This window comes from Arachis stenosperma, chromosome 4 (genome assembly GCF_014773155.1).
Source record: "Arachis stenosperma cultivar V10309 chromosome 4, arast.V10309.gnm1.PFL2, whole genome shotgun sequence".
Lineage (NCBI taxonomy): Eukaryota > Viridiplantae > Streptophyta > Magnoliopsida > Fabales > Fabaceae > Arachis > Arachis stenosperma.
The window spans coordinates 14,107,732-14,170,731 of NC_080380.1; the positions used below are offsets into that span (position 1 = coordinate 14,107,732).

Consider the following 63,000-nt stretch of genomic DNA (forward strand, 5'->3'; position numbering starts at 1 on the left):
ACTGACAACACAAACTAATGGACCTTAGTGAAAATCTGAGAGTAAAAATGACTTATTGGCTTAGACATGGTTTATGATTGAATGCGATAATCGTCTAATAATCGAATCCGTATAACAAATATCCCACATAGTGGGATAAGACTTTGTTGTTGTTGTATAACAGACCTCACCTAGTACATAACAAGATTGTTCTTGTTATTAGAAATGAATTTCTACTTCAACAAGAAGTGATAAATAAATAAGAACCTTATCTACAGGGAGTGTCTTCTCATCATCATCCATTTCATCAAGATTGTTTGCCAACAGTAAAGTCATGCAGTTCCTCTCAAGATGGAGCTTGTCAATGAGACTAGCAACAGGGTTTCCAGCTTTCTTTTCATCTTTCACCATACGTGAAAGGTCATCCCAGTTCATACCCTTTGCAAGAGCTACACGAACAGCTAATATAGCAGCATCCACATCTTCTAAGTTGTATTCTATCAATTCTGCCATTTTAACACAGTGATCAGCTTCTTTCCTCAATGTGTGCACTCGATTTTCCTACACAGAGAAATGATAGATATAATTGTTTTACATGTTAGCACCATCAATGAAATCAATAATACTTGAACAGCAAGTTTTTTCACTTTTTTCTCAATTTCACATGAAAACTATGTCTGTTTATTAGATCTGAAAGAGACTTCAAATATTAGGACATAAACGTGTATTTAGTCTTATAAGAGGTTCTTCTTTTGGGTTAGAATCCAGTAACATGAGTGTGAGTCTGACATGGGTACCAACCTGATCCTGGCGTATTTTATTCAGCTTCTGAGCAGCTGAGTTTTCTTTGGCTTTCTGCTGTTGTTCAGACCTTTGGCTCTCAATTTTGCTGTAGAACTCATCCAAGGAAGCATCAAATGTCTCAAATTTTGTGTAATCCCTTGACTTAAACTGGTTGAGTAAGATTGGGCAGAACTCGTCATAAATCTGCATCAACATATACAGAATACCACAAAATCATTTGAGTATGCATTTTTGTCCCTAATTCTCTCCCATACTCACTATGCCCCTATAATTATAGAGAAACAGAATAAAACCTGGCTAACACTTCCTGTTTGAGAGGAAGAATCCTTCCCCAAATTTTGTTTCTGCATCAAAATGTATCCTTCAGGAACTATTTCACCAGAAATAACATCCAGCATCCAATCTTCAAACTTTGCAACAGCTTGGACCAAAGCCTGAACGGTAGCATCATCCCATGTTTTATCTTTGGGAGCTTTTGTATTGGGGATTAGCCCAGCATCTAATATTATATGCTCAGAAAGGGCAGGTCCATAACCAAGTGCCTCCCCAAGGACACTTTTCAATGTGGCAGATGACTTCCCGCCTTTACGGAATCCATGCTTTTCTTTTCCTGTATTAGCAATATCAGCTTCATTTCCATTTGCCTTAACAGCCTCATCATTGTCATCTTCCTTAGAGGTCATTAGCGCTGTCTGCAACTTTTGGGCAGTAGTTCGCTCAAATACTCGACAGCTTTCTATGGGATAACGATGACGTGACATGATTGCAAGCCCCTTATCGTCATCCCTGTTATTGATGAATTGCCATCATTCCAAATACTAGACATTTAAGAATTCCAATAGAAATTCTAAACAAGCACTAATAGTATAACTTAGTCAAAGCAATTGCATTATGATACCCAAGTAAAGTTATGTAATTAGTCCCATTTTCAAAGGACTACGATAAGTCCATAACATTCAGAATAAGGCACAAGAAAATTGACAATCCTACATATGTGCTATGTAAGAAATCAACATCTTATCACAGTATCCTTATCCTCCACAGCTATTCTAATTTGCTCTCTCAAGTCTTGACATATTCTTCTTTTATCACAAACTCCTACCACTGTTAAGCTAGTAAAAAGAATATAAAGTACAAGCATTCGGATTTTCATCTGTTTTGTCTATTAATAATTAATGTCTCACAGTTCTTACTATACATATCAACGATTTGATATTAAGACAAGCACAAGAATTAACCTATGAGATCGCAGGAGAGTCAGGACAGTAAAGTTAGCATCTGTAAGGAGGATGTTCCCCTGGGCATAGAGTTCCAATATAACATAGTTTGCATTCTCCCCCAATCCAAATTGAAAGAGAATAATCTGACACAGTTTAAAGAAAACAAAAATCAAAACATAAAATAAATTTCTACAAATTAATAGGAGAACAAAAAAGGTAGGGGTAATACCCTATCATAGCCAAGCTGCCTAACATCTTCAAGCCTCCTAGTCCGAATATGCTTCCTCAATTTGAGAGTAAAACCAGAAGGAGTATTGCTCTTGTCACTATAATAATCATGATCAAACAACCAATTAAATTAAGATTACTGATGCTCTATTATTAAAATTGAAACTATAATAAACAAATTATATGTAATGATGTGAAGATTGAAGGATTACCGCATGTACACAGTGGTGTGCAATCTGACGCCACTTTCCATGAGAAGGAGGACCTTTTCGCTTTCGCCGGATTCCGAAACTCCGCTACTGTTCATCAGCTTGAAGACATACGTCTGCATAATAAGATTGAGATCAAAATCAAAATTAAAATAATTAGTACGGATTTAATTTTGATTGAAGATTAAAAAAAAAAGAATATGAGAATAGAGAAGTGTTTTCCTACCTTGGGAGTGAGGTCGTAGACATTGGAGCAACGCATTCCGATCAAGCGACGAAGGCACTTAACCTCCGCCGCCACGTCAGCAGTGTTCATCCGCACCTTCACCATGTTTGTGTTGTGTGGGTTTAGGGTTCGGTGGATGAGAGAAAGAGGTTAGTGTGTTGAAGTTGAAGAAATGATCGGAATGCAGTGCTGTCTATAGAGTTGAGGAAGAAGAACGAAGAAGGAAGTAAATACGTCGTCGTTGTTTTGTAACAGAGTAACCAATCAAAATGGTACCAAAAAACCATCCCAAAACATGATAACAACAAATAAGTTTTAATAAATTAGATATAAAAATATATTCTAAAATATATTTTAGAGATAAAATTTTAATGTAAATTTTTGTTATTATTATTAGAAAAATAAAAAAAATTATTTTTAAAATTTAATAAATGTCAAGGGATTTTTTTAAAAAAATTAGTGTGAATAACTATATATTTTTGAAAAATAAAAAATTAAAGATAGAATTTTGTTTCGAATTTTTTTATGTATTTTTTAAATATTTATTCAAATGTTGTCATAAAAATTCGGATAGAATGGATAAGTCATTTACTAAATTCAAAAGTCTTTTAAATAATTGAGAGACTGTTTTTATCGATCGAATTCTACTAGAGAGCCAATGGAGTATTTGTATTATGAGTATAATGGATTATTTATTTAGCCCAATATGAGTTAAAAAATGAACATCCAGGATAAAATATTACTAATTTCTCAAACACAATACACTTATACTATCCAGAATAACCATCTGTGTACCAAAAATAATAAATATCTGATATTCTACTGAATCGAACATCCCTAAATCCCCCATTGTACACATTGTACAGATACTCCATTGACTTCTTATACTTCCTCTTATCGATAACATATTTCAAAAACTTTTCTGTTAATATTTCAAGTTCTGAATTGATAATAGTTAACCCTTTTTAATATGAAAAAATATAAAGAACCAACAATTAATAGTGAATTGATAATAGTTAACCCTTTTTAATATGAAAAAATATAAAGAACCAATAATTAATAGTACAGCCAACTGCATCTAACTAAAAAATGTCCAAACAAAAAAAATAACACCCAAACAATAACCTAATTTCACTCACATCCCAATCCAGGTAAAAAACCCACACAAATCCTTGTCCCTCTCTTCCTCCCATTGTCGTAACCGACAGCTGCACACCGCCCCTCTCTCCTATTCTCTACCGTATCCCTCTGCGAAAGCCGCACATCGTGTCCCTTTGTTCATCAGCCGCACGTCGTGTGTAACATCCTAAATCCTAATTAGCCTAAACTTTATCTCGCATCGTAAAGTAAAAGTTAGTCAAAGGTTACAACAGTTCTAAACTCATACGTATAATATATGGAAAGAATTAGTATAATTTAGAAGCCAGATGAAGGATATAATTCAAAAATAGGATTTAAAAAGCGCAAACGTACTAACGATGCTTCTAACTTAAAACACAAGATACATATAATATATATCAAAATATAATAGTATAATATTATAAGAATCTAGCCACGGCTCGCGGAGTTTAAGCCGACTAGCCATATACAGACCATACATGAAACCAGAGAGTAAAAACAACTTATACAAGTTTTGTTCTCTCAATACAAGCCTCTAGGCAAAAGCATAATACAAAAGTGAGAGATATCTACAAAATAAATCAAAAGAACTCTAAAAAGTAATAGGATCCTCCGCTTCTGTCACCATCCAAACAACTCACCGAGGTGGGTTGCGACATGCATCTGAAAAACACAACAGAAATATGGTATGAGAACTGAAGGTTCTCAGTATGATAACAGTGCCCAGTGATGTATGATATAAGACCCTGGGACGCCAAAGGCAATCCTAGACTTCATATCCATCACAAGATTTAACTTAAGGCATAACTAAAACAATTCGTATTTATTCCCTTTCTTCTATTAATTGAAGAAATAATTTGAAAATAAAACAGCAAGTACAAATATATATATATATATATAATATATATATATATATATATAATATATATTTGTATATATATATAGTTCTTAACAGAGATAAACAGGGTGCTCTATTTTAAGGGATTTCTATTCTAACCAAACACCGTTGTCCCACAGCCTTCACCAACCTATCCTCCATACGATCGCATCGCCACCACCTTCCGAACCTCCTCAATCCCAGTAGAAATCACAGTTATATATACAATGCAAGTAAGTCACAAGTAGAAGCATATAAGGCAAGTAACTCAAGTAGCAATTAGACATGTTATACAAATAGGCATACAATTACAAGTCGGCAAAGCAAACAAATAGATAGAAAATGCACATGATAAATACATGTCCTATTGGCCGTGATATCACATTGTCGGCTCAACTGCCAACTCGACACATCTCCATGGAGATGTCGCCCTTCGGAATCATCATGGGAACCCCCAAGATATAGTGCTCGGATCACTATCCAGGGTTTTGCTCTTGCACGCTCTATTGATCCGAAGGGATGCAAGCAGGATATTCTTGCCACGGACCTCACATCTCAACGCAAGCGGGACGAACCACTGCCCTTACGCTGCCGCCGCTACCTCAACAGGCAGGATCTAACCGCCGTCCCTGCCGGGCGCATAGTGTCTCATAATCTCAATATAAAACAGTAGTTTAGTGGTTTTTCAGAAAAACATTTTCAACACATCAATGAATCATCATTGCACATTCGAGTCCTCGACTCATCGCAACTAATATCCAATCAACATTTCCATTTCGAGTCCTCAACTCAGCTCAACTACTATCAATTCACATTTCAATTCTGAACTCAATAGTTAATCAGTTCTCATCTCATATACCAATCCTTCTTTACATGCCATCAAACCCATCTTCAGCACTCCATAAACCTAAGCCTCCGTTTTCTAATTTTTCAGAATAATATCAACTAAAACCCTTAGGTTATTTCCTATATCCTCATACTCAAAATTAAGCCCAAAAGTCTTAAAATGATGTTACAGAAGCTTACATTCTTGTTGGGAGGGTGAAATAGTTGAAAATAAAGTTAAATTTAAGAAACAGAACGTGTGCGTACGCACAGGGGTGTGCGCGCGCACGCCCTGGAGAAGTTTTAAAACGTGTGCGTACACATAGAGGTGTGCGTATGCACAGGTACCAAAGTTTACAATGTCTGTTTGCTCGCACAACTTGTGCCAGCGCCCTCAACAAACTGACCTTCCCAACGTGTGCGTGCGCACAAGGATGTGCGTATGCCACTGGTTGCAATTCCTCATTGGGTATGTGCGCGCACAAGCTGTGCTAGCATTGTGAACAGATTGCCTGCCTCTGTGTTTGTGTACGCACAGGTCTGTGCGTGCGCACAGGTTAAAATTTTTTCAGAAATCATAAAATTCTGCAACTTTGTCGAATTTCAGATTTTTACACCAATCTTTGAATGATCATAACTTCCTCTACAAAAATCCAAATCTTACAAACTTTATATCGATTTGAAGAGTTTTTAATAAGCTTTAATTTCATATAATTTTCAACCAATTTTAAAAATCGAGGCATAAATTATGATCAGACAAAGTTCACCAAAATTTCCTTTTTACCAAATTTTTACATGTACTCAAATTTACCAGATTCTCAAGCTACATCCAACTGGATCAATACCAAACTTCCATTTACAGCACAATTTATCCTCTTGGGTCACAATTCACTATTCTCAACCATCAAACATCAAATATATGACTCTAAAATCAATCCTCCACCAACACCTTCACCAATCATCACTTTATCTCTATCAATTCTCATTATCAATGCTTTATATCAATATCCAACAATATACAATCATTCAACATCATCAAGCATCATGTCTCAACATTATTATTTCTCAACATAACAATGTCAATTCAACATACAACATCAACCAACCATCATCAACAACTACATAAATCCAAACCTATCCTATGGGTCACTAGTCTAAGTGTCCATGAATATTATATACTACATAGAGAAAACCGAAACCATACCTTGGCCGATTCTCTATATGAACCAAAACTCCAAATTTAGCACAATCAAGCTCTCAACCACACTCCAAGCTTTCAATTCCACTTCAACAAGCACCAACAAGTTTCAATAGCCCCCAAACTCACAATAATCAAGCTATATATGCAAAAATCATCACAAGTCAACTTAGGACTCAATTTAATCATAATCTCACAAGGGTTCAAAGCCTCTTACCTTGTCCAACAGTTTTGGTAGCCAAAATCCAATGCTAAGCAAGGATTAGAGTGAACCTAAACATCCAAAATCACAAAAACTCACTTAATCAAAAGCCCTAAAACTCGAAATTTTGAAAAGAAAAACTGAGAAGATTTCGTGGTAAACTCTCCAATTTCTTGTATGGGTCTTGTAGACCTCTTCACAAGAAACACGTAGCCGCAAACGGTGCAGCGATCAGAGCTCTATAGTTCAAGATATGAGCTTGAGAAGATGGAGGTGAATAGTGTTCATGGGGTTCTCTTCTCCTTCTCTTCTCAGCTGGTGGTGTTATGTTTTGAGAGTGTTACGGCTGATTGGGTTCATTAATGGACCCTTTTATATGTTGGGTTTGGGCCTAATTTGGGCCCGGTCTAATCCGGTAGTATTTTTAGCCCGTTTGCCCCAACTTTGGGCCAAACCTTTAAAATTAACGTCTGATTTTCTATTTCTAATATTTTTTTAAGGTTTTTTACTGTTTTCACTTTTTCTCGCACAACACCGGACAAACTTGAATCGATTGAACCAGTTCAACTGTCGATTTGCGGTTTTTCTCGATTTTTCGCAGAAAATACATTTTCTGACTCAGAAAAACCTACTGAGTCCAAAAATCATATTTAATTCCTCAAATTCTCACTCTAATTATTCGGAACCTACTTTGGGGCAATTAATTACTTAATTAAACGATTAATTAAGCTTGGTTCTTACATCGTGCCCCTCTCTTCCACCGCCGCACGTCGCGCCCTACTATTCGTCAACCACACCCTTCTCTCCCGAAGACAACTGCCACGCGTCCAACCGCCAAGGGTTGCCGCACGACGTTGTTGTTGTTGCGCGCCTCCGCGACTCGCGCCAAAACCGCCAGAGAGAAATAAGGACACCGTGTCCTACCACATCCAAACGCGGTGCTCTGGTCACGTCGCTTTTTATATTTTTTATATTTTGGATGTTTCTTTTTTCGGATTTTGGATGATTTTTTAATAGTTTTAAATTTTTCTTACTGTGTTTTTAGATGTTATTTTTCTAATATTTTTTGGATATTTTGTTTTGTTAGATTTTAAAAATTTTTAAACGATTTTGAATATTTCTATTTTCTTATCTTTTTATGTTTTTTTGTTACGTTTCAAATGTTTTTTTTTATTAAAATTTTTTATAATGATTTTTAAAATTTAAAATAAACTTTAAAATTTTTAAAATAATTTTTTATATTTTTTAAAATTTTTGATATTTTCTATTTTTTTATGTTTCTCATAATAGATCGATTTTTATTGGATTCTTAAATTCAAAACTAAACTAAAAATCCAAATATTCCCAAAGAATTTTAGATGGATATTTTAATTCATTAGTTGTGGGACTAATTTATTTTATAATAACCGTTTCTAAGATATAATTATTTTATAATAAAATTTATTAAAAATTTATTTGTCTAATATGTACATTAAAAATTTTATAATTATATTGTGTATATATAAAAATCTGTCACAAATATAAAATATATAAGTAAAAAATATATATTAAAATAAATTAAATAATTATATATTTATATACAGATATATAATACCTGCTTTTTTGTATACATAATAATTTTAAAAATTTTATTTGAGAACAATAAAGTGAACATTTTATCAAAACATTAATTTTTAAAAATTTTCAAAATATTAAAAGTTCGTTGGAACCAAAATTTTCAATCTAAAATTTGTTATAAGATCAATATAAACATGATTTGTACATGCCATAATAATATTATTTGATTTATATAAAATATCTTAGTTATTGAGATAAAATTTTGTAGTTATTGTTGACTTCTTATATATATTTAGATTGAATACTATCTTTTTTTTTTTATCATTCTTCAATTCAACAAGTCAATGACTAATTCGGAATATACAAATTTAAACTTCATTTAAGGATTTATAGTTAACTATTGGATTGTTACATCAATAATGCTCTGCATCTAAGTGATTTCCCTAACCAAGTCTATCCAAGTAATTTACTCTCACGCGCCTCGCCACTTATTTATAACAGAGTTTCAACGTAAACCTTCCATTCTTCAACGTAAAGCTTCCATTCTTCGTTCCTCTTCAACGTAAAGCTTCTATTTTCCGTTTTCTTCTTCATATTTTTTATTTCATTCCTCTGATTTTCGATCTGCATTTATGTTCTTCTAAATTGAACAGTGTATTATTCTTCTAAATCGAATGTATTATTCTTATCAAAACAATGAATGAATTAAGTTCAAATCAGAGCAAGAGTGATTTGGATTATTCTTCTGAATAGAATCAAGTGGTTGAGGTTTGATGATCACATTTTTTCGGTTCATTTGTTATTACACAATGGTCTTGTTATGATAATATTTTTGGTTTATTGTTCAACAATTTTGATTTAACACAGGAGTTTCTGAATTTGAATAATGCACATTTCTCAGTTCATTTGTTATTACACAATGATCTTGTTATTATAATATTTTGGTTCACTCTTCAACAAATTTGAATTAAATGGAATGGAATGCAGTTGAATAAAGTGATAATGAATAATTTCATCCTTCTTTGCAAAAAACAGTGTTGTTTATGTATTTGAATTTGGATAGAATGCAGGAGTTTTTAAATTTATATAATGCACAATTTTTGGTTCATTTGTTATTACACAATGGTCTTGTATATGATAGTATTTCGGTTCATTTTACAGTCTAGGTGTGTTATCGATGAATAATTTGTTCCAAAGGTTAGGATGACTTTCAAGACACTTGAAGAAACTGGAAAGTTCAACAAAGATTATTCCGAACTTGTTGGTTTTTTCTACGAGAATAAGGAGCACCACTCAGAAGGGAGATGAAATTAAGAATAAACTAATTACATGTAGTAGAGAAGAGAAATGGAAATCTAAAATATCTCCAACTCTAACGACAACCCCCTCAACTGGAATAAACTGTCCAACCAGGATTTATGTACATATATTGAAGGACGTTGGTCTTTGGATCATTTCTAAAGTTGTTCTGAATCATTCACATCTTTGTTGTCCAGATCGAGTAGAGATGCTTAAACATCACATGGAGCTAAACATGTTTGTAAGTCGTACCATTAAAAATAACGAGGAAGCTGGAATCAGACCGAGTAAAACATATAGTCAGTAGTAGCAGCAGTGTGTGGTCATCGTGAACTAAGCTTTCTTGAAAAAGATGTGAGAAATTACATTACAAAGGAAGTACAGAATATTTTCGAATAAGATGATGCCAAAAAATTTGAGAAGTACTTATTAAGAATGAAAGAGAAGAATCAAAATTTCTTTTTTGAGCTTAACCTTGAAGTTGATCACTCTATCAAAAATGCATTTTGGACTTATGCAAGAAGCAGGATTGCGTACGAGTATTTTGAAGATGTTGTTTCATTTCATACGACTTACAACAAAAATAGGTATTCGGTTCATTGTGATATACTATCCGGTTCATACACATAACTAGTTTCAGTTCATAATGGATTTTCTTTCTGGTGTCCACTGCAGGTACAATTTGGTTTTTGGTTCTTTTGTCGGTGTAAATCACCACGGTCAGTCGACACTTCTCAGATGTGCTTTGATGAAAAATGAGAAAATTCAGTCATTTAAATGGTTATTTGAATGTTGGCTTTGTTGCATGGGAGGAAAGGCGCCAAAAGGGATTCTTACCGATCAATGCGCATCAATGCAAAGGGCTATTGAGACTTGTATGCCAACAACAATTCACCGGTGGTGTATTTGGCATATCATGAAGAAGATCTCGAGTAAATTAAATGGCTACAAGCGAGACGAAGAAATCGAACAAGAGATGAGTCATGTTGTTTCTCATTTATAAAAGAAACATTTGACAGAAATTTGAATGATTTTCTCATGAAGTATGGTATTGGAGGCAATAAGTGGCTTTTAGGTAACGTGGTTTCATTCGAATTAATTGATGTTATTTTTTCGGTTCAGACGGGGATAACTTTCGGTTCATTTTCTTGTCTGATTTTTGCATTGTGCCTCATTTTGCAGAGCTTTTTGAATATCATCATTTATGAATTTCAATTTATCTCGATCACCACTTTTGGGCTGGGATGAGAAGCACACAAAGGAGCAAGAGCATGCATGCTTTTTTTAACAAGTTTATCACACGCAATAGCTCCTTGATTCAATTTTGTGAAGCAATATGATAATTGCCTAGAAAGCAAAGAGCAAAGAGAGAAAATTTGATGATGCAAATTTTCATACTATAATACTGTGTGCAACAAAATTACTAATAGAGGCTCAATTTCAGCACGTGTATCCTCACGAGAAGTTCAGCAAAGTTCAAGCACAATTTAGAGGAAAGGTGAATTGCATCACAAGATCAACGTAGTCCGCTCTAGGTTTTACGTCATATGAAGTTGTAGAGCAGGTTTCTAACTTAACATTCAACAAGTTTGTTGTTACATACAATTCGATATCACACGAAATAAAGTGTCAGTGCTTATTATTTGAGTCAAAGGGTATATTGTGTTGTCATTCTCTGAGTGCCTTAAGCTTTGAGTGAGTAGATAAAATGACACCAAAATATATATTGGAATGCTGGAGTAAGAATGTAAAGAGGAGGCATACATGTATCAAGAGCAGCCAAGACGAGCCTCTATTGGAGCCAACAAGCAAGAGGTTTGAGGATTTAGTGTTTCGATTGCACAATATTTGTGAATTTGCGTTAGAATCTAAAGAGTTGACTGAAATTTTGCATCGGACTTTTGATAATTTTATGGCTGAGATGCAAGAATATCAAAAGAAAAGTAAAGATAAATGTCCGTTATCTCACGAAGATGCTATATTGAATGATGTTAATGACCTTCAAAGTCCCCCATGTGTTAGAACAAGAGGATGTCCCAAAAATAAACTGGGATCGAATTTGGAAAAAAGGATCACAAATGCATCAAAAAAAGAAAAAGAAAAATCCAACTCTAAGTGAGGTAATATTAATTTTCTTTTGATTAGGGAAAAATGTGTTTAGGCATGTTAGTAAGTTTGCTAATATATGATTTATTTCTTTTGTAGTTGAACATTTTAGATGGTAGATCAATGATTCAGTCTAGCTCTAGCCTTTATCAGGCACAGGATATAAATTATCTTGGAGAGGATGATAGAAGTTTTGGTGTTTATTAAAATAAATTTCGGTTCATTTGTGTTTTAGTCATATAATGTTTTTCTGTTTGATGAAAATGAAGGTTAATTTCTGACTTGTGTTATGTTTTATTGAACAGTCACATTTTGGTTTTTCAAATTAGCTTCTGTAATTTTGTTGTGTCAAACAGTTTAGGTGTTTCTTAGAATACATTTTAGTTCATTTTATGTCTAAATTTCGATGCATTTGTGTCTTTGCTGCTCTTTAGGTTTGATAAATACATTCAATCTATTCAGTGCAGTATGAACCTAGATTCATTCAAATTAATGTGATCTTAGTATAGCCTAGACATTTCCAACAAATAAATCAAAAGGAATTTAAGAAAAGATTTTCAAATATATACATTAATATTTACAACGAGTTAAAGAAGTGTTTGCCTTTTTACAATTCCTTACAAAATAGTGTTCATTACAATTTTGTATATTTGAACCTATTTACTTTCTATATCCTCAGATGAGAATTTACAAAAAGAACTTGAGAGGGCAGCGGATGGCTTTGGAATTCTTATGCGTTCAGATGCTTCAATGACTTTGTCTAAATTCATTTACCTTGTCCAAGAGAATGGTTGGACCATATTCCCGCCTGAAAGCATCTACTTCTTCCTATAATTCAATTGAAAGAAATTACTTAATATGAACCCATATGAACTAAGAAATGAACTAAAATTTATTAATTTAGAAGTAGAGGATCAACTATGTTTAATGATATTTACCTGTTTTTAGTTTTTACATTTGTATTTCCTATTTTTGATATTTTCAGGATCAATTGTTTCTAGCCATTTTATGACAAATATTCTACAATCATAACTAAGAAAGAAATAAGAAAATAAAATATAATTAATAAGAGAGACACAAAAAAGTACAGTAAAACATATTAATAACAGTACTATGGCAAAGAAAGAATAATAAGAAGATTGATACGATGTTCGTTGACTGTTGATCATAATATATGGTGCTTCAATGTCCTCTTCGTTGTCCACCAAAGATGTTGCCCCAGCATAGACCCTTATTTGGGATACTATTAAGCCCTGAAAAAGTGCAATTCAATTTAGTAATAATTGAATGAAACGAAGCCCCCAAACAATGCTCAATCAGGCACAAAGAGTGATTGATATGATTTAATTAGAGCAGAATGGCTAGCAATAAGAGATAACTTACAACAAATTTATTCAAAGCTTTTCTTTCCTCAGGTATATCTTTTTTCTTGATGGAATTAAGCATATGAAAGACCTTTTTCTAAACATCACTAATCTACAACCACCAATGGCCTCCATGAAAAACTGGTGCAAACAGCTGAAGTTTGAAAAAATGATAAAATATTTCAGTCAAAATGATAGCAAACGACAGAGTTATTAAAGAATTTTTAGAAATCACAACTTACAAATGGATACGATGCTAGGTTTTTTTTGTCAAGAAAAGACAAGTAGTCCTTAAATTCATTGATCTGGTAGGCCTTCTTAGTGTTTGGATCAATGTATTCATGGTTGTGCTTCCCCAACATGAAATTCCACAAAATGAACCAAAATAAATTAATAAATAAACCAAATTACTTAAGGAATAATAAATTTGGTCAATACTTATCAACAGCATCAAATGAACCTCAATTAACACACAAATAAACTGAAATTTGCTCAGATATAACAAGTAGTGAAAAAGATTCAATCATCAACAAAAACACATCAAATCTTTCTGGATTCAAATGAATCTCAATTAAACTAATTAATGAACCGAAATTACTTAAGGAATAAAAAATTTGGCTTACCACAATATCTATCGGCACGCAATATATTTCTTCATCAAATCATCAAATCTGCGACATTTTCTGTTGTTGAGAACCATACACAGTGCGGAGACCCCTATAGAACCAAAATTTATTAGATATATGGGAACATAATTTTTAGAAAAATCATTAATGTTAATATAATAGCTGAAGAATTTATCGTATTTTCTACGTCTTGTTTGGGTGTTAGAGACAAAAAGTGACATCTACCCCCTCTAAATGAGCTTTGTGGTCCAACATGAAGATGGTTTCAAACTTATTGTTTTCCCTTCTTTGTTAATCTTTATTTGCGTCATCCACTGATAACATTTTTTTCTCAATTCCTCTGTTATTTTTCTTTCACCGGAGTCTTGTACATTTCAGGGGTGCTCAAACTCGACTCCCCACTTGTTTTCTCTACATATTACAATACTGCTGTCACCCTGGCATCCATCACCGCTCTACTAACTTTTCAAGTTGTGTTACTGTTGGTTGAGAGGTCGGTGAACTTATGCCAAGGCTGAACGAAGGTACGTCATCTTTCCAATGCCGAGGACGGGGAGAACTGCAAGATGACAGAGAAAAGTTTTCAAAATAATAAAAAAGCATTATGATATAACGTCAAAACTAATAAAAAGAATTTTAAGTAAAACTTACACATTAAGAGGAGTTTCTTTCTTTGATTACCTTGCCGAAGTTTCTTCATGGGCTTGCTGGTTCTGGATGATAGTTGGATTACACAAAAAAGTGTTTAATAATGAACCGAAATTATTATTATATAGCATCAAAACTAATAAATTGAATTTTAAATAAAACTTACTCATTTACAGGAGCTTCTTGCTCTAATTTCCTTACCGAAGTTTCTTCGAGGGCTTGCGGTTGAGGTTTCGGAGGACAGCTGGATTACACAGGAATGTGTTTAATAATGAATCGAAATTATTATTATATAGCATCAAAACTAATAAATTGGATTTTAAGTAAAACTTACTCATTTACAAGAGCTTCTGGCTCTGATTCCCTTTCCAAAGTTTCTACAGGGGCTTGCTATTGAGTTTGGGACTGGTAGCTGAATTACATAGTAATGTGTTTTAAAATGAACCGAAATTATTATTATATAGCATGAAAACTAATAAAAAGTATTTTAAGTAGAACTTACTCATTAACGAAAACTTCTTCTGTTTGAGTTTCCGAAGAGACATAGATAAAGGATTTTTGTTGTTTTAGCTATTCCACAAGAGAACTTGGAAGAGCAATTGCAATAAGGACTCTAATAAAGGTAAACAAGAAAGGAGTTAATATTGAATGATTAGAATAAGGAAAGTAAATTAGGAATCTGCACTAAGTGAATCTGCACATTGATTAGAATAGGAAAGTAAATTGGAAAACTCACATATCTAGAGGTTGAGACTGACTTTCTTCTCGAACTACAAGGATTTATTCTCGACGAGCCGCTGTTGGGATACTTATAGTAAATAAAATTCCGTGTCAATAATTAAAAAAAATTATTACCTAAATTTAAAAGACCAACGTAAATATTTCAACTTGCATAGTTGGAGGTTGTAAATTCAATTTTTTTCTTTTTTTTTTCATGCTATTTTTTTGTAAAAAATGTAATTGAGGATTCAGGGGTATTTTTTCTAATAAAAAAGATACGAAATTAAAATCATTAACTAAGATATTCTAATTAAAAGCAGAAGAAATAAATAGATGTTAAGAGGAATTATTTGGTATTGCTCGGTGTATTTACAGACCTTCCCAAGCTCGTCTATGTTTGAAACACAAGTTTACTTTCGCTACCCAAATTTACAGTTGGTAGTCTAAGCAAAAAAATAAATATTATTCAGTAAAACCAAAGAAATTATATCAGGGTTTAGGAAAACTTAGCAGAGAAAGAAAAGAATTTTATATAAGAAACTTAATCTTACGTCTGTGATAAATCATATCTCGTGTCCGTCGAGTCACAGTCATTTCTCTGTGTTTCATCCAGAGCAACATTTGTTTTTGCAGCACCATTATTTTTTCTCTTCATTTTTTTTTCTTTTTTAGTTTTCTTTTTTACTCATCTCCTCTAGTTCTTCGCTTCTCACAATTTATACAAAAAATTTTGATTTAAAATCAGGATGAATCATAATTCAAAAAGAAATGAACTGAAATTTTTAAATGAACAAGTTAACAAGTTCAGCAAATTTAAGTGAAACTAAACCAAATGAACATCGATTAAACAAAGAAATAAACCGAAATTATAAATATTTATCAGCATCATCAAGTGAACCTCAATTAATTCACAAATAAACCAAAATTATTTCAGATTTAAACATGCAGTCAAAAAAATTAAATTAATAAAAATGGAATATATATTTATAACATAAATAATCCTGTCTAAATCTTACTCATGTTTGGATTCAGTTTCGTTTTCCAAATCCGTCTGAATACTCTTCCTTTTTTTTCTTTGTTTCTTCACCACTCTTCGTGGTTGTTTTCTTTTCTTTGGTGGTGTTTTTTCCATTTCTTCTTTTTCTCTGCAATACATACAAAAAATTTTATTAAAATAACAATATAAAACTTTAAATAAATAGATAGTCTCTGATAAGTGATGATGAGAAGTATACTCATATACAGAAACAGTTTTTTTTTCCAAAGACGAGTGCATGATGACAAGTTTCTTTTCTTCTTTCTTCTTTTTTTCCTTTGTTTTCCCCTTCTTTTCTTCTTTCTCTCCTTCCCTCAATTCTTCTCTTTTCATAATTTCCTAAAACAGAAGCTTATTTAGTTAGCACAATAAATTAGAAGTACTTAAACCAAAATTTCAAGGAAAATGATTTTTTATTTACCATTTTATTATTTGTCTCAAAGGCAATTCAGTCGACCAGTCTCCTCCGTGTCTAGTGCGCCACCTATAGTGGCCCGGGAGCATCATCTGCTTTTGCATTAGGGAATTTCGTTTCATAGAAATATATTATCATTAATACAAAGACGCAGCCATCAACTGAAAGTTTGTTTCTTGCTTCTAGGCTTTGATCCCCTTGATCAGGAAGCTCAGCAAATGAGACGCCCAATTCCATTGTTGGACTTTCTCCACATGAAGGACTGGTGGCTTATGGGCCGGGGAGACTATGCTTATTGTTGTCGGCAACAGAAAACATTTTTGGATGAAGACAATGAACATCCTTGACGAACTGATTTCTATCGGTAAAGAAATTCATAAGAATATAATTACGTTGTAAGTATAGTTTCTAAACCAACAGAGAATCCTTTCGTACAAAAGTTTTGTTTGTCACTTAAGCAAACCCAATAAAAATAAATAACGGAAGTATTCAAACCTCGGGTCGTCTTCTCAAGGAATTGTAGGGAGGTGTTCTTATTATTGGTTATGAAAAAAGTATCTTTTTGGGGTTTTTAAATAGGTTAAACAAGAAAAGTAAATTTCAAGAAATTAAATTAATAACTAATAAAGCTCTTGGCAAGATATGAGAATTAGAAGTCCTATCCTAGTTATCCTTATCAATTGTGATGAGAATTGGTTTTTGCTCCCACTTGGTCAACCTCTAACTATGAAGGTATGTTAAGTGGATAAATCAATTTGATCCCTCAAGTCCTAGTCAATTCCTAAGAAAAGACTAGAGTTAGGGGAATTCAAATCAATCAGCAAAGAATTCCAATTTTCAATCATCAGCTGAGTTTGATAACTCAACAGTCTCTAATTACTCAACCAAAGCTAAGAGTGTAAAAAGCTAAATTAAAATCATATATCTGAAATACCTCGAATTGAATTAATAAAGATATCAAATGTAACATGGAAAAGTTCATAAGCCAATTTGGCAACATAAGTCATTAATAAATAATAGCATCATAATATCTAAAAGTAGAAGAGAAGTCAAAATAAAGGAGTATTAAACTTGCTATGAAGAAACAATCCTAATAACTAAAAGAAATCCTAAATCCTAAAATCTAAGAGAGAAGAGAGAGCCTCTCTCTCTAAAAACTACATCTAATCTTAAAATTGTGAATTATCAGCTTATGCTCTGTATTCATTGAGTCTCTGCATGTTCCCTGGCTTTATTATGTGTTTTTGGACCAAAAACTGGGTCAAAACGCCGCCCGAAATCGCTCCCAGCGTGTTCTGTTAATTCTGCAGATCGCGCATGTCACGCGTGCGCGCCATCCACGCGTGCGCGTCATTCAGCGTTTTTTTCTTGCCACGCGTACGCGTCGTCCACGCGTTCACGTCATTCGTGCAGACTCCAATCTACGCATTCGCGTCAGGCACACGAACGCGTCACTGCGATTTTCTCCATTTTGCACGGTCGCGTGAGCCATGCGTCCGCGTCGGTGTTCATTGGTCATCTACTTAGTTTCTTGTGTTCGTTCCATTTTTGCAAGCTTCCTTTCCATTCTCTAAGCCATTCCTGCCCTATGAAGCCTGAAACACTTAACACACGGATCACGGCATCGAATGGTATAAAGGAGAATTAAAATACGTAATTAAAAGATCTCTAGGAAGCAAATTTTCAACCATATAACTAAACTAGGAAGGAATTGTAAAATCATGCAAATCATATGAATAAGTGGGCAAGAATTTGATAAAAACCACTTAATTAAACACAATATAAATAATAAAATAGTGGTTTATCAACCTCCCCACACTTAAATATTAGCATGTCCTCATGCTTAGCTTAAGGAGATAAAATAAATGAGTAGGGAAAAAGCAAGACTCATGCAATGCAACCTATGAATGTGAATGCAACTACATGCTAAGACGTCTCTATCTACTTGGTTAAAAGCAAACAAGTTCTCCAAGACAAATACAAACCAAATTCCACTAATTCAAATTATACGGTGAAAACAAGTAAACTTGTAAGAAGATAGCTCATGAAAGCAGGGAACATAGAATCAAGCACTGAACCCTTACTGGTAGTGTATATCACTCTAACTCTCAAGTGTCTAGGGTCAATCACTCTACTCTTCCCTAGTCATGCTTTCTCAACCTTGTTCTTCATCTAACCAATCAACAAATATTTAGCATACCAATGCAAACATCATGAGGTCTTTTCAGGTTTGTAATGGAGCTGAGGTGAAGGTAAGGATATATGTATGGCCAAGTGAGCTATAATATGAATTTTTGACTAACCTAAGCTCTTACCTAACACACACACATACTTTATGTAATTCTAAAAATCACACCTAGCTACCCATAATTCCCACTTTTGTATCACATACTCGTGTACCAAATTTTTTATATTTCTTTATCACATGTGCATTGATCTTTCTATTAAAGCTTAACATCGGAGTATTTTTGTCCCCTTATTTATTTACTTATTTATTGAATATTTTTGGATTTTTTTTCTTTTTTTCTTTTTTTTTGAAATATAACTTATCAATGCACATGAATTTTTTATTATTTAATTATTTTGGTTTTTCATGAGTAGGTTCCCAAATTCCCAATATTCAAATAAATTAGAAACATGATACATTCCCTTATTAACCCATGTTCCCACAGTTTTTCCACAGTTAGTTGATGCACAACCTCTATCTTAAGCTAACCAAAGATTCAATTGGGGTAATTAATTATTTTTCCACTTAAGGCTAGTGATGTGGTAAAATATAGAATAAATAGGATTAAAAGGCTCAAAGTGGCTAACAAGGGTGACATAAAATGGTAGGCTTATTTGGGAGAAGTGAGCTAAAACAAGTAATGGCCTCAATCATATGCAAGCATGTAAATACACTAAATAGTGGACATATAGAATGGAACAAAGCAAAGATTGCAATAATAGGAAAGAAAACACACAAGAATAAAATTCATGGTTTAAATAGTGTAACCATGTAATTAGGCTCAAAATCTTACGGGTTGTGTGTTCTTAGCTTTTTAAACTATGTTCCAAATACAACTTCAAACAAATTTAACAAAATATTTTCAATTTAAATTAGTGAAATACTATAAAAATTTCTTGAAAAAGAAAATATTACTTCAACCAAGTAGTAACTAAATGCATAAAATCAAACAAACATGCAATCAAATATGTAAATGCAACAATGAACAAACAAAGAAAATAGAATATTGGTGTTGAAAAGAAGGTAACTAACCCCTAGAAGTCGGTATCGACCTCCCCACACTTAAAGATTGCACCGTCCTCGGTACATGCAGAGATGTACAAGTGGACGGGTGGCTCCGCAGCTAGTGCTCTTTTTGTTCCTTTCCTTGCTGATGGTTTGGGAGTAGCTTTATCTTTTCCTTTCTTGGTGGCCATCCTAAAAAAGGAAAAAAATAAGTACATGTAAAGCTAAGGGTTTGAGCAAGGGAGAGGATAGTATGATAATCAATGCACGGTAAAGAGGGATGTCGTTAACACATGGTCATGACTTCATGTGAAAAGTTCATCAATGGAAATATAGCAAGTGCATGTAATGACAATTAAATGCAAGATGTTTATTGGCATGCTGGCAAAGGCATGCGTAGCATAGATCAAGCACTAAATGTCTAAGTTAGATTATCATCTCTTGCAAACTAACAATCTATTTGTATTGACAATTATATTTTAATTAATAAAATATAAAAGAAGTTTTGTGAAAAACAGGCATTAAAGTAGTAGGATAACATAAAAGTAGTGCATGATTCCATACGGGCTTTTTCACAAACACTTAGCATGCATGGTAAATAAGTTATTGAAAGTATTAAATTGAACATGCAAGCAACCTTATAAAAGGTAATATATAATTGTCAAACAATTCCTTAATAATCCACAAGCAAAATATAGAAAATAATGACCCAAATAAATTTCTAACACCAATTAAAAGAAAAAGAAAGAAAAAGAAAACATAGATAATGAAAGTAAAAAGAAAAAGAAGAAGAAAACATAAAAATAAGAATAAGAATAGAAAAGTAAAGAGGGAAGAAAAAAGAAAAACCTTGATAATGGTGGTGAAAAAGAGGAAGTAGAAAGTGAGAAAGAAGAAAGAAATAAGAAAGGAGAAGAGAAAATTAGGATTGGGGAAGAAAAGATAGGAATTATGGCGCTGATCTGGATAAGCTGTGCGGCGCAGGTGACGCGGATGTGTGAGTGACGCTGTCGCGTAGTGTGCGGTGTTTTCAAGTGATGCGAACGCGTGGGTCACGCGGTCGCGTGAGTTTATTTGTGCTATTGGCGCGAGAGCGGCCTCGCGTTCGCGCAACTCTCTGTTTGAAACTCATTTTGCCAAATTTTAGGGTGACGCGTTCGTGTCGTTGACGCGATCACGTGAATGGCCATATTTTGAAAATGACGCGGACGCGTGTACGTGGTACACGCGTTCGCGTGGTATGGCTTGTGCTTCTAGCATGGTTCCAGCCCCATTCCAGCCTAACATTCTGCCATACACCCCTTTTTACGTCGATTTTTGGGGCACGTGAAGAGAAAACTTTTGCGTGGTCTAGAATTCAGAATAAATTCCCGTTGCAAGTATAGTTTCTAAACCAACAAAAGTCCTTTCTTACAAATGTTTTGGTTGTCACAAGTAACAAACCCCTTTTAAATTGATAACCGAGTATTTAAACCTCGGGTCGTCTTCTCAAGGAATTGCAGGGAGGTATGTTCTTATTATTGGTTATGCAAAGGTATATTTTGGGGTTTTAAAAAGAGTTGAACAAGTAATTTAATTGACAAGAAAGATAAATAAATGACTATAAAATAAACTCTTGGCAAGATATGAGAAATTGGAAGTCCTATCCTAGTTATCCTTATCAGGTGTGATGAGAATTGGGTTTTAATCCCACTTAATTAACCTTTACTAAAGCAAAGGAAAGTCAAGTGGACTAATTAGTTTGATCCTTAAGTCCTAGTTAATCCCTGTGGGAAGACTAGCTTTAGAGCGATCTAGATCAATTAGAATCTGCCAATTTCAACCACTGCTGAGTTTGATAACTCAAGAGTTACCAATTAATCAACCAAAGCCAAAAGGGAATAAAATCTACTTGAATGAAAATAATTTGGATAGAGCCCAAGTATCAATAATATAAATTAGAGAAAACAATCATAAGTCTGAAATACCTCAAATTATATTAATTAAGAAAAATCCTAACATGAAAAGTTCATAAGCCAAATAGGCAACATAAGTAATACAAGCGTTAAAGCATCTGGAAGTAAAAGAGAAATATAAAGTAAAAGGAATATTGAACCTGATATGAAGATGAGATAAATCCTAATCCTAAATCATAAGAGAGAGGAGAGAGCCTCTCTCTCTAAAAACTACATCTAAACTATAATTGAATTATGATCTGATATAAATTCATCTCCCTGAGTCTCTGCATGTTCCCTGACTTTAATCTGTGTTTCTGGGCCAAAAACTGGATTGAAATGCGGCCCAGAATCTCTACTAGTGACTTTTGTAATTCTGCAGATCGCGCACGTCACGCGGCTGCGTCGTCTACGCGATCGCGTCACTCAGCTTTTTCGTACCACGCGTGCGCTTTGTCCACGCATTCGCGTCATTCGTGCAGCTTCCAATCCGCGCGGTTGCGTCAGGCACGTGAATGCATCACTGTGATTTCTTCCTTTTCGCGCGGTCGCGTCCCTGACGCGACCGCGTGACTTCTTGCTGGTCATCTCCTCAATTCTTTGTGTTCCTTCCATTCTTGCATGCTTCCTCTTTATTCCTTATGCCATTCCTGCCCTATGAAGCCTGAAACACTTAACACACAGATCAAGGCATCGAATGGTAATAAAAGAGGATTAAGATTAGCTAAATTAAGACCAAAGAAGCATGTTTTCAATCATAGAACTAAACTAGGAAGGAATTGTAAAATCATGCAAATCCTATGAATAAGTGGTGAAAAGCTTGATAAAACCACTCAATTAAATACAATTTAAACCATAAAATAGTGGTTTATCAGCACGCGTTCGTGTGGGTGATGCAGACGCGTGGGAGGCTCTTTTTCAGAATGATGCGGACGCGTTATTGACGCGGTCGCGTGGGCATGATTGTGCCTAATACACGCCTCCAGCCACGCTCTCACGTGACTTTCTGTTCAATTTTCTTTTCTTCCCAATGCACTTGTGACGCGGACGCGTTAGCGACGCTTACTCGTCGCGTGCGTGTTTTTTTTTATATGCAAAAATGCAGAATGCAATGCTAATGCGGATGTTATGAATAATTCCAGGTTCAATGAAATAAAATAAAATAAAATTCAAACAAACAAAACTAAATAAAATTATAATTGAAAAAGGAACGATCATATCATGGTGTGTTGTCTCCTACCTAGCACTTTTAGTTATAGTCCTTAAGTTGGACATTTGGCGAGCTCCTTGTCATGGTGGCTTGTGCTTGAACTCATCCTGAAACTTCCACCAATGCTTGGACTTCCAATAAGCTCTATCAATACCAAGTAAATTTCTCAAGCTTTGATGGAGTTCTTCACAAGCTTTGAGCTCCCAAATTTGATCCTCATATATGCCTGGATCCCAAATCTTGATTTTGCACCCGTCTTCAAGTTGATCATCATGGTTCCATCCGGGTGGCAAGCACTTTGAATTCTCTACGGAGTACCAAACTCTTCTTTTAAATCTAACCAAATTATCACCAGTTGAGCCTTTACATCTATCTCTTGAAGTATCAACCTTGATGAGCCTTGATTTGCAACTCCAACCACTAAACAGTCTCCTCTTACGCTTTACGCCACAAAACTTCCTGAGTTGGCCGTCCGTTTCAAGAATACCATACTCAAGTGGGATAGGAAGACGATCAGAGATAAGTTTTACCCACTCAAGTGAAGGAGTAGACGGCAACCTAGGTGGAGAAGTCTCCAACGTTCTTGACAAAGCGTACTCAACTCCTGTCCGCCCTTTTCTAAGGATTTTCGCTTCCACATTATTATCAGACTCAATCAGAGAAGAGTCTTCATATTCAAGGAGTTCATTTACGGATGTAGATTTATCACTGGGAGGACTTGATGCATGATCCTCATTACCAAGGGAACTTACTTCTTGATTTATTCCATCCAAGGTTGTGCACTGGCCTTCTTGACATCAATTTCAATCTTATTGGAGGGGTGCTCTACAATTCTAGATTCCCATGGAGGTTCAGCATCTCCTAAATCTTCAACCACTACTTTCTCTGCAACCATTATGGCTTCCTCAACTTGTTCCAATACAAAGCCATGTTCCTCATTGTCCACCGGAGTTTCTAGTGTCTCCTTCATGCTACGCTCTTCTTTTGATTCTCCAGATGTAGCCATGCGAGTACTTTGAGTGTTCAAATGTTGGGAAGCTAATCGGTTTACTACCTCGGTCAAGGCAGCCGCGAATTCTAGTACTCCCCGTTTCATCTCTCTTTGCCCTTGAAAAAGAACACCAATAGTGTCATGCATCGAAGGTTGAGGTGGATGTGAGGGCTAATTATTTGGGAGGAAAGGTTCATGATAAGAGGGTGGTTCATCAAAAGAATGTGGTGGTTTATCACTCTCCATCTTTTCCACTTGTTGCACCGCACACTTCAATTTCTTGTTCTCAAGTTGAGATTCTTTAGCCATGAAAGCTTCGGGCGCTATTCGATTTACCGCTCGGTCCAACTGACGCAGGGTTGCTTGAAATTGATCCATTGTTTCCTTGAGACAATTCCTTGACTCTTGTTCTGCTCGGATATCATAATTCGGATCATAAGACTCTTGGATTGATGGATATGGATGTGGTGTATATGGAGGTGGTGGTCCTTGGGAGTAATTGGGTTGAAATTGGGGTGGATCCATGTATGGCTCATATGATTCATAGGGTGGTTGATATGGTGGATAAGGGTTACGGTCATATGGGAGTGTTTGGTTGTAGGAGGCTTGTGAGTATGGTGGTCCAAAGGTAGGTTGGGGAGGCAGTTCATAAGCATATGGTGGTGGTTGTTGATAATCTAAAGAGTGCTCACCATAGCCATTTTCCTGATATGCATCACAGAATGGTTGTTGATATTCCATTGGAGGTGGTTGTTGCCAAGAGGGTTGATCAAATCATTGTTGCTCCTCTCATCTTTGATTGTTCCATCCTTGATGCATGTTCTCCTTATAGTGTCCATTCCCTACAACAATATTGGAACCAAACTCATAGCGACAGGGGTGAGAATTCATAGTAGCTAATAAAAATTAAAAATAAAAATAAATAAACAAGCAAGAGAAAAAAAATATTTATAATAACCAATAATAAGGCACACGTTTGCAATTCCCCGGCAACGGCGCCATTTTGACGAACTGATTTCTATCGGTAAAGAAATTCATAAGAATATAATCGCGTTGTAAGTATAGTTTCTAAACCAACAGATAATCCTTTCGTACAAAAGTTTTGTTTGTCACTTAAGCAAACCCAATAAAAATAAATAACCGAAGTATTCAAACCTCGGGTCATCTTCTCAAGGAATTGCAAGGAGGTGTTCTTATTATTGGTTATAGAAAAAGTATCTTTTTGGGGTTTTTAAATAGGTTGAACAAGAAAAGTAAATTTCAATAAATTAAATTAATAACTAATAAAGCTCTTGGTAAGGTATGAGAATTAGAAGTCATATCCTAGTTATCCTTATCAATTGTGATGAGAATTGGCTTTTGCTCCTACTTGGTCAACCTCTAACTATGAAGGTATGTTAAGTGGATAAATCAATTTGATCCCTCAAGTCCTAGTCAATTCCTAAGAAAAGACTAGAGTTAGGGGAATTCAAATCAATCAGCAAAGAATTCTAATTTTCAATCATCAGCTAAGTTTGATAACTCAAGAGTCTCTAATTACTCAACCAAAGTTAAGAGTGTAAAAAAGCTAAATTAAAATCATATATCTGAAATACCTCGAATTGAATTAATAAAGATATCAAATGTAACATGGAAAATTTTATAAGCCAATTTGTCAACATAAGTCATTAATAAATAATAGCATCATAATATCTAAAAGTAGAAGAGAAGTCAAAATAAAGGAATATTGAACCTGGTATGAAGAAACAATCCTAATAACTAAAAGAAATCCTAAATCCTAAAACCTAAGAGAGAGGAGAGAGCCTCTCTCTCTAAAAACTACATCTAATCCTAAAATTATGAATTATCAGCTTATGCTCCGTATTCATTGAGTCCCTGCATGTTTTCTGACTTTATTCTGTGTTTCTGGGCCAAAAACTGGATCAAAACACGGCCCGAAATCGCTCCCAGCGTGTTCTGTTAATTCTGCAGATCGCGCATGTCACGCGTGCACGTCATCCACGCGTGCGCATCATTCAACGTTTTTTTCTTGCCACGCGTATGCGTCATCCACGCGCTCGCGTCATTCGTGCAGACTCCAATCTATGCGTTCGCGTCAGGCACGCGAACGCGTCACTGCGATTTTCTCCATTTCGCGCGGTCGCGTGAGCCATGAGTCCGCGTCGGTGTTCGCTGGTCATCTCCTTAGTTTCTTGTGTTCCTTTCATTTTTGCAAGCTTCCTCTCCATTCTCTAGGCCATTCCTACCCTATGAAGCCTGAAACACTTAACACACGGATCACAGCATCGAATGGTATAAAGGAGAATTAAAATACGTAATTAAAAGATCTCTAGGAAGCAAGTTTTTAACCATAGAACTAAACTAGGAAGGAATTGTAAAATCATGCAAATCATATGAATAAGTGGGCAAGAATTTGATAAAAACCATTCAATTAAACACAATATAAATCATAAAATAGTGGTTTATCAGTCCTCTTGAATTGTATCAAGTTTGTCTCCCCTTCAACACTCATTTCAATCACATATTTTGTCAAAGATGCCAAAATAGCACCTTTAAAGCTGTCAATAATTTCCTTCTGTGCTCATTCAGTTTGCTGTATTAAACTTTTTCAAAAAAATTATCCCCTATTAATATTTTAATATAAACAAATCAGTTCAAATTTGAACAAGTAGTCAAAAAGGCTTAATTATCAACAAAAATACATCGAATTTATTTTATGTATCCAAATGAACCTCAAATAAACTAAGAAATGAACCGAAATTACTTATGAAATAAAAAATTTTGTCAATACTTATCAGCAGCATTAAGTGAATCTTAATTAACACACAAATAAACTGATATTAGTTCAGATTTGGACATGCACTCAAAAAGGCTCAATCATCAACAAAAACACATTCAATTCATTTTTGGATCCAAACGAACCTCAAATAAACTAAGAAATGAACCGAATTATTTATTAGAACTAATAAACTAACAACACAATTTTATTCAATTCTCTAGTTACAGAGAAAAACAAATGTAAAAACCAGAAAGTATAATACCGCCTAAATTTAGGCTCAGTGTATCTCTTATTTTGTCAGGGGTTATGTAGATTTTTTCATAGCACATGTCCAAGAATCCATGATAGAGATCAAAGCAAAGAATAAATTCTCTCAAGAGCTTGTGCGAGACATTCAATTCTGGGATATGTCTCAGTACACCCAATCCCATTTCATCAACGATAGCTTTCTTTTGTTCACTCAAGTTGGCGAATACCTTAACTATCGATCTCGTTGAGCATCTCAAATCGTGAGTTTTCTGCAAGGATTTCAAACATTATGTTATATAATATATTTATAATACAAAAATAGAGTTGATTTAATGTGTATATGCTTACATTGTAATGTGACTTCTCCTTTTTTGAGATAGTCTTCTTTTTCATTTTGAATGTAAGGAATAAAAAATTTGGTCAATACTTAACAACAACATCAAGTGAACCTCAATTAATTCACAAATGAACCGAAATTAGTTCAGATTTGAACAAAAACTAATTAAACAAGCACACATGAACAAGTTCCATCAAATTTAAGCGAAACGAAACCAAATGAACCTAAATTAAACTAAGAAATAAACCTAAATTTCTTAAGAAATAAAAAATTTGTTCAATCCTTAACAGCAGCATAAGGTGAACCTCGGTCAATTTACAAATGAACCGAAATTGATTCATATTTGAACAAAAACTAACTAAACAACCCCACAAGAATAAGTTCAACAAATTCAAGTGAAACCAAACCAAATGAACCTAAATTTCTTAAGGTATAACAAATTTGGTCAATACTTAATAGTAGCATCAAGTGAACCTCATTTAATTCACAAATGAACCAAATTTGGTTCAGATTTGAACAAAAAATCATAAAGACTCAATTAACAAGAAAAACACATTCAATTCATTTCTGCATGCAAATGAACTCAATTAAACTAAAAAATGAACCAAATTATTTATCAGAACCAATAAACCAACAACACAGTTCTATTCGATGCCCTAGTTACAGAGAAAAAAAAACTGAATCAGAAAAACTCGATCTACTAAATGAACAAACTCGATCCAGTAAACCCTAAACCGAACTAGTAAAAATGCGAGAATTGCGAGAAGGTGCGAAGGAGAAGACTGAACATAATAACAAGTAGTTTTGTCAGTAACTTGAGAAATTTTTGTTGTTCTTTTTCTATGTTTTTTGTTGATGATCTCAAATGCACCACCGGATTTTGTAGTTGTTTCCGCAGAGAATTTGAAAGATTTTTGAGAGATTTTGATATAGATTTCAAATTCCTTTGTTGCAATTTTGAGTTGGAGAAATGAACAATTTTTCATATTCTAGCGCAAAGAGAGAGGTAACATTTGGGATTTGGGCGCATGTAACACGCTTTCATTAATGAGAGTGATTTTTGTTAGTATTGAACTTACTTGGTTAGACTTTGATGCAAAAAAACTTAGATGCATAGCTCAACTGTTATTACGTACACAAGGCAAAATTTAAACAACTCAACATTTAACCATGAACCCAAGTTGGTTTAAACATTATAACTTTAAACAAGTGTAAAATGAAAATTTGTAGTGTGTAAAATTGATATGTTCTTTGTACACTTGAAAATAAGCATAACGTATTCTTTAACAATGTTTATTATTTGGTTATCCATTCATTTACTAATGTTCCATGAATATTGTCATTTAACGGTTAGGCTATTACAAAGCATGTTCTCAAATTTAAATCAACTATTAATCTATTATAAATTTCCTATTTTATATTTTCTCTTTAAATTAAAGTAATATATATAGGCAGGACAGAAATCTCAATCGGAAAGGAAAACATAATCTCCATTCCCATTAACAATTTGTATGTAAATATTTCTTTGGTTATCTCAAAAGCAGATTTCTACATTCTTTTATTATGACAAGAAAACTATTATTAGAGGTACTTGTGCGAGAATAGAAATATCGTGAGTAGTTTCTACAATTATTTCTTCCTACAAAAACATTACAAAATATCCTAGTCCTAATCTATTTGAGATAATACAAAAACATCCTGCCAACACATTAACTTTACAAATAACTTTATATTTCAGTTATATTTACATTTAGACACAAATTGATGAACAAGATGAATATGAATATACATGTACATGTCATTTCTGTACTCGGCTCTCCTTATACCATTTGATTATTTGTTTGTAATTTTTGCTATTCTACTCTGGCAATTGCATTTAGTCATTCTCTGCAAGTGTGGAATCTAACCATGTGGTTGAACTAAAATTACACAGCCTCCATTTAACTCAAATCAAATCCAGCTTCGGCATTTATAGCATACAATAATTTGGTTTCCATTTGCTCCTTACTGCATTGGGATGTGAAAAAAATAGTTAAAGCAACAAAAAGAGAATGATGTAATTCAGCAGAAGAGTTATTAATAGAAAACGAAAACACTTTCTCAGGATTGCATTCAGACTGTATTTGACAAGTTTTTTCAGAAAGAAAATACAGACATGCCTAGGAAATGAAATTATAGCCAATATAGAAAGTTTTTTTCTCCATCTTTATCTCCATTGTCGCCAGTTTTTGGAAAGACAAAATTTGGCAAACTTTGTCTTCGAAAGAGATATATTGCCTGTTCTCTATAAGTCTCTTCCAAACAGATTTGCCACCAGATTCCATTGTCTGTATTTTTGTTTTGAAATAGTTATCAAATGTAGTCTGGTACATACATTTCCAATTCGGGCCTTTTTGAGTTCCACCAGACAAACAGGGTTTAGAACCAAAATTTCACTATTCTAAACTGCAAAGATAAGGCAAAACAATAGGGCACAGTGATAAACCTTGTATAAGGCGGAAGCTTGAGCAGATTCATACAAGTAGCTGATGTGGGTAATCGATCTAGGGCTTCATCAATAGCATTACCACCAGCCCTGAAAGAACATAAGTTAATTTCTGCTGTATGTACAAAAGTTGCTTCGAAAAACACAACTTTTTAAGTGAATGAATATACAATAAAAAATTAAAGCATTCACCTTTGTATGCAAAACAAAGGTTCAAGATACCGGAAACCAAGCAATGGTCCGCGAGAGCAGCCTGTCACAAATCTGAAAAGATGATAACTTTGTTAACCATACTAAGATCTGATATACATAAGAGCCACTAAATTCTATAATTATGTGTATCTTACTTCAAAAACTTTTTCTTGTTTTCCGTGGAAAATCCTTTGAGAACTTCCCAGAACATCTCAATCACATAATGCTCCTAAAAGAAGAAAAATATGTAGAATTCGTGAGAGTCAATAAGAACAGAGGTTGTTCAAGATAAAAGATGGTGATTATTTTGACAACATAGACAGGATAAGAACATAAGCCACTGCCTCTTTTCTTCCTTCTCCGCATAGCAAGAGATTTATTAGAGAGTAAGAGGTAAAGAGCTAACAAAAATTGCAAGGCCAAAGTTCAATCTAGGAACACTAATAAGCAAAAATGCCTGAGACAGATAAATTACGCTATGATAGCCTCCTGCATAATTTGTATGAAGTCGCAAATCATCAACATCCAAGCTGTCAAGTGAACCCGATATCAAAAGCTGCGGAAAATGATAATGTCAAACAACTTTTACTCAATAAAAAAAGTCACCATAAAAATTAAATTACAGATACAAGAAAATAAGTTCAGATTTACAAATCTACAGGACATTTGATAGACTCATACCAAGATTAATATAACATGCAAAACTAGCAACTAGAGATACTACTTATAAAGAATTGAATAGCGCAACAAAAGGAAGAGGAAGCATGGAAGGAACTAGTAAAAAAAATTTCAATTGAGGTAGAAACTGATTCAAGGCATGCAACATTAGTAAAAGCAAATTGAACAGTTGTCAATCCTATACATCATCAGGTCCACCAGGCAACAGTAAATATTAATAAATATATATCAACAAAACTGGCTTTTCAGGCTAAAAGTGGATCAGGTTATAAGAAAACCTGCAGTTCTTGCTCGTTAAACATATCAATCCAATCTTTCTGAATAAGTTGCTGAAATCCTCTCAGGAAATGAGAACTTTGTTGACGTATCTGAAACCATCATCATTCTTAAGTAAATCAAAACATAAATTGATTGTTACAAATACATCTATTTCAAATTAAACTTTACCTGAGAATTCAAGCGATGATTAGCTACAAGATGGATAAAAGTAATGACATTCTCATTAGTGACACGTTTGTTTGTCCCGCCAGGTAGGAGCTCCTCTTCAGTTTGTTCTCCATATTCATTGTTTACTATAACAAAGTATAGTTCCAACTCCGAAATGTTACCCTTGTAATGCTGTCAGTCACAAACAGATGAATCAGATCAAAGAGGACAATGCCATGCCACAGGAGCGGAGCTAGGATAAAATTTGGGGAGGGGCCAAAGTTTACACATAACTTATGAGAAAAAGTTGAAGGTTAGGGGGGGCAATGTATGAGTGGCTCTGCCCCTGCCATGCCATGCAAGCAATCTATGATCAGTTCTCCCAAACTATATGAGTTAAACTCCACCTCACCCCCAGGTACTCCGTACCCAAGACAATATAGCAATAAAGACCTTGTTGAACACCCCCACCCCCTGCCACAAAACACAAATAACCTTTGCTATTCTGGGGGTTATTATAATTTTTTTTTTAATTTAAAATGGTGAAAATTGACATAAATTTTTAGTGATAAGACTCTATTGTTGTTGGTCCTCTAATGACAATTTACGCAATCATATTAGCACTAGAAGATCAAGCAAATCAGCCCTTAAAAAGTTGAACCTGAGTGTGCTAGTTGACATTTGAGGACAAATTTAATGTCAAATAAAGGGAGGACTACCATGTGCACAAATATTTTTGGAAAACCAAGTGTACAATTATACTTAAAAGAACTGGAGTTTTCTCATAAACAAGACAAATGAGAACTAATATTATATTACCTTTAGAAATATAAGATGACGATACAATTCTGGGTCCAAAGATGGCAAGTCATTCAAATAGTTGTGCCTGATAGGAGGGAAATAAAAGCTGTGAGCAAACAGGAAGTATCCATTTATTTTTTGATAAAAGAAGAAACACTAACAAAGAGAGAAGGATGTTACAGAAGGCATGGAGGACCAGAAATTCTCAATTCACAAAATACTAGGTTAGAACACCCCCCCCCCCCCCCCCCCCCCAAAAAAAAAAAAAAAAAAAACCACAACAAAGCTTTCAGTCTCTCTGCATATCCGAGTCTGAGGGAGACAGCCCTCTAAAGAGATCACGCAACTTGTACCAAGTAGAAGAAGCAAGGCACCACTTATAGCACAATAATTTCTCATCATACATGTTAATCTACTAAACTTTTTATAGATGTTCACAGAAAATTCATTTTAAGATATTCAATATATTTGCCACAATGGACATGGAAGCTAACACTACAGCATCTAATAATTTAAGCATTCGGCAACTTCAAGTTAAATGAAAAAACTATCATAAGCACACTAAGAGACACCAGAAGTCTTACTTTAGTTTCAATTTGCTCAAAAAGAAAGTAGCAAATGGTAAATCAACCAGAATCCCTTCAAACATTGCCTGCAAGTGTAACTCGTAAGTGTGAAGTTCCAATCAAACAATCAATCAAGAAAAATATGCAGAAGTATCATTATCATTATTAGTGCCATGTCTGTGCCAATCCAACGTATTCTTATTTAGATGTTAGAAATAATATTTTTAACTGAAAACATGAAAAATTTACATTATGAGCTAAAAAGTTGCCAAAACATGAAACAGCTTATGAGGTTAGAGAGTTAAAAATAAAAAAATTAAGAAGATAACAATTCAAATAAAACCATGTGTAGGAATCTTTTTCATATATAGTACATTATCACCACCATTATTACAACAACAACAACAATAATAATAATGGTAGGACGCTGATCAATCAAATAAAAGTTAAAACTTAAAACCATGTTACCAAGATAACAGAATACCAAAATTAGAAGATTCAGTCACTATGCAAGGCCCCGCTGTATTAAAAAAGGACAAGAGGAAAGCGGAAACAAGAACACACCTTTGCAAGGAGTGTACCAAGAAAGTGGAAAAATTGAAGATGTTGCTCATGTATCATCCCTGATCCAGGATTGGGATAAAGCTGGTGATCTGCTGTTTCCTGTATAAATTGACCTTTTTCATCATAATGGAAAGCAATAAATCACAAGGTAAGCTTATCCATTTCCATTAATCCACGGTGACATGATATGGATATTTGGTGGTTGTTTTAATATGGACATTTCAGATGTCACACTTACACACTCCCCCCTAAACCATTTTAACCATATTTTTAGTTCCACATACACAATAGGTGCTACTTTAGTGCAAACTGCAAAGGCTTTGCTACAGTGTTCACAGTAATATCAATTCCAAAACTAATTCTCCTTAAAGCTTAAGCTATCATGAATGGTTTTATAATATTATATCTTGACAACTATAAAAAATAAAAAGTAGCACAGTGCTGAAATGACCTTAAATAATCCATACTGCACATCAAAGGCAGCACGTGTGATGTTCTCCATGAAATCTTTGAATATTCCACCTCCATCTATTCCAGCCTCTTCAACTCCAAATTCATTTACAAAACTCACACGAATCTGCACAAAGGATCATTTACTAATTACCATAAAGACCAGAACCAGGGAATGGCTAATAAACTCGAGGATAAGCCTCAGAAAAGGACATCACCAATCCCTGAAGATCATCTTCTGACAACTGGCTCATTTGATTATAAGCATCCTCCAAGATATGATCTCGTCTTATTCTGAATCTGTTTCTAGTAAATAAGGCCTGAGATCCATGTTGTTGCCGAACATCAGCTAGTTGAGACTGGTGAAAAAATAAATCAGCTAGTTGAGACTGGTGAAAAAATAAACAGGGCATAATCAAACATATGAAAAATGCCAGACTCCAAAACTGTTCACTGCCATCCATTGCAATATGATACAAAATTGACCCAATATGAAGCAAATAAAAGTTCAGAACGATTCTTACAGTGAATATTTTAACCCTGCTTGTAAATGGTATCAACAAAGCAGCCTGTTTTAAAACTTCATTTGCTCGTGTCTTTTCCATCAAAGCCTGTGGAAAGAGGATTGTACAACTACCAAAATAAGTTTTCGTTAATTTTATCTAAAACCATAGTCTGCAGCAGAGATAATACCTGAGAGATGAAGGAGTCATTCACCCCATCAGCATGGAAGTCAGTGGGGGAAGTAAACTGTCGACGATTGTTCCAATCTTGCAGCTATCAGAAAGAATCAAAAGGAAAGTCAGAAAAGGATAAACAAAATTAGTGTGCATATTGGTCACAAATACATATAGATACCTATTCAGGGAACAGATACCGAAATCTTTTAATATATATAAAAGTAAAATTAGAACTGGGAAAACCTCTAAATATCATTTTGTTTAATAGGAAAGCATATAGAAGGCTAAGAAGAGTGAAAACACGACTAAAAAGAGGTCAAGATATCCTTTAAAATGGAATAGCAAAAATAAAACAAAAGCAAGAAAATAAGTGGCAAAATCCCTACCCCAAAGTAGAAAACATAAATTTATAAAAGATAATTCCCTCAAAATATTTATAACCAAGAACCACAGAAGCCATTAATATGTACGTATCCCTAAGTATATAACAAAGGAATAGAATAACAATGTTTGTTGCTACGGTTCTACCTGGGAGAGCAGCTCAGAGACCACAATGCTAACCCTCTGTTGAATGGCTTCAATAGATTGCCTTTTACTAACCGTGGTAACTGGAACAGATTTTACTGGAGTAGCAGATGATGTATGATTCACCCACAACAACTGCCACAGAACCTGTGGAAGCAGCAAAGTTAACTTAAATTCACTCCAACTTCAAATAAGGTCATATAGTTTTATTGTATAGAGCATTTTTGATAAAACCCTTGGCAGCAATGCAATATAGTGGCCAAGACTACTACCTTTCCATGACGCAACAACTCCAGTTCTCTGGACTTGGATATTCACGTGGATATACAACCTTGCAAAGATTAAAGGCACCTTACTTCTATTGCTTTAGAAGCATGGGTATTCCTAAATTGTTGTCATACCTGTACCAAATACTTATCTGGTACTAGTACTTATTGGGTTAATCCCAATATCACTTCAATACAATTTTAGTCTAAATTAAACAAATAGATTTTCTGGGTCTGTTACTGGGTTTGATCTTTTACTAAAAACAACACATTGCTATTTAACTACCTTCAAAACCTCTTCTGCCTTCTTTTTTAATTTTTTTCCCTATGCTTATGTTTTGATTTTTGCAATGTCTCTGCTTAAAATTTTATAATATATTTCGTCATATCCATATCCTAGTTTTGAAAATCATGTTACATACGTAGCAGTACTAGTAAATGTATCCATGTAACTCTTGCTCATGGTTCAAAGAGAAAAGGTAAAAAGGAAAGAGAAAAAAAGGAAGGGGGGGGGGGGGGGGGGGTTCATTCAGCAACACATCAATAAATTTCCTTTTCCCACGGACTACAGATGCCAACCTCAAAACTCTCAACAATTTTAATTAGAAAGGTAAATAATCCATAACAACCATTACCTGTTTTAACAGAATGATTAGGCTTCTAATGTCCTCCAGTGATAGTGGTTTCCCCTGCTCATAGAACTCCTCATTATCAACTATCATGAGCATGTGCCTGATGAACAAAAAATAGGATATAAATGAATTACCTAAAGTTCAAACTAGAACATGTAATTAAAAAGGTCAAAAGGCAGTGGCTCATAGACACAATAGTTGATGAATCCATATGACATCTTCTCTCTTTTTTGTTTTTTTTGGGTTAAAATGAAGATTATTAAGAGAGTACAATGCTAGGATCTATTAAACAAGTCAACAGTACAAAAGTTTCTTACTTGTAGACAGGACAGAATACAGCCAGAGGTAACAGCCAACCAGGTGCGTCACCAGAAAGGTAAGATAACCGCTCAGACAAAGATAACCATTGTTTATTCTCATGACACTGCTTCATAAATTTCCATAACATAGGAACAAGTTCGGTTCTGTAAGCAAGCACAGTCATAATCCTTTCAAGTGGCAATGTGTTGAAGATAACATATAAAAATCCACAAATAGCACCAACAGCTGCAACCTCCCGATCATCTGGCCCATAATCTGAACCATTGACAGATGAAATATCTCTAAATAACATATTTGTCTGCAGATGTCAAGAGATCACAATTCTAGATCAAATTTTTTCAGAAAAACACTACCAAAATTCTGTGGATGACACTAGATACAAATGTCATTACAAAATAGCATACCAATTGTAGAAGGAAGCGAGTATCTATGGCATTGCAAATTTGTTGCTCCAATTTCCTGTCCAAAGCTACTTCCATGACTTCATCATCACCAGTGTCATCCTCACGAGTCACGGAATCTGAAACTAACAGTCACCAGTCACCATTAAGAGAGAGAGAGAGAGAGAGAGAGAGAGAGAGAGAGGGGGGGGGGGGGAGGGGAGGACTGCATGAGTGAGAACCATCTCAGTTTTTATAAAAGTGATGATAAATTTAATAATTATGATGAAGCAAAGTAGTCAAGCCACATCATCTTGCTCAAGTCTAATTCAGAAACAATAGTTCAGTTATTTTTGTGTAGTAAGATTACTAGCCTCTAATAAATAATTTGCTTTTAAGTACTTATAGAACAATGGATGTGCCATTTGACTTTTAAGCAATCTCTCAAGCGTCGGCATACACTTCAAAAGTCTTTGCAGGTAAAACAAGGCTGTATAGGCTTATAGCATACCGTATACCTAGCAGTTCTTTTGAGCATTTGGCTGGAGTGCAATTCCTAAAACTGTGTCTACACTGAAATTCGTTTTGGATAGAATTATGTTTTTTCCTGTCTAATGTTCTCCATCCATGGTTGTTACATATTTCAAGGGAGCTTCTCTTCTATGGAAGATATTAAACTGCCTGTTGCCTTTCTGAGACACTTAGGGTCACTGTTCTATTTTGTTTTATTCATTTTGGAGGACTGCTCATCCTCCCCATAAATGCATTTTCCTTCTTTCTACCTACTAACATATTTTTTAATTCAAAATAGTATATAAAAAGAATCTTCAGTCAAACAAAAATGAAAAATTCAACAGTGTGGTAAGAAAGCATACTTTCTTTCTTATTCAACAGTTTCAGCGATGGGTGTGACTCAAGCAAAAATGTAGCAATAGCTGCAAGGTCCATGGCCTGAATAGAAAAAAGAAAAATAAAAAAAAATCAATATTAAGATAAGATGAGGCTTTAAGCCAAGATTTATCAATTCAAAATATTGTAACTCTCCTCCATGTACCCTCACAAATGAAATTCTCATCTTAAACCACATTAAAGCAAACTCAAAGTCTCAAACTAAAATAATTCCTTTAAATAAAGGTACAGAAAATACCAAAGCTCGCTAACTGCATCAAATGTATTACATCAAGGAAAAAAATTTAAAAAAAAAAGGTTGAGCCAGATAAAAGCACACAAGATATATGAAGCAATTTAAACTTAGAATGATAATAAAAGATGGTAAACTGCAATGACTAATCTCATTACCATATCAAACGAACAGTCAGGTTGTGACAAAGCAATTCCCGCGGTTTCTAATATATTTCCAAGCAGACAAGCATAGGTAGGAATTTCATCAGATATGTCCTTAGGTAGAAAATTGATTAGATCTGGAACAAGAGTTGCCATCTGATGAACATAATGTTGATTCAGGTCTTGTGTTGCATAAACCTGAGAAGCAAACATAACCCAGTTTCTCACAAGATTTGCCAGAGTCAATAGAAACCAAATAGTTCTGGCACATCAACAAACTCTAGCACGCAGGCAGGACATATAAAAAAGGAATAGCAACCATTGGGAGCCTAAGCAATAAAAGGTACAGGAATAATAATTCACTTTTAATAAGTTTGAGATCTCCCCACTTCCTCCCAGGGTTTTCACATTGTTAGTTGCATATCAATTGATTGTGAATGGTATCAACAAGATAGAATACAAGCTAAGGTTGCAGTATAATATTTCCTACTGATGACCTAAAGGAGATTAAAATTCACTAAAAAAATGTTTGAGGCTGGACCTGAGTACTTTCTTAGAGTGGTTCCCAGTGAATTCCCCAAACCAAGGTTTCAATAGTAATTTTCTAGATCTTGTAAACTATATAACATCTTATCTTATATTTGTTTCTCTCTTGATATGTTCAAAACATATGCAGATTCCTGATGATTAGCACCTCTCACCCTCCACTTATCACCCAAATAAAGAAAAAAGAACCATCAAATAGAATTGGTACAAAACATACCTGTCTTAAGTCTGGAAAAGCATCCCACAGGAACGGAATTGTAAGGATTTGCGAAGAGAAGCCATATCTTAGATCAAAATATGAACAAATACATGGCTTCTGACCAATATGACACATTACAACAGTAAGCACACGTTCCAATGATGATCCCTTTGCGGGGTAAATACGATTATCTACATCATCCTGGAGCAGATCATTAAGTTTAGGACTTTAAGCATTTATTTGCAAAATGGTATAAGAGGTCAAATTATATTGGTTATTTTAAACTATCAATATAAAAAAGTAAATTCATAATATATTTAAGTGAAAGTTTCTTGAAACCCATTAAGGAACTTCAATAATAAATGTAAAAGGATTTATATGTTACCTTTGCTGTGAGAATAATCTCTCTAAGTAGACGAAATGCATTGTTTTGAAACATATGTCCTACTATCTTACAGCTCCATGGAAGTTTGATATCTATCAATAACACTAAAACTTCCAATAAAGGAATAGCTGTTACACTAGATTCCTCAGGAGCCAATAAAAATTGATCCTTCAACTGATTTCTGTCCAGTGAAAAAAAAAAATAATAAGCAAGATAGCACAAGAAACCTGAAAACAAGCGGTACATAGAAAAGTTTATCTACCAAACAAAAAAGAGATTTTTAAAGTAATGCTTCAAAAGAAATAGTATAGCAACAACAAAAACCATGCTGAATATCCTTCAAAAGGTTCCATAACAAGTTCGGTTTCCAGGTTATGTCATAAGATACATATAAATCACCTAATATTGAAGCACAAGAGAGTGGAAGTAATGTTGCCCCCTTCTGACCATCATATGCATGTTATATTTGGAACTCCCATAGAAAGTAATGAAGTTAAATCCAATGAATCCTACCTATTCTGATGTAAGGCTCGAATACAAGTATATACCAACTGCTTCACCCGGTAGTTGACCAGAGGACAAGTGGATGAGTAATCTAGACCAGAAAAAAGCCCCACAACGTCCCCTGTTGCATATATTTCATTAGTTTTAACCCCAACATTACATATTACAGAAACAGCAAGGATGTAGGCAAATATTTATGAAATTTCAATTTGCTTCACTTCTAACAAGCACAAGAGATATATAATTGAGAAAAATAGTTACATATTTCAATTTTTAGTACCATGTAGAAGAAAACTAATCACATTTAAATCTGTTAGTCGATTTTCTTTTTCTATTCTTTTCTAAGATATCGACACCTTTGGCTGCGTTTGTTTCTGAGAACAGGACAGGACAAGACACTGAGAACATAACAGGACAAGACACTGATGGACAGAGACACAAAATTTTGTGTTCTTGTATTCTGTTTGGTGATAAATTAGAACAAATTATGAAAATCTAATTTATTCTCATTTTTTTTCATTCAAAAAATTTGAGATGAAAAATATAATAATAAAAAAATATAATTATGAAAAATTAATAAAAATAATGAAAAAAGAATGAAAAATAAGTTGTGTCCCTTGTTAGTGTCCCTGCGTCCTTCCTGTCAAGATGGACACAAAATACACTAATTCAGTGTCTTTGGACACACTGTCTCTATCCATGTCTCCTCTGTCAAACATGATTTTGTGTCTCTGTGTCCATGTCTCAGTGTCCTGTCTTTGTAAACAAACGCAGCCTTTGTGTCTCTATGCCATCCAAAAATATAATGAGACATCTAAATTCATCCTTGGCCGAACAATCAACATAAGGCTCAACACAGAAAAATTCAAAGGAAAAAGAATAAAGCTTCAACCAATTCCTTAATTGAACTATCCTCATAAAACCATCTGAAATATGTTCACGTTTTTCCATATAAAACCCACTGTGAAGACATCCCCATCAAAGACAAGAGATTGAGATGGTAGGCAGATTAGTTGCACAAACTGATGAAGCTTGGAAAATTAAATGCCAAGGGAAAGAGGTAATTAAGTCATGAGAGGATGTATGGAGAAACAATAAAAGATAATACCCCAAACCAATTCTATCCACTTTTGTAAATCAACTAAAAATCAACATATCTTTGGCTTACATAACCAGTCAGAAGGGTAGATGAAATTGAAGATGGACAAGAGGTGAAAGGCAGAGGAAGACCTAAGAAGACCATCTACGAGGTGGTCAAACGAGACCTACATGTAAACAGTCTCTCTATAGACATAATACATGACATAGCTCAATGGCATCGTTTGATTCATGAAGCCGATCCCACCTAGTGGGACAACGCTTTGTTGTTGTTGTTGTTGTTGTTGTCAAGAGTGGAAAGTCTTAGGTAACCCTTACTGAAAAGAAAAATCACCTAAAGTGGTTTGATCAAATATGACCAACAGAGGGTCTAATGAGAAAATGAGATCAGTGGGAAAATATTCCTATTAAGGGTCAAGGATAAGGAGATATCATTAGAGAAGATTATGTTCCAAATTTTAAACATGTTCTGAATTCTTTACAAAATTTATTTTTGGATAGTAAAAGATGGTGTCAATTTATCAATATTAGTTGGCTCCACCAGTAGATAAGGTTGTTTTTGTTGTTTGGTTAATATAAATACTTTTTGAAGGGTAGATAGGTTAACTGTAAAGGAAATAAAAATTTGCAAAATCTAGCTGAAAATTCTATAACCAATAGCAGTAGAAAATAAACTGCATAAACCATGCCTAAAGGATTGCTGATTGACAATTACCACTCTGTTGAACAAACTGTTGAAGCAGTCGACAAATATTCACAAGAGCTAAAACATCATCATTATTTTCTGCATTAAAGAAAAAGAGGAACTGCCGGAGGAAATCAGAATCTGGACCAAAAGCACTCCTGAATGCACACAAAATGGTATTAATTTGAGCTGTCATGGTGCAATGCTCAGTGAAAAACATGCTAAAGAATATATCAATAATTTTTAAAGAAATGGTTACTGAAAGATCGTTAGTAGGTCTCATGTAACAACTAGTTATTATAGCCATGTGTTGCATGCTGTTCTAATCTAATATTTATGGAATTGATAAATGAATAGTATGTTTAACTTGTTTCACCTTAAGATATGTTTGTAATAAAAGATGTTTAGAAGAAAAATTTTGGTCAAATTTTTTAAAGCAAAACAAATCAATCTAAATATAGTCAATAAGCATGATCTCACTGTCATGTGATTGGCTACATTAGATGATCAGACAATGCCTCAAAAATCTATTGTAAATCATGTCAACGATCAAACCATTAAAATTTAAATCCCTTCTGATAGTATCACCTATAATTATTCTAGATCTCCCTTTCCAATCATTGGATTACTTTCCATCTAATCTACTTTCATTATTCCCACAATTTTCTCCCTAATGCATTCATTCTTTATCACATCTGGTCTATTATGTCCAATAAGCTAATGCAAGTTGCAACATCCTCATCTTGGCAATCTTACTTCCTTATTAGCATTTTTGCTTCTAACACTTAATATCCCATGCAAAATTTCCAATCATATAACTAGACAGTAAACTTTTCCTTTAAGCATGGAGAATACATGTTTTTTTTATCATAGATAACATCTTAAACACTAACCCATTTCAATTATTAAATACATCTTCCTCTATTTCCACATCATTATGGATGATGAATCTAAGATACTCATGTGACATATGGTATTCTTGCCATTTTTACCTCAAAGTTTGGATGAATTCTTGCTAAGCCTACAATTGATATATTTCACCTTACATCTAGTTAAATGCTCTTAAAACTTGTCACTACAGCTTTGCCTTCCCATTTATTTCCTCTCTCTTCTCTCCTATTAACCCTATTATCATGCATGAACCATGATACAAAATATTGATATCTCTAATAAACATATCAGAGACCAGGGATAAAAAAAAGGCGAGAATCAGATCTGACTTTGGTGCAACCCAATTATAGGTGCGGGGAAGAACTTCTATTTCCTTGTCTTCTTACACTAGTGCTGACCCACTAGTCATGAACCTATGAGTAATCCAAATTCCTTTCTTTTCTTAAAGCCTTCTACAAAACCTCATTTGGTGCCCTATTTTACAACGTTTACAAATCAATAAAACCATATATAAATATGTTGATCTACAACACATAGTCCACCAATCTTCGTAGTAACTACATTGATTCCATTCCAGACCACCAGACAATCAAGCATAAAACCAAACTTTGTTTTCTATAATGTGAATCTCTTGCCTTAGGGGCTGTTTATGAGTTTGGAGTTTGGAAAGTGAGGGAGGGAGAAGGCTTGTAGTATAAAATTTACATTATAAGCCTTTAGTTCTCCTCCCTTTCCCTCCAACACCCAATTCACTTAAGAATCCGTTAATCCCTATGGCTGATGATAAGGTAGATCCCTATTTTATTTTTATTTTCCTTTTTTTTTAAAAAAAAAAAAGAAGAATATCATTAAGATGGACAGAAAAATAATAGAGAGAGATTGAAGGAGGATAAAAGATTCTCTATACAATAGCGAAAAAATAGCCACAATGTATTTGAATTTAACTTACTAGTTGTCTTGATGGAATCATTAATTATTCCTAGACTTCATATAATCTTGCAAAGAATGAAATTTTAAAAAATGAAACAATGAAATTTCAAAAAGAAAATGAATGAAAAATTGAATAAGAAAAATAAAGTAATAGATTAAAATTTTAGAAATGAAGATTTTGGCACAATGCACAGCTTTCTCAGAAGAACTGAAAAAGTGAAAAGACCAAAAAGTAAAAACAAAAAAGAGATAAGAAAATAAAGGAATCAAAATAAAATTTAGGAAAAATGCCTTGTGACAGTTTCAGTGGAAGAACTTTAAAAATATCATAGATGCAATATCTAATTTTACCTGTCTAAATTCTGGCAGTACTTCCCATAGATTTTATGGCATTTTTCTCGCAGCTTAGACTGTTCATTCCGGACAACTTTTCTCCCTCTGTAGCATTTCTGTAGCAAGAATTGCTCAATAATTTGCAAGAAACTTATGAAATGTAGATTACCACTCATAATTATTATGATAAAAGAAGTATCATTAAGACCAAGAGATGAATAATACAAGGACTATCTATGTGGCATAGGTTTCCAATATCTCAATATGCCTAAAAGGGAAAGACCTCTAAAAATGTATGAGGTTTACACCCAACAGATGCTAAATGTCTAATCCTATCCCATAAAACTCGCTTGTGTGACAATCTATCTGTGCAGGAATAGCGCTCCAACCAAATTATCCAAATGGTGAAGATTACCCCTCACCATCAATTTGCCTTCCCATTGATAGTTATGCATTTTATTGAATTACTACAAGCATGAAATTAAAACCTAGCTGGCTAAACTCAAAACTCTAAACCCCTAAACCTAGTTGGAGTTTGGTAAGAATAGGCCCTCTTAAAGGTCGAGATGTTAGGTCAAGATTCATGAATGATTATGACCTCAATATAAAATGCCAAAGCTAAAGCCACTATCCAGTGGAATAGATCCTCTGAATTGGAAAATCCACTAGACCATGTCAAGTATGAATTTATACCACTGATTGAACAATCTTGGTGACACATGTTAGAACTCACCTTATCATTTAGTGAAGAAATTTTGCACTTGACTGGAAAATCCACTTGACGATGTCAAGTGTGAATATTGATTTAACACTCCTATTGGACCCCTACTCACCTTCTCAATTAGTGATGATAATACACACTTGACATTCTTCTATCACAAAACAACACCAAAACTCTCTTCCATTTCATCAATCCGGCTTGAATCTCAATTACATCTCTCTTTTCCCCCAACAATGAATGTAATGAATCCAAGATAATCAAGTTGTGCAACTTCTATGTGGTGTAATGACCAATTTCCAAGTTAAAATTTGCTTGCTTCTTGCTGAACTGATGTTCCATGCACTCCTCCTAGCTTCTACTTAAATAAAAGTAATGTGCTCCACAGCTATTCTCCATGAATCACAGCCTAAGCCTCTAACTTGCCATCTATTTCCTCTCTCAACTCTCTAAGACTATATCATTTGCAAATAAAACACATTATTAGGTAAGTGAACCAATGACTTTGGACTCATTTCATTTTCAAAGACCCTAAACGATATTGAATTTTTCTTTTATTTGTTTTTTTTTTTCTTTTTATGCTACAAGATTGCCTTTTTCTAGACTCAATTCACTTGGCCAATGCATAATACAAATAAAATTCCGGAGGAATTTTACACTACATAATCCAATGATCCTTTTGTAAACCAAATAGGAATATGCCAAGTCTACTAATATTTAATGCTTCCTTTAATAACATTAGCACAGATTAAGAAATTATATCACTTATCACTCCTTAACCCAACAACAACAGCAACTTTACAATTCCAAAGTCATAAAAATTAAAAAACCAGTAACAGATACAAATCCGCTAAATAAAAGAAAATAAAACAAAGGAAGAAAAGCACATTCACTTGCTTATCCATTATCTATCATTTAACATCACAAACAACCTAACAGATTGAGTAATTTAAAAATCAAATAAAATAAAATTGCACCAGGAACCTGAATCTTAATCGCAGCAGAATTCTGCTGGCGCAACCACATGCGGCGATTTCGCTCCAACCTTGTCTGCTCCAGAAGATTCTTCCGGTCCCTTTCCTTCGAGCTGCGACCACCTAAATCAATGCGCTTACGCGTCGAAGGATCACCGCTGAAGAACATGATTATTACTTCACCTGAATCTTCTCCTTTATTCCTTTCGTTCAATTTGTTCACTGCACGAGTTTTGGGGCCAAAAATCCGCGGCCTAAACACTGGAAGCGAATCTGCAATTGAGGCGCAGTTGAAAATCTCGCGAATGTGAATGAGTTTTGCGACGAGAAAATGGGGAACGAAACGAAACGAGTGATGAGTTATTTGTTTGAAACGCGAGAAAGAGGAAGCAGGTGAGGTGAGGTAGGTAGGAATATATAAAGAGCGAGAGCTCCGAAAGGAGGAGGCACTGTTCTGAATTCTGATTAGGAAAATAAAAAAAAAATGTGAATTACGTGCATTGCATGGTGAAAGAAAAAATACGAAAATGAAAAAAATTAATAAAATTGGAATTTTGGTTTTGCAGAAACGGTTTCTGAGGTGACGTAGGAAACGAACTGTGTGTGCAGTTGAAGGAGACGTTAAAGAGGAAAGAAGCACTTACACTGTTACACATACCTCGTTCAAGAGAAATTCTTATAAATTCCGAGAGAATTAGTGATTATTCTCATTTTTTAATTTAAATTTAAAAAATAATAATAAAATAATATTAAATTTTAAATTTTAAACCTTACATCTTAAATTATAAAATTCTAAATTTAAAATCTTAAAATAGAAACAAACATCTAATTAACAAAATAATGAATTAATGACATAATGTAAAAAAGATTTCATTTATTTTCAAAATGCAGAAGAAATTTTCCTCATTTAAAAATAAAAAATATTGGAAAGAACTATTTTTCACAAAAAGTAATTATTATTTATTTATTTTAATTTTTAATTTTAATTCATTTACTATTTTATTGTTAATTTTGTCATTAATTATTAGTTAAAAGTTGATTATTTAATAAAATTATATTTGTAATTGTTCCGGGAGTTATTTGAAACGGTGATTTGGGTTTCAACGTGAGGTCTAGACTACTTTTTGAGGCTGCATCGGATTTGTGCTGGTGTCGAAGTGTCGCCATCCGAGTTCCTCATGAGGAGGTAGGGGTGATACTTGTAAGACCCAGAATTTTTAGAAAAATCTTACTATGAGCTAATTTTAATTTATTTATTCATTAAAGATTTTAATCTCAAAAATTATTTTATTATAGATAATTAAAACAAAATTTGATAAATTGAATTTAAAATAAATTAAGATTTTATCTGATTTTACAATTATTGAGTATTTTCTATATTTAAATTAGGGGTGTGCACGGACCGACCCGACCCGAAGATCCAGCCCAGCCTCGAACACCTTAGGGGCTAATTTAGTGCGATTTCACCGGGTCTAAGGCTGGGTAAGGGTCTCAAAAATAGACCTGGTCATTATTTCGGGTCGGGTCCGGGACATGGCTCGGGTCACCCGAACTCGGCCCGGTGACCCAATCATCATACACAATTAATATTTTGTGTTATTAGTGATAGATGATGTCTATTTTTATGTGGAATTTAAGTATTGTAAATCTTAATATTTTGTGTTATTAGTTATTATAAGACTATAAGTTAATGTTTTATGTTTAAAATGTACAAGATTTTAGACTAATATATAATATTGTGTTATTTGTATTGATTTAAATATTTAGTGTTATTAGAAAATATTAGTATTGATTATGGTTATACTTTATTTTAGAGAAGAGTTGGTTCTTATTATATTTTTCTAAGTGAATTTTACCATGTCAAATAATAGTTGGAATCTTGGAAATTTGGATATTTTCACATGCTAGCTTATAAGAAGGTATCAAGGTAATGTAATGTTAACGGCCCGGTTTTCACCGGTTTTTACCCGGTATAATCGTGATCGAAAGTGTATAGGTTTCATCGGGTCCGGGACTAATAAATAGGCCCGGTATTTATTTCGGGTCGGATCTGGATCACATCAAACCAAGTTTTACCCGACTCATGCACACCCCTAATTTAAATTATAAAATTTAGTAGTCCTAAAAGATTAAGAATTTTATATAATTTAGTTTAAATAATTAAGCATATGAAATTTAATGCTCTTTTATAAACAAAGAAAATAAATTATATTATCTCTAATTTTAAATTAGAATACTTGATTAAAAATTAATTAAAAAATTAATAATTAAAAAATATTCTTAAAAATAAATTTAAGAAATTAAACTAAATTTTAAATTTATACATTATACCCTAATTTTATTAAAATTATCCTAATCTATAACCTTAATTTTACCCTAACTCTACTCACACTTCCTAACCCCAAACCCTCCATCGCCACACGCCTTTCCCCAAATGCAACACAGCTTTAAAAAAAAACAAAGGAAGGAAGAAAAGGAAAAGAGAAAAAGAGATTCGCGAGAAGAGAGGAAGAGAGTTGCAATCGAGAAAGGGATGAGATGAGAGCGACGCGCTACCAGTTGGCCGCCGCTGAGCCCGTCACCCATGAAGTTCGTCCTTATCGCCGCCAGTTGAAGAAAGATGCGATAGAGAGAGAGGGGGTCCGCGGAGGGTGGTCACCGTTCATGGAGTCCGCGCCAGCGCTGTCGCGGAGGAGCGTCCCTACCGTCAACGAGCTGTCGCCATCGCCGTCCGGAACCCTCGCCGTCGTTGTCCTCATCCGAACCGCCGTCGAGCCTGAAGTCAAAGGGGGAGAAAACGTGATGGAAGAGAGGAAGGAGGGGGCTGTTCCCTTCGTCACCAAGCCACAGCCGCCGCCGTCGCCACTGTTGGGTCATTACCGGAGAAAGTCACCGCTGCTGGAGCTCGCCGGAACTGCTTGGGGTTGCTTCCACTCCTCCTGGTTCTGTTCAAACTGCGCCGCTACACTTCGGGACGCCGGGAATGGCGTTATGGCTGTCGGGACCACCGCTTGAGCCGCTGCTATTCGGTTCAATCATTTTTCCTCAGTTATGTAAGCGTTTTCATTCTGAAAACTCTTTTAAGTCGCTGTTCTATTATCTTATGCTGAGGTTTTGTGGCGTTAATTGCTATAAGATTGAATTTCGGTTATTATATGTTGCGATTACAGTTGCTGCGAAAGTGGTTTGTAACTGAGGTTGGGGTTGCTGCAGTTGCGGGCCGAGAGAAAACAGAGTAAAAGGTAGGGCGCTTTCCTTAAACTTATTTTATTTTCGAGAATTATTATAAATTGATATTGATTCAAAAAGTATATTTTGGTGATTATGAGAGTCTTATGGATTGAACTGAGTTGCTCTGGATAATTATGATTGTTTGTTTGGTGGGATTATTGAATGTTTGAGAAGGTTGAATATTCTGAGTTATTAATTTTGTTAAATTGGTGGTTGTCGAATTGGTTTTCTTGAGATTTGGAAATGTTTCATTGTTGAAAATGAGTTGACTTTTGAAAAGATTTCATATTGGAATTTAGTTTAATTCTGAAAATGATTTAGTATTAGAAAAGATTTTATATTGAAATTTGGTTTAAAACAAATTTGAAAAGGATTTGATATTGGAAACCGTTTGATTATTAAAAATGAGTTACTGATTGGAAATGGTTGAGAAGGGTTTGAAGAAGGTTTGGATGGGACTCGAGAAGGATGGCAGAGTCCGAATTCTAGAGATGTTGCCGAAATTTTTATAAAAATTGGAAAGCTTTGTTTGAAGTGATTATTTAGAAAGATTTGGTTTTAAATATTATATGTTTTAAGTTTGATTTATTTAGAAAAGAATGAATTATGTTTTGCGTTTAAATTATTGATGAATCGAATGGTAGTTGTGATAATGAGGAATGATGAATTTGAAATTTCAATGAGATATGAACTGATATGAATTGATGATGAAAATGAACTAAAAGTAAATGAGACTTGTAAAATTGAGACAAATTGTTGACCTTCGGTACATAAGATGTGACCGGAAACTTTAACTCCCCGGGTTCTCTCATAGGCATATATATATATATATGAATTTGAGCTTGGAATTTTTCTCATGGATATTATTGAGCTTGGGGATGCGCGTACAGAGGGATTGCTTAATAGTTAGCTACCAGGATATGTCGGGTTGACTGTATAACCGACAGATGAGCTCATTAGCCATAGGATAGACATACATCATATGCATTTGTATGTTTTGTTTGGGTGTGCATGTTTTGGTTTGCCTATTTGTTTAACTATGCTTATCTGCTATTTGGCCTACTTGCTGTATTTGCATCCTATCTGTGTTTTCCTTGTTTGTATTGTATGTGTGTAACAAAGAGATTCCTCATGCTGGTGGTGGTAAAGCTGAAGGTTTTTTTTATTGCTGATTTGGTTGAGTTGCTTGAGTTGAGGGACTTTGATTGGTTTCTGATTGACGTATTAGTAAAGTATGAAAAATCAAGCTGGTTCAGCATAGACTTAATGAACCTATGCTTAGATCATATTGGTCATTTATACGGTCTAGAAAATTGATTAAGATTTTCTTATAAAAAAAGAAAGATTTTGGATTTCTGAAAAATTAAATATTATTTCTTTAAAAAGGTTTTGAATGATTAGCCGTTGATTTTTAAAAGATTCATAGGAAGAACGATAATTACTGCCTTGAAATCAATTCTTCTTTTTAAATGTATCTTCTTATAACAATTCTTAAATCCTCTATTGAGAACCCTTTCGAGGACGATGTTCTCACTCCCCTACAGAATTTCTTTTTTAGTGGCAGGTTCAGGAAGCTTTGGCACGAAGCTATGATCAAACTACAGAGCTTTATGTATATATATGTTTTCATTCTCTGTATTTGATTTAGTCTTAGATTTTATTTTACCCCTCGTCCTTTGTCATTTTAAGTTTTAGAAGGGCAGGACTTGTATATTTAGAAGTTTTGGATAAGTCTATGTATTTATTATTATGTGAATATGATATGTGATTATGTGATTTTAAAGTAAATATTTTTCACTTTAATAATTAAAGATTCGGTTTATTTTTGTGAAGGCTCAATATTAAATAAATATAGTATCAAATTAAAGGATTAGAGGTAAGTAATGCTTGAACTTTTAGTACAATTATGAGATGTTAAAAGTAAGAGTGTTATAGTACCTGCAAGAGACTCCAATACTTAAGTTAGCAAGGACTTTAAGCAGGTTTTTTAATAGATTAGATCTTTAATATACTTGAGAGTGTTAGTATATTTATAATAGGAAAAGATAACCACCTTTTAAAGTAGTTCCACCTTTAATGGTGGATAATTATTCCAAGAAAGTTGTTGAGATCTCTTCTCTAGATAGGTGGGAGATATCTTAAGAGTTAGTTACTTATTTAAATAAGTAGGGTTGAACTACGTCCAACCTCTATAAGGTCGAATAGGAGTAGATAATGCCACCTTTGTTGGGTGGGCTTTTGTTCTTTTTGGGTCTGGCTTTATTTTGGGCCAAGATATAAACAGTGCCTCTGCTTGAGCCTGGATTTTTATGAGGTCGGACTCGAGCATTTGTAGGTTCAATTTCCTATGTCAGGTATACCGCATTTGGTAGGTCGGATACTTGACGTGTTTTCAAAAACTTTTGAAACGTTGGATCCCTTTATGGCACGATGGCCACTACTTTTGGGGTTTTCTTGGAAACCGCGCACGTCATTAATGAAGGGTGTTGATTTACTCTTTTGCCCCTTGTATTTTATAAATACTCATTTTTCTTCCTCTTTCTTCTTTTTTGTTTCTAAATTGTTTCGTGTTCACTTCCTTTCACCATTTCTTTGCAACATTTGTTCTTCTTTCAAGATTTCTTTATCTTGAATTCTTGTTTGGGTATTTTTGCTCGTATGTTGGAGACTTTGAATCATACGTGTGTTGCTGTTTATTGTGCGTAAACTTTACTTCGTGTTTCTTTAAGGTTGGTTCCTTTGATCTTTTGAACTTTCCTTTGTGTTTTGGATAATGTGTCTCTACTTTTGTCAATATTTCTTTGTATGCTTGCTGATTTTATATAAATTGATTGTGAAAAGTTGCTTCTTTTGTTGTTGCTGTGAATCTGAATGTAGGGGTTTATTTTGTATTGCCCCCAATGGTGCCATTTTCTTATTAGAGAGGGCATCATTTACACATTTTGTAGATGTAGCGTAACCGTTGTGTGTTGGAAGGGTTTTGTAACGCTCTTGACCCAACCTCTTTTGAATACAAATGCTTGTGTTGTTTATTCTTGTCATATCGACTTGTAGTGATGATCTTCTTTTATTTCATTGTTGGTATAGCTTTTATGTCTCAGTCTATAATTCACAATATGTCATCTAAAGTACCGTTCGACCTGACTTGGGTAGATATATCTATTCTTGCTCCTATTCTTGTTATTGATAATGAATACGCTGAAACCTTTTGTAGACATCATAGGTTATCTTTGAATCGGGAGGATGAGAGGAGTGATGAGATTGTGGTTGTCGATCCTAAGGAAAGAGTTTGTTTCTCCCGACCTGATAGGTCAAAACGTCACTTCATCTGTGTATGATCGCTTTTTTACCAGGTTGGAGGTTAGTGACGAGCGGATAATTTATACGCTTTTTGGCATTGTTTTTAGTATATTTTTAGTATGTTTTAGTTAGTTTTTATTATATTTTTATTAGTTTTTATTTAAAATTCACTTTTCTAGACTTTACTATGAGTTTGTGTGTTTTTCTGTGATTTCAGGTATTTTCTGGCTGAAATTGAGGGACCTGAGCAAAAATCTAATTCAGAGGCTGAAAAAGGACTGCAGATGCTATTGGATTCTGACCTCCCTACATTCGAAGTGGATTTTCTGGGGCTACAGAAGCCCAATTGGCGCACTCTCAATTGCGTTGGAAAGTAGACATCCAGGTCTTTTCAGCAATATATAATAGTTTATACTTTGCCTGAGATTTGATGGCCCAAACTGGCGTTCCAAATCAGCTCAAAAATTCCCGGTGTTTAACGCCAGAACTGGCACAGAAGTGGGAGTCAAACGCCCAAACTGGCACAAAAGTTGGCGTTTAACTCCAAGAAAAGTCTCTACACATGGAAATTTCAATGCTCAGCCCAAGCACACACCAAGTGGGCCCGGAAGTGGATTTTTATGTCATTTACTCATTTCTGTAAATCCTAAGCTACTAGTTCTCTATAAATAAGACCTTTTGCTATTGTATTTTCATCTTGGTTCTTCTGGTTCCCTCTCTGGGGCCGAAGCCAATGATCACCATTATCACTTATGTATTTTCAATGGTGGAGTTTCTACACACCACAGATTAAGGTGTGGAGCTCTACTGTACCCCGAGTTTTAATGCAATTACTACTATTTTCCATTCAATTCAGCTTATTCTTGTTCTAAGATATTCATTCGCACCCAAGAACATGATGAATGTGATTATTATGTGACGCTCATCATCATTTTCACTTATGAACGCGTGCCTGACAACCACCTCTGTTCTACATGCAAACAAGGCTTGAATGTATATCTCTTGGATTCCTTAATCAGAATCTTCGTGGTATAAGCTAGAATCCATTGGCGGCCATTCTTGAGAATCCGGAAGGTTTAAACCTTGTCTGTGGTATTCTGAGTAGGATTCAGGGATTGAATGACTGTGACGAGCTTCAAACTCGCGATTGTGGGGCGTTAGTGACAGACGCAAAAGAATCACTGGATTCTATTCCGACATGATCGAGAACCGACAGATGAATAGCCGTGCTGTGATAGAGCGCGTTGAACATTTTCACTGAGAGGACGGGACTGTAGCCATTGACAATGGTGATGCCCAACATACAGCTTGCCATGAAAAGGAGTAAGAAGGATTGGATGAAGACATTAGGAAAGCAGAGAGACGGAAGGGACAAAACATCTCCATACGCTTATCTGAAATTCTCACCAATGAATTACATAAGTATCTCTATCTTTATTTTATGTTTTATTCATCTTTTAATTATCAATCCTCCATAACCATTTGAATCCACCTGACTGAGATTTACAAGATGACCATAGCTTGCTTCATACCAACAATCTCCATGGGATCGACCCTTACTCGCGTAAGGTTTATTACTTGGACGACCCAGTGCACTTGCTGGTTAGTTGTGTGAAGTTGTGATAAAGAGTTGAGATTGCAATTGAGCGTACCATGTTGATGGCGCCATTGATGATCACAATTTCGTGCACCAAGTTTTTGGCGCCGTTGCCGGGGATTGTTCGAGTTTGGACAACTGACGGTTCATCTTGTTGCTTAGATTAGGTATCTTTTCTTCAGAATTTTTAAGAATGAATTCTAGAGTTTCAAGGTGATGTTCTTATCATCACAAAAGCTGATTGATTCTCATCAATTTAGCTGTTGAATGTAATGTCCTGCTGAAGCTTGGCTAGCCATGTCTAATTTCTTTAGACTAAAGCTTTAGACTAACATTGCATGATTCCTGGAATTCTTATTAAAAATTTTGAATCTCTTTATTTTTTCTTCCATATAATTTTCAAAAAATCCAAAAAAAAATATAAAATCTTAAAATCAAAAATATTTTTATGTTTCTTGTTTGAGTCTAGTGTCTAATTTTAAGTTTGGTGTCAATTGCATGTCTTTATTCCTCTAAATTTCGAAAATTACATGCATTGTGTTCTTCATTGATCTTCAAGTTGTTATTGATGATTTCCTTGATCTGATCTTTAAATTTTCTTGTCTTGAGTGTTTTGTTGTTTCCATATGCATTCTCAATTTGCTAGTGTCAATAGTATACAAACTTCTAAGTTTGGTGTCTTGCATGTATTGTTTATTTGATCTTAGTGGCATTTTGATTATTCCTCATCATTAAAAATTCAAAAAAAAATTTATTTGTGTTTTTTCAAGTCAATAATACAGAGAATTGAAGATTCAGAACATGCAGCAGAGGAATTACACAGAAAAAGCTGGGCGTTCAAAACGCCCAGTGAGAAAGGAAAACTGGCGTTTAAACGCTAGCCAGGGTGGCTGGGCGTTTAACGCCCAAAAAGGTAGAGTTTTGGGCGTTAAACGCCAGAATGGATACCATTCTTGGCGTTTAACGCCAGGATGGCACAAGAGGGAATATTTTGTTTTTAATTCAGATTTTTTTTCAAGTTTTCATAATTTTTCATAATCAAATCTTTTTCAAATCATATCTTTTCAATCATATATTTTCAAAATCAATTTCTTTCCATTTTCAAAAATACTTGCTAACAAGTAATGATTTGATTCAAACATTTCAAGTATGTTGCCTTTTTTGTTGAGAAAGGTTTAATATCTGAATCATATCTTTTAAATTTCTTGTTAGTCAAGTCATTAATTTTAAAAATCAAATCTTTTTAAATTGTTTTTCAATCATATCTCTTTAAAACCATAACTTTTTAATCATATCTTCTTAATCACATCTTTTTCAAAATAGTTTTCAATCATATCCTTTTGATTTCTAGTTTCAAAATTTTTTTCAAAATCACTTTATTTCTTTCCCAACTTTAATTTTCGAAAATCATCAATCAAATTTTCAAAATTTCTTTTAATTATTTTAAAATCTTTTACTTTAATTTCAAAAATTCTTCCCCTCTTCTCACATCCTTCTATTTATGGACTAACACTCCTCCTCAATGCACAATTCGAACTCTATCCCTCTTGATAAGTTCGAATTCTTCTACCTCCTCCTTCTATTCTTCTTTTCCTCTGACACCTCAAGGAATCTCTATCCTGTGACATAGAGGATTCCATACTTTCTTGTTCTCTTCTCTTTCATATGAGCAGGAGCAAGGACAAAAGCATTCTTGTTGAGGCTGATCCTGAACCTGAAAGGACCTTAAAGCGGAAGCTAAGAGAAGCTAAAGCACTACTCTCTGGAGAGGACCTAACAGAAATCTTCAAACAAGAAGAAGACATGGCAGCCGAAAATAACAACAATGCCAACAATGCAAGGAAAGTGCTTGGTGACTTTACTGCACCTACTCCCGACTTCTATGGGAGAAGCATCTCTATCCCTGCAATTGGAGCAAACAACTTTGAGCTTAAGCCTCAATTAGTTTCTCTAATGCAACAGAATTGCAAGTTCCATGGACTTCCATTGGAAGATCCTCATCAGTTTTTAGCTGAAAATTCTTGCAAATCTGTGACATTGTCAAGACCAATGGGGTTGACCCTGAGGTCTACAGACTTATGCTATTCCCTTTTGCTGTAAGAGACAAAGCTAGGATATGGTTGGACTCACAACCTAAAGAAAGCCTGAACTCTTGGGAAAAGCTAGTTAATGCCTTCTTGGCAAAGTTCTTTCCACCTCAAAAATTGAGTAAGCTTAGAGTGGAAGTCCAAACCTTCAGACAGAAGGAAGGTGAATCCCTCTATGAAGCTTGGGAAAGATACAAACAATTGATCAGAAAGTGTCCTTCTAACATGCTTTCTGAATGGAGCATCATAGGTATCTTCTATGATGGTCTGTCTGAACTGTCCAAGATGTCATTGGACAGCTCTGCTGGAGGATCTCTTCATCTGAAGAAGACGCCTGCAAAAGCTCAAGAACTCATTGAAATGGTTGCAAATAACCAATTCATGTACACTTCTGAAAGGAATCCTGTGAACAATGGGACGAATCAGAAGAAAGGAGTTCTTGAGATTGATACTCTGAATGCCATATTGGCTCAAAACAAAATATTGACTCAGCAAGTCAATATGATTTCTCAAAGTCTGTCTGGAATGCAAGCTGCACCAAGCAGTACTAAGGACGCTTCATCTGAAGAAGAAGCTTATGATCCTGAGAACCCATCAATGGAAGAAGTGAATTACATGGGAGAAACCTATGGAAACACCTATAATCCTTCATGGAGAAATCATCCAAATCTCTCATGGAATGATCAACAGAGACCTCAACAAGGTTTCAACAACAATAATGGTGAAAGAAATAGGTTTAGCAATGGCAAGCCTTTTCCATCATCTTCTCAGCAACAGACAGAGAATTCTAAGCAGAGCCACTCTGACTTAGCAACCATGGTCTCTGATCTAATCAAAACCACTCAAAGTTTCATGACTGAAACAAGGTCCTCCATTAGAAACTTGGAGGCACAAGTGGGTCAGTTGAGTAAGAAAGTTACTGAACTCCCTCCTAGTACTCTTTCAAGCAATACAGAAGAGAATCCCAAAGGAGAGTGTAAGGCCATCAACATGGCCGAATTTGGAGAGGAGGAAGAGGCAGTGATCACCACTGAGGAAGACCTCAATGTACGTCCACTGGCCTCCAATGAGTTCCCTAATGAGGAACCATGGGAATCTGAGACTCACACTGAGACCATAGATATTCCATTGGATTTACTTCTGCCATTCATGAGTTCTGATGAGTATTCTTCCTCTGAAGAGGACGAAGATGTCACTGAAGAGCAAGTTGTTAAGTACCTTGGAGTAATCATGAAGCTAAATGACAAGTTATTTGGTAATGAGACTTGGGAGGATGAACCCTCTTTGCTCACCAAAGAATTGGATGACTTGACTAGGCAGAGATTACCTCAAAAGAGACAGGACCCTGGGAAGTTCTCAATACCTTGTACATTAGGCACCATGACCTTCGAGAAGGCTCTGTGTGACCTAGGGTCAAGCATAAACCTCATGCCTCTCTCTGTAATGGAGAAGCTAGGGATCTTTGAGGTACAAGCTGCAAGAATCTCACTAGAGATGGCAGACAATTCAAGAAAATAAGCTTATGGACTTGTAGAGGATGTTCTAGTAAGGATTGAAGACTATTACATCCCTGCTGATTTCATAGTCCTAGAGACTGGGAAGTGCATGGATGAATCCATCATCCTTGGCATACCCTTCCTAGCCACAGCAAAGGCTGCGATTGATGTTGACAGCGGAGAATTGATCATTCAAGTGAATGAAGAATCCTTTGTGTTTAAGGCTCAAGGATATCCCTCTGTAACCATGGAGAGGAAGCATGAAGAGCTTCTCTCAAAATAGAGTCAAACAGAGCCCTCACAGACAAACTCTAAGTTTGGTGTTGGGAGACCACAACCAAATTCTAAGTTTGGTGTTGAACCCCCACATTCAAACTCTAAGTTTGGTGTTGGGAGGTTCCAACATTGCTCTGAACATCTGTGAGGCTCCATGAGAGCCCACTGTCAAGCTACTGACATTAAAGAAGCGCTTGTTGGGAGGCAACCCAATGTTATATTTATTTATTTTCCATTGTTATTTTATGTTTTCTATAGGTTGATGATCATGTGAAGTCACAAAAACAATTGAAAAAGCAAAAACAGAAAGAAAAAAAGCACACCCTGGAGGAAAAGCCTGCTGGCGTTTAAACGCCAGTAAGGGCAGCAAATGGGCGTTTAACGCCCAGTCTGGCACCATTCTGGGCGTTTAACGCCAGAAAGGGGCACCAGACTGGCGTTTAATGCCAGAAAAGGGCAGCAGCCCGGCGTTTAACGCCAGGATTGGCAGAAAGGGCGTTTTGCACGCCACTTGGTGCAAGAATTAGTTATCCTTGACACCTCAAGATCTATGGACCCCACAGGATCCCCACTTATCCCACCACTCTCTCTCTTCTTCACCCATTCACCAATCACCTCAATACCTCTTTCCCAAAAATCCCTCACCTATCAAATCCCACCATTCTCTTCACCACTCACATCCATCCTTCATAAAACTCCACCTACCTCACCATTCAAATTCAAACCACTTTCCCTCCCAAACTCACTCATAATGGCTGAACCATAGCCCCCTCTCCACCCCTATATAAACCCATCTTCACCCCCTCATTTTCACACAACCTAAACACTACTTCTCCCCCTTGGCCAAACCACAAAGCCCCTCTCCATCTCCTCTATTTCTTCTTCTTCTACTCTCTTTTTTCTTCTTTTGCTCGAGGACGAGCAAATCTTCTAAGTTTGGTGTGGTAAAAGTGTTGCTTTTTGTTTTTCCATAACTATTTATGGCACCTAAGGCCGGAGAAACCTCTAGAAAGAGGAAAGGGAAGGCAAAAGCTTCCACCTCCGAGTCATGGGAGATGGAGAGATTCATCTCAAGGGTGCATCAAGACCACTTCTATGAAGTTGTGGCCATGAAGAAGGTGATCCTCGAGGTCCCTTTCAAACTCAAAAAGAGTGAATATCCGGAGATCCAACATGAGATCCGAAGAAGAGGTTGGGAAGTTCTTACCAACCCCATTCAACAAGTCAGAATCTTAATGGTTCAAGAGTTCTATGCCAATGCATGGATCACCAAGAACCATGATCAAAGTATGAACCCGGACCCAAAGAATTGGCTTACAATGGTTCGGGGGAAATGCTTAGATTTTAGTCCGGAAAATATAAGGTTGGCATTCAACTTGCCCATGATGCAAGGAGATGAACACCCCTACACTAGAAGGGTCAACTTTGATCAAAGGTTGGACCAAGTCCTCATAGACATTTGTGAAGAGGGCGCTCAATGGAAGAGAGATTCAAGAGGGAAGCCGGTTCAACTGAGAAGGCATGATCTCAAGCCCGTGGCTAGGGGATGGTTGGAGTTTATCCAACGCTCAATCATTCCCACTAGCAACCGGTCCGAAGCTACTATAGACCGGGCTATCATGATTCATAGCATCATGATTGGAGAGGAAGTAGAAGTTCATGAGGTTATATCCCAAGAACTTTATAAGGTGGTGGACAAGTCCTCTACCTTGGCAAGGTTAGCCTTCCCTCATCTCATTTGTCACCTTTGTAATATAGTTGGAATTAACATAGAGGGAGACATCCTCATTGATAAGGACAAGCCCATCACTAAGAAGAGGATGGAGCAAACAAGAGATCCCACTCATGGACATGAGGAGATTCCTCATCATGAAATCCCTGAGATGCCTCAAGGGATGCACTTTCCTCCACAAAACTATTGGGAGCAAATCAACACCTCCCTAGGAGAATTGAGTTCCAACATGGGACAACTAAGGGTGGAGCACCAAGAACATTCCATCCTCCTCCATGAAATTAGAGAAGATCAAAGAATCATGAGAGAGGAGCAACAAAGGCAAGGAAGAGACATTGAGGAGCTCAAGCACTCCATAAGATCTTCAAGAGGAAGAACAAGTCGCCATCACTAAGGTGGACCCGTTCTTTAATCTCCTTGTTCTTTATTTTTCTGTTTTTCGAAAATTATGCTTTATGTTTTATTTATGTTTGTGTCTTATGATCATTGGTGTCTTAGTGTCTATGCCTTAAAGTTATGAATGTCCTATGAATCCATCACCTTTCTTAAATGAAAAATGTTTTAATTACAGAAGAACAAGAAGTACATGATTTCGAATTCATCCTTGAAACTGGTTTAGTTATTTGATGTGGTGACAATACTTTTTGTTTTCTGAATGTATGCTTGAACAGTGCATATGTCTTTTGAATTTGTTGTTCATGAATGTTAAAATTGTTGGCTCTAGAAAGAATGATAGAAAAGGAGAAATATTATTGAGGATCTGAAAAATCATAAAAATGATTATTGAAGCAAGAAAAAGCAGTGAATTCAAAAAAAAAAGCAAGCAGAAAAAGCCAATAGCCCTTTAAACCAAAAGGCAAGGGTAATAAAAAGGATCCAAGGCTTTGAGCATCAGTGGATAGGAGGGCCTACAGGAATAATATCCTGGCCTAAGCGGCTAAACCAAGCTGTCCCTAACCATGTGCTTGTGGCGTGAAGGTGTCAAGTGAAAACTTGAGACTGAGCGATTAAAGTCGTGATCCAAGGCAAAAAGAGTGTGCTTAAGAACCTTGGACACCTCTAATTGGGGACTCTAGTAAAGCTGAGTCACAATCTGAAAAGGTTCACCCAGTTATGTGTCTGTGGCATGTATGTATCCGGTGGTAATACTGGAAAACAGAGTGCTTTGGGCCACGACCAAGACTCATAAAGTAGCTGTGTTCAAGAATCAACATACTTAACTAGGAGAATCAATAACATTATCTGGATTCTGAGTTCCTATAGAAGCCAATCATTCTGAACTTCAAAGGATAAAAGTGAGATGCCAAAACTGTTCAGAGGCAAAAAGCTACAAGTCCCGCTCATCTAATTGGAGCTAAGTTTCATTGATATTTTGGAGTCCATAGTATATTCTCTTCTTTTTATCCTATTTGATTTTTAGTTGCTTGGGGACAAGCAACAATTTAAGTTTGGTGTTGTGATGAGCGGATAATTTATACGCTTTTTGGCATTGTTTTTAGTATGTTTTAGTTAGTTTTTATTATATTTTTATTAGTTTTTATTTAAAATTCACTTTTCTGGACTTTACTATGAGTTTGTGTGTTTTTCTGTGATTTCGAGTATTTTCTGGCTGAAATTGAGAGACCTGAGCAAAAATCTGATTCAGAGACTGAAAAAGGACTGCAGATGCTGTTGGATTCTGACCTCCCTGCATTCGAAGTAGATTTTCTGGGGCTACAAAAGCCCAATTGGCGCGCACTCAATTGCGTTGGAAAGTAGACATCCACGACTTTCCAACAATATATAATAGTCTATACTTTGCCCGAGATTTGATGGCCCAAATTGGCGTTCTAAATCAGCTCAAGAATTTCCGGCGTTTAACGCCGGAACTGGCACAGAAGTGGGAGGTAAACGCCCAAACTGGCACAAAAGCTGGCGTTTAACTCCAAGAAAAGTCTCTACACATGGAAGCTTCAATGCTCAGCCCAAGCACACACCAAGTGGGCCCAGAAGTGGATTTTTATGTCATTTGCTCATTTCTGTAAATCCTAAGCTACTAGTTCTCTATAAATAAGACCTTTTGCTATTGTATTTTCATCTTGGTTCTTCTGGTTCCCTCTCTGGGGCCGAAGCCAATGATCACCATTATCACTTATGTATTTTCAACGGTGGAGTTTCTACACACCACAGATTAAGGTGTGGAGCTCTGCTGTACCTCGAGTATTAATGCAATTACTACTATTTTCCATTCAATTCAGCTTATTCTTGTTCTAAGATATTCATTCGCACCCAAGAACATGATGAATGTGATGATTATGTGACGCTCATCATCATTCTCACTTATGAACGCGTGCCTGACAACCACCTCCATTCTACATGCAAACAAGGCTTGAATGTATATCTCTTGGATTCCTTAATCAGAATCTTCGTGGTATAAGCTAGAATCCATTGGCGGCCATTCTTGAGAATCCGGAAGGTCTAAACCTTGTCTGTGGTATTCTGAGTAGGATTTAGGGATTGAATGACTGTGACGAGCTTCAAACTCGCGATTGTGGGGCGTTAGTGACAGACGCAAAAGAATCACTGGATTCTATTCCGACATGATCGAGAACCGACAGATGAATAACCGTGTTGTGACAGAGCGCGTTGAACATTTTCACTGAGAGGACGGGACTGTAGCCATTGACAACAGTGATGCCCAACATACAGCTTGCCATGGAAAGGAGTAAGAAGGATTGGATGAAGACAGTAGGAAAGCAGAGAGACGGAAGGGACAAAGCATCTCCATACGCTTATCTGAAATTCTCACCAATGAATTACATAAGTATCTCTATCTTTATTTTATGTTTTATTCATCTTTTAATTATCAATCCTCCATAACCATTTGAATCCGCCAGACTGAGATTTACAAGATGACCATAGCTTGCTTCATACCAACAATCTCCGTGGGATCGACCCTTACTCGCGTAAGGTTTATTACTTGGACGACCCAGTGCACTTGCTGGTTAGTTGTGCGAAGTTGTGATAAAGAGTTTAGATTGCAATTGAGCGTACCATGTTGATGGCGCCATTGATGATCACAATTTCGTGTACCAGTTAGCCTTCCCTTTTCCGACTTTGAAAGTGAAGTCCTTAAAGCTTGTAATATTGCCTCTACTCAATTGCATCCCAATTCTTGAGATTTCTTGAAAATATACTAACTTTTATGTCGGAAACTTGATGTCCAACCTTCTCTTAAGGTCTTCTCTTATCTTTTTGTCTTTACCAAGCCTTTTAGTTCCAAAAAATAGGGTTGGGTCTCTTTCTGAACTGTCTAGGGGAGAAAAGTCTTTGCCATATTTGACGATTCTTTTCACTATTTTAAAATTTACTTTTTAAGATCCGTTCTGTTGAGGGTGTCCAACCTTTCTTTCTGGGTGAAGGAGATGAGCCTATTTTCCGTTTATATTGGGAAAAATATCATGTAATAGTTAAGTATAATGTGGATGACTTAGATGAGATTAAGGAGAGTGTAGTCGGTCTATCCCAGAATTGTTGGGGCCAAGCTCCTTATCTGAATACCAAGAAGTTTTTAGGGAATCCAAGCCAACTTCAATCCGAACTAGGTAGTCTTCTTTTCATTTTTTAAATGTAGTTTTGTTGACTTTGTTTTTATGGTTGATGTGATCTAAACCTTAATGTCGAGCAGATAAAATGGCTCCTAACCGACCGTGATGAAAACACTTTGGACCGCAAGAAAAATGTTATTGCTCGAAACATATAATTAAAAAAAGTCGATGAAACTGTTGATCTCTCCTACCCTTCCAAATTGGACTCAGGTGCCTCAGCCCATCCTTCCTTCCTTCCTTCCTCTAGCTCGGCCAAAGAAACAGTTCTTCCTCCACCTTTCGATTCCAAGTCGAACCCTAAAAGGTGTAAAACCTCGGAATCGAGGGTATTTATAAGCAGAGTTTTAATGACATTGTTTGGAGTGAGAAGCACATTCTTTTCCACAGCTTTATCAGTATGGATGATGTTTCTGTAAAGAGTCATCTCCAGCTTATAGCCCGAGGTGGAGTCCGGGCAGCCGGGATTTGTGCAGCTTTGTTAAGGGAGCTGGAGAAGAGTCCTCTTGGTGCTACTCAGTGCTCTTTGATTGATTTACAGGGTGAAGTGGCATAATTGAGGGAGTCAAAGAAGGAGTGGGATTGTGAAAGGGAATCTCTTCTTTCCGACCTTGGCAAAGCTCGAGAAAGAACAAAACAGGCAGAGGCAGCTTTAGCCATGGCGAAGGGCTTGAAAAAGAAGGCTGAAGAGAGTTATACCCGAGTCTTTGGAGAGAAGCTTGACTTGGTGGACGAGATTAGTAAATCCAGGAAGAAATATGCAGAGCTTGAGAAAACCATAATCGAAGGCATGG

At 35.2% G+C, this 63,000-nt stretch overlaps 2 protein-coding genes and 1 non-coding gene across 9 annotated transcripts in view; all 3 read right to left on the minus strand.

Annotated features, from left to right (window-relative positions):
- Nucleotides 1–2,916, minus strand: part of LOC130974223 (uncharacterized) — a 7,832-nt gene extending 4,916 nt beyond the window's left edge. Inside the window, exons 1-7 of the mRNA XM_057899009.1 lie at nucleotides 2,667–2,916; nucleotides 2,444–2,556; nucleotides 2,233–2,329; nucleotides 2,022–2,146; nucleotides 1,077–1,569; nucleotides 781–966; nucleotides 247–540 (exon numbers count right to left, since the gene is read on the minus strand). Of these exons, the coding sequence (XP_057754992.1) occupies nucleotides 247–540; nucleotides 781–966; nucleotides 1,077–1,569; nucleotides 2,022–2,146; nucleotides 2,233–2,329; nucleotides 2,444–2,556; nucleotides 2,667–2,771 (1,413 nt within the window). The 5' untranslated portion in view covers nucleotides 2,772–2,916. The remainder of the gene's footprint in view (nucleotides 1–246; nucleotides 541–780; nucleotides 967–1,076; nucleotides 1,570–2,021; nucleotides 2,147–2,232; nucleotides 2,330–2,443; nucleotides 2,557–2,666) is intronic.
- Nucleotides 2,917–28,948: 26,032 nt separating this feature from the next.
- On the minus strand, nucleotides 28,949–45,446 carry LOC130976085 (E3 ubiquitin-protein ligase UPL6-like). Of its 7 annotated transcripts, none has more exons than XM_057900838.1 (26): nucleotides 44,914–45,437; nucleotides 43,230–43,327; nucleotides 41,088–41,215; nucleotides 39,284–39,395; nucleotides 38,771–38,951; nucleotides 38,404–38,586; nucleotides 37,656–37,838; nucleotides 37,232–37,307; nucleotides 36,381–36,502; nucleotides 35,973–36,274; nucleotides 35,659–35,755; nucleotides 34,761–34,904; nucleotides 34,246–34,329; nucleotides 34,077–34,163; nucleotides 33,771–33,941; nucleotides 33,554–33,679; nucleotides 33,103–33,201; nucleotides 32,557–32,624; nucleotides 31,991–32,057; nucleotides 31,193–31,363; nucleotides 31,024–31,113; nucleotides 30,543–30,623; nucleotides 30,223–30,296; nucleotides 30,068–30,139; nucleotides 29,876–29,965; nucleotides 28,949–29,397 (listed from the first exon to the last, which is right to left on the minus strand). In XM_057900838.1, the coding sequence occupies exons 1-26, from the start codon at nucleotides 45,070–45,072 to the stop codon at nucleotides 29,331–29,333; spliced, it is 3,132 nt and encodes a 1,043-aa protein (XP_057756821.1). In that variant the 5' UTR covers nucleotides 45,073–45,437; the 3' UTR covers nucleotides 28,949–29,330. The 7 variants fall into 7 exon arrangements, with proteins under 7 accessions (XP_057756821.1, XP_057756823.1, XP_057756824.1 ...); XM_057900840.1 differs by having other exon boundaries at nucleotides 36,381–36,496; nucleotides 44,914–45,436; XM_057900841.1 differs by having other exon boundaries at nucleotides 33,771–33,911; nucleotides 44,914–45,434.
- A 9,795-nt stretch (nucleotides 45,447–55,241) lies between these two features.
- On the minus strand, nucleotides 55,242–55,349 carry LOC130977432 (small nucleolar RNA R71). The gene has a single exon (XR_009085122.1). It is a non-coding gene; the product is annotated as a small nucleolar RNA R71 (small nucleolar RNA).
- Nucleotides 55,350–63,000: the final 7,651 nt, after the last annotated feature.

Excerpts from the sequence above, each read along its gene's own strand:
- LOC130976085 (XM_057900838.1), bottom strand. The coding sequence starts at position 45,072 with ATGTTCTTCAGCGGTGATCCTTCGACGCGTAAGCGCATTGATTTAGGT. Across the intron at positions 34,905-35,658 it reads TAATCATTCTGTTAAAACAG|GTTCTGTGGCAGTTGTTGTG; the intron begins GTAATGGTTGTT and ends CTGCTTCCACAG. Across the intron at positions 30,297-30,542 it reads ATGCAGGAGGCTATCATAGC|GAGCATTATGTGATTGAGAT; the intron begins GTAATTTATCTG and ends TTCTTCTTTTAG.